This window comes from Cavia porcellus, unplaced genomic scaffold, assembly GCF_034190915.1.
Source record: "Cavia porcellus strain 051 isolate PalLab524CR breed Dunkin Hartley unplaced genomic scaffold, mCavPor4.1 scaffold_23, whole genome shotgun sequence".
NCBI lineage: Eukaryota > Metazoa > Chordata > Mammalia > Rodentia > Caviidae > Cavia > Cavia porcellus.
In genome coordinates this window covers 34,649,911-34,721,999 of record NW_026947506.1, presented here as the reverse complement: position 1 = coordinate 34,721,999, position 72,089 = coordinate 34,649,911, and the positions used below count along the sequence as shown (strand labels likewise).

Below are 72,089 nucleotides of genomic sequence, written 5' to 3'. Positions count from 1 at the left end.
AGTGGTGGGATTATAGGTTTGTGTACCATGCCTGTCATAACTTTTTTTAATGGAGACAGGATCTTGCTCAGTCACTGAATTGCCCAGGCTGGATTAAACTTTTGATCCTTCTGTTTTAGCCTCCCACAGTGCTAGGTTTCCAGGTGTGCACTACTATGCCTGATTGGAAATTGGTTTCAGCGATGGTTTCTCTCTAAAATTTATTAATTTACATTCAAACTTAATCTCTAAAACAGTGCTGTTAAGACACATGGCCTTGCTGTCTGAGGGTGTAGGCGAGAAGTAAAATACTTGACTAGCAGGTGTGCGTCCTGGCTTTGATTCCCAGCACTGAAAAAGACAGAAATAAAAGAAAGAGAAAAAACAGGAAAGAGAGAGAGAGATGGACAGAGAGAGAGAGCCAGGGAGAGAGGGAGAAAGAAGGGAGAGAAAGAGAAGTGCAGCCTCTGGGAAGTGATTCTGTCACAAGACAGAGCTCACAGGGACACTGCCTTCCAGGAAGGCCTGGGTGGAGGAGGCCCTCTGACCTTCCCAACTCTGCCAGTGAGGGTGGAGCAATCTGGTGCCATGTTGGAAGCAGACAGCAGTCCACAGCAGACGTTGGATGGTGGCACCTTGATCTTGGGCTCCCTGTTAGAGTTTTCTGGTGCAACAGAGTAGTGAAAAGTAAAAAAAGGAAAGAACAGATTAATTGAGAAAGTGGAAAGGAGCACACAACCCAAGGCGGTTGGGTGGTCTCCATCAACCAGATACAGAGAGGCAGGGGGTTATATGATCTCTGATTGGAAGCAGAGCATGGGGCAGACATTGATGATGTGTGAGGAACTGATTGGAATTTTCTTTGTGCACAAACAGGAAGGGGAGTTGCAGTTAGGGCTGAAGAAGAAGGAGGACGTGGTGAGTGTTCCCACTTTGCCTTCCACCAAGTCCACTGCCATAATTGTACAGTAATTTGTACTAGGGCAAGAACCTTTCACTCCCAGGCTCCAAAATGGTAGCAGGATGAATTTGTGTCCTTGACAAATTGCCTAGCCTCAGGTTTTACAGCAGCAGACAGGCTGAGGCACAGGGTTTAATTCTCTTGGAATAGACCCAGGGAAAAAAATTCCTAGCTCATAGAATCATTTTATGGTGAGCTTCTTAGGAGCCACCAAGCTGTGTACCACATTGGTTGGACACCAGCGATATGAGAGATCAAATGTCTTCACATTCTTTTAAACCCTTACTTTTTTTTAAAGATGCTACTTGTCATGGTGCTGGGGGGAGTTTAGTGATACCTCACTCCATTCATTTGCATTTCCTTGAAAACTGCTGATACTGAGCAGTGTTTCTTTGTTTGTTTGAGACAAGTTCTCACTGGGTAGCCCAGGCTGAGCTGTAACTCACAGTGATCCTCCTACCTCAGCCTCCTGAGTGCTGGAATTGTAGGCGTGCACCAGCACTCCGGTCCATACTGTTACAGGGTTCAGGACCAGACCAGAGGGAAGATGCAGCACCAAAGAAACTTTGGAAGCCATACAACTTTATTATGCTAGTAGGCTGAAAGGAATCTCAGTTTCAGATCATCAGCCCTGAGTCAGCTTTGGGTTTTGTTTATATAGGTTTGTTTATATAGCAGGAAGTACATAAGCTGATAGCAAGTTAGTTTATAATTGGTTACCTAGGCTGGGTCATGTGTTGTCAGGCAGATTTGTTCTAGGAGGGCTAATTAGGGTTATGAACATGTAATGGAGTCAGGATTGTGGTGAACAACAACAAAAAAGTCAGTCACTGTCTTTAACTGAGCCAGTCTGTCCTAGAGAACTTGAAAGTAAGCTAGTAAAACAAGATGTACTGTCCAGCTGAGTTACATTTATCTTACAGATTGCAGCTGGCAGGGGGATGTCAAGGCTTAACTGAGTTTTACAGCTTTTTAATTATGGGAACAGGTTGTACTTCCCGGTCTCATCCTTAAATGGTATGGAAAAATGTAAGTTTTGAATTTTCCTTCACAATCAAAATTGCTTTTACAAGCCTGGATTTCTTTTCAAGTGCTCCTTAGCCACTTGTGTATCTTCGTTGGAGAAATATATATTCAAATACTGTCTTTCACTGTCTGAGTTGTTCTTTTCACTTCCTTGATTTATTTTTTTATTGTTTTGTCTTTTTGAGACAGGGTCTCACTATGCTGTTCAGGCTGGTCTGGAGCTCACTTTGTAGCCCAGGCTGGTGTCAAACTTGCAATTATCCTCTTGCCCCAAACTCCCTTGTGCTGAAATTATAGGCATGCACCACCATGCCTGGTGGTTAATTTTGATGAAATCTAGTTTAATTTTCTTTTGTAATTTGTGATTTTAGTATCATATCTAAGAATCTATTGTTTAATCTAAGAGCACAAGGATGTACTTACTCTTTTTTATGCTGAGTTTTATTGTTTTAGCTCTTACATTTAGATTTAGGACCCATTTGGGTTATTTCTTTATTTATTTTTCAGTATTGGAGATTAAACCTGAGACCTTGCACTGAGCTACATCCCTAGCCTTTTTAAATTTTTTATTTTGAGATAGGATCTCACTGAGTTACCCAGATTGGGTTTGAATTTGCAGTCCTCCTGCTTCAGCCTCTTGGTGGCCTGTGATTACAGGCATGAACCACTGTGCCCATCTCATTAAACTACCCAGGCTGTCTATGAATTTAAAATCCTCTTGTCTCAACTTTCTGAGTAGCTGGGATTACACCATGCCTGCTCATTTTGGGTTATTTTTACTATCTTATATAAGACCTTGTGATTGTTTTTACAAGGAGGTACCTCAAGCATATGGGTTATACTTTGTTTTATTTCTGTTTTGTCAGGACTGAGGCTGTAGATCTGGAGCATTCTAGTGCTGAGGTACATTCCTAGTCTTTTTTATACATTTGGGACAGAGTCTGTCTGAGTTGATTGTGCTGATCTTGTACTGCAATCATTAAGCCTCAGTGTACTTAGTATCTGGGATTATAACCATGTACCACGGTGCTCCCCAAATTCCATTACTTAATGTTCATCTCCTCCAAAAATACCTTCTTACAAACATCCAGAATATTGTTTAATAAAATATCTGGGTCATCAGTTTAAAAGATAAAATGAACAGTGACATAGGTGACACTCAGGCTGAGATCTCCAACACTAAGAAGATAGGAAAAATAAAGATGGAAAGAAGGAAAGGAAGAAAGGAAGGAACAACAAAGGAGATAAAAGAGAAAAGAACGGTCACCAATACAGCGCCATACACAGTGACTATGATATAGGGGAAAGAAACTCCCAAACTGCTAGATGTGTGGTGTGAGTTCCTGTTCTCTAAAATCGAAGACCTTTAGGAACAATGAAGGTTAAGAGCAGAGTATGTCTATTGAGAGAAAGAAAGCTTCTGTCTGAGAGAGGGTCACTAAAGACTATCTTTTTAGGGACTTTTATACAGCAAAACCATGAGGTGAGATGGGTCCAAGGTGAGGAAAAATGGAACTCACAAGGTGGGCAAAAGTGGGACAGAACTGTGGTTAACCAATAAGATTAATTATTCAGGTAAAACTGATTAAATTGGGACCCAATAAGGAAGCGAGTCACATAAGTAGCAGGAACAGGGTCTTTGCCTGTAGGAGGTTAGAGTAATGGCTTCTTCTGGCTTGCTCAAGGTAATCAAGGTATCAAGGTGATACGTATTTAGAATATCAGTCCCTGAGGTTTATGCTTAGGGTGTGGCTGCTTTTGTTTTGTCTTTTGACAAATGACAAAAGATCTGACTCAAAGTGGAGGTATCTGTCTCCCCAACAGTTGCAAAGTATCTAGCTTTCTGCTCTGGCTCCTTTGAGGGCCTAGTCCTGTCTGATTTCCTATCATATTTTTAATTAACTCAGTTGCTTATAACAGGTAGGGGAAGGGACGTTGTGAGGGACCTCATCAGACTGCTTGACCGGACTAAAAGGGTCTGAGGAGGCTTCTGCAGAGCTACCATTTGAATTATGGGTTGGTCAGGTGTGATCATGTGCACTGCTACCTGAGCTACACCAGTAGCTGAGGCAGGAAGAGGACAAATGAACTGGGGCAATTTTAAAAGCCCCTCCTGATACAGGGGAATGAAACTCCCTGTCAGCTAGATGTCCCAGGATGAGTTTGTGTTCTCTAAAATTGAAGAATGAACTTTAGGAACAATGGAGATTAAGAGCAAAATATATTTATGGAGAGAAAGAAAGCTTCTGTCTGAGAGAGAGACAAAAGGAGCCCTGAGTCGGTTGCCAAAAACACCTTTTCTGGGGACTTTTATAGAACAAAGCCAGGAGGTGAGATGGGTCTGAGGTGGGGAAACCATGGGAACTCACAAGGTGGGCATAATGTGGGACAGAACTGTGGTCAACCAGTAAGATTAATTGCTCAGGTACAATTGATTAAATCAGGAACAAATGGGGAAGTGAGTCACATAGCAAGCAGGCATGCTTAAAGAACAGTGACTGTCCTGTAGGGATTGGGATGGTGACTCTTGGCTTCCTCAGGGTGATAGAGAACTATTTAGACTATCAATCCTTGGGATATGGGTGTATTTGCTTTGTCTTTTGTCTTGAGATCTGGCCCGCAGTGGGAGGTATTTATCTTTTCCGAGGTTGCAAGGTATCTGGTCTTCTGCACTGGCTCATTTGAGGGCCCAGCCCTCTCTGGCCGCCTAGAATATTCCTAACTAACTCAGCTGCCTGTAAGACTCCCTCAACCTTTTAAAAGGTTTTACATCAGAAAGTCTATGGATATAACAGTAGCAGATCACTTGCCTAGCAAGCGGGAGGTCCTGAATTTGTTCTCCAGTATGTGAGAAATGGGTTCACTTGCCTGAACTCAAAGAAAGGACTCAGAGGCAAGAACATTATAAAAGCGTGGCTTTAATCAGTCTCACGAGGGTAGGAATGTGCTGAGCAGGCGAGGGACACCCAGAGCGCTCACAGTAAGGAATTTTTCCTAGCACACAGGTCCCTTCCTACAGTTCCTCGATGGCTGAGTACTATGGGGACAGTGTTTCCAGATGCCACCTAGGTCTTCTTTTTCTCTTTATAAGGCAGTTCCTTGGTCCCCCTTCCAATCTGAGTTTGGATTTCTTCATAAAATTGTCTGGGCTTTAGGGACTTTTTAAGAAGCAGATGTTCATGTTTAGCAATTTCATGGGACTTTATGATCCCCACGTTTCTATTAGCCATAGCTGTTTTGCCTACATTTTCCAGCACTAGCTTATTTCTTCCCCAAGGTCCGTTTGCTTAGACGTGTTCTAAATTTGTGAATGTTGCCAGGCCATCAGGCACTCTTAACTGGCAGGAATTCTCCATTCATAGTTCACTAGTATTTTACCTTAAAAATGGACCATTTAAGGATTGTTGCCAGTTTGAGATCAGCCTGGGCTACAAAGTGAGTTCAAGGCTAGTCCGAACTGCATAGCAAGACACTGTCTCAAAAAGACAAAGAACGAGACCTAAGTGTGATGTGTCAGCACACTTACTGAAGCACAAGGACAGCCCAGAGCTTCTAGAAGTGCTGCTAGTGTCCTTCACGCCAGCCTCCTCTCCAGGGGCAGTGATAGGGTGACTGCACTCCCTGTTGGGAATTGTTTAAATGGCTTGGTAACGTTGGAGCATTTGGTTTTCATGAGAGATCCTAAGCCTATAGTGCATCTTGATGGTTTTGTTGAGTTTAATGATAATCTTTGATAATTTATAGAATGAAAAGAACTTCTCTTTGCTTATTGGAAAAGCCTTTCCTGTACAGGTAGTACTTACCGTGCTTGGATTGAGTAGGAATGAAAACTCAGTTCTTTTCTGAGTTTCTGTTTATTAAATCTTTGAATTGTGGACAGATTTTTATGTACTTTAAGCTAATATTATGAAGAGTTATAAAAAGCCCACTATTAAAACAGTATTAAGAATGGCGAGGAGTGGTGCATGCCTGTTATCCCAGCACTACAGCAAGCTGATATGGTAGAACTATAAGTTCTAGCCCAGCCTTGACAATTTAACAGTTTAGCTAGATTCTGTCTCAAAATGAAAAGGGTGCTGGGCATTTAGCTCAGTGGCACAGTCCTTGCCTGGCATGCATGAGATCCTGAGTCTGATTCATAGTACAAAAAAATCCCAAAACCAAAAAATCCAGTTTAAATTTCTTTTTCTTATAAGTACCACAGGGAATTTTACCCAAAAAAATGAAGAAGTACAAATTAAGAGGACAAGGGCTGTCCAAATTGCTGTAGAATTAACCTGGAGTGTGTGAGGTTCAGTCTTCAGCACTGGTAAAAAAAAAAAATACTATCTATACCAGGTGGACAAATGACCTGATCGATAAGTATATGGTATGAGGTGTCTCATAATGTGGTTTTGTGTATAACTGCAGTGAAATACATTTTTGTTCTTCACCTAGTGCTTGTTCATGTGAATGACATTGTCCCTGTGTGGGTTTGGACCCAGTCTTGTATGCAGTGCCTCAGATTTCCTTACTTCTAACAAGGGTTCTGAGTACCCTGCAGGCACATTGTAACTATAAAGGAAATAGTTTGGGACATGGTAGTATCTAGATTGATGACAGCTTCCAGGAACCTGTGTGGTGGCACTTGCCTGAAATCCCGGACTCAGAGAGGTAAAGTCACTCGCACCCATGTCTAGTAAAGACTGGGCAAATTAGGGAGAACTTGTCTCCAAGTGCACTGAATTAAAAGGACTGGGGAGGCAGCCCAGTGAGAAAGTCCTGGACTCAGTCTCCAGAACCATATAAAACACACAAATAGCTGGCAGCCTCTGGTCTCTGCTTCCCTGCCTCTGCCGTGTCAAGTTTGCTCTCACATTGTGCTAAGGTTAGAGTGTGTGAACGTTAGCACAGAGCACAGAGAATGCAAAATACGTGGCATCCAAGATGAGTTCAAAAGACACTGCACCTTGCATCTTGTTCTAGAGCTGAGTCTGCTACCAGCAAGGACGTGAGTCTGCAGACCCCCATCCCCACTAGAGCCCACACGTGGTCCGGAGCCCTGAACAACCCCAGCAAAAAATGGAATAGAATCATCAGAGCTAACCCTACAGAACCTGGAGGAAAATACTGGGGGAGCCACAATAATTCACATGTTAAGGTAGACCTCAACCATCTAGGGAGGATGAGGAGCGGCCTAGCCAATGGAGAGTGAGAAATCTGCTCATTTGTATGGCTGCCAAGCAACACTTGTGACATTACCATCATGGGCTCACTTACTTGGTTGGAACTTGGCAACACTCTCCGATGCCAAGGGAGTTGTTCAGGTGAACACATCTCTTTCTGCTTTCTCCTTTATATCTGCAAAGGTGACTAAATCAAACCAAACTTGGCTCTTGACATTTCTTAGTCAACTGAGATACTTTTAATGGCGATTTCCAGTGCCTACTGCAAATAGGAGTAGGCGGCTCCCATGTAAACATCCCAACTTGCCTTTTGGGTTTGAGGCCTCAACACCCATGCAGTCTGAAAATGTATATATTCTAGGGCATTTTGTGCTACTTCAAACCTTTTTTTTTTTTTTTTTTTTTTTTTTTTTTTTTTTGGTGCCAGGGATCGAACTCATGACCTTGTACATATGACAAGCAGACAGTTACACCACTGAGTTAAAGCCCTGGGCCCTCTACTTCAAACCTTTAAAAAAATTGTTTTGGTTGTGGCGAGTACTGAGATTGATCCTAGAGGCATTCTTTCACTGACCTATATAGCCAGCCCTGTTTGTTTTACATAGAGGCAGGGTCTCACTATAGGTTGCCTGGGCTGGCCGAGAACTTGCCACCCTCCTGATTCTGCCTCTTGAGTAATTCAGAGGATGAGTGTGAGATACCTAAAATATTTATATACAGAGAGATAAAACTAGCAGGTATGAGATTTTGGTTAAGCTTTGAGAAGTTTTAGTCAAGATTCAAAGCCTCCTAAGGAGGTAGAGCTAGGAAGATCAAGAGTTCAAGCCCAGAAGTTCAAGCCCATCCTGGGCTTCACAGTGAGTTCAGTGGCAGCATGGACTAGGGATTCTCCTGCTTCTGCCCCTTGAGCACTGGGATTACAGGCCATCTTATTTAAAATTACTTTTGAAGCTCTCCGTTACTATTCCCCGAGAATGTTTTATGTTCACATCTCATATATTTTATATTTAAAAATAAAATAAAAATTTAAGCCTTGGTCCTAGTAACCAACATTTTTACAAAGTACTTTAACTGGAAATATCCAGATCCCTGTTTGAAAAAGTCTGGACAATGACTTAGCACCTCTCAGTGTCCAGTCACCATGAACAGTGTAATGTAGCCCCAGACCATGCCCAGTACCACATGTTTTATTTTGTAAAGTTCCTTGCCCTACATTATTGAAGACTGTCCTGTATAATTTGGGGGATGGCTGCTTTGCATTTTGAGACAGGCTCTCACTTTGTAGTGCAGGCTGGCCTTGGACTCACTGTGTGGTCTAGGCTGACCTTGAACTCATGCTGATCTTCCTGCCTCTGCCTCCTGATTGCTGAGATCACAGGCTGTCCTCCTTCAAATTACTTTCAAAGTTCTCTACTAGCATTCCTTGTGAATGTTTTATGTTTATATCTCATAAATAATCATCACATCTCCACACCCTGATAATGAATTTTATTTCTGGAATTGTTCAAATGCCATATATAAGAGTGGGTGATCAAAACCTGATGTCATTTTAAGGTGACCCTTAAAATTCAGTTTTATTATGTATAAAAAATATATTTTTCTGAGTACATCCTCCAGCCCTTCTGTGACTCACATCAATCACTAGGACTCCTTTTCTTCCCTCTGTGCTGAAGACAGCTTTATGTACATTAGTCTAGTGCCTGTTCTATTAATTTCCACCCATGTATTCTTCTTCCATTCACTGAAATAGGCATATTTCATAATCAAGTAGTAATTTTAAGGGATTTGTTACTGTATACAAAAAAATACCACAAACATTTTTATTGTATTTTTAGTTTGAAAATAGTTTTGGGGAGCATTCTATGTTAATATGATGTAATTCTCCAAACCTGATATTACATAGTCAATTTAGCATCCTCCCCACTCAATGAGATCAGGTCTCTTCAATATTATAAAAAACTCAAAAACTGTCATTGGTACTCAAGTGTATGTCCATAGGGAATACATGTGAACAGTCTGCAATTTTACAGATATTACTGAACTGTGTCTCAGTCCTTAGTTTGTAAAGGAGGTGTTGATGTCAGGTAAGCAACAGGATTGGAGTCAGATTGAATTATTGACATAATTAACAGTAGACTCTCTGGAACTGGCACAGAATTCCAGGAGTTTCTTTGCTGAATATTTTGTCTTGGCACCTGGGAGATTTGCTTATAAGTTACCAACACTGTTGTCTCTGCATACAAGAGTATCCTGTCTTGACCCATGACATATTTCTCACCTGAAGGCTGTTCAACAACCATTTCTTATTGACAACTTCCCATTTTTTGTGTCCTGAGGTGAGTTGGTCCCACATCCTCCAACACCTTCCCTAAGCACCCAGCGGCTCCTACCACCAGGATGTGCACCCTGCTCCTTCATTATTCAGGGCTGAGCCCATGTGTGAAGGAAATCCTTTCACCCACTTACAGCCCTGTGAAGAAACTATGCATTGACACTAATTGTTAGACAGTGAGAAATCTACTTTGCATTTAGTCCCTAAAAACGAAACACTATTTTGTAGGCATGTCTCCACAGCCCTGTGGAGAATAGCAGAAGGCAGGTCTAAAACACTGAGGAGAGAAGCCTGGGACACACTCCTCTTTCCAGTGTTCTCCGCCATAAATATCCTTTCTTAATGATCGTCCCTCACCTTTGCTCCTAGGAGCTGATTCCTGCCAGTACCACTGAGCGACATCCATCCTAGGTCAGAGGGTCTCTGACCCTGCTGGGCAGGGCCCCTCAGGGCCTTTACCCTTAAATCTCCCTCAGTGGAGTCCTTCTGAGGGTGGATATTTGTCATCAACTTCTTAAGATGAGTGAGACACTAGGCTTTTCTTTGTCCTATTTTCTCATTTCCCCGATCCATGAAACCTGCAGTGTTCTGTCAGTGTAGATGCTAGAGATAAGATGAAGAAGAGTTTCCAGGCCTAAGACAGGATGAGCATGAGGCTTGGAAGGAAGACATTCATCTACTTCCATGTCTCAGAAAGGAAGTTGCCAATGCCAAGGAGAACCAAGGGAACCATCTGGGTAGGTTGCATGGCAGCAGAAGAGAACGAGGGGAGAGGCTGAGCCAGAGCCTTTATTGGGCTTCCTGAAGGAACAGCAAGGCAGAGCAGAGCCAGAAGTTTACAAGTGGCAAATTGGAGTAATTGTCTTGGGCTTTGTTATCGGGAGGTTGCTAGATGTCGGCAGTAGGCCCCAGATGGTTTAGATTAGGAGAAATATTAGGGAAACATCTTGTGTGAGAGAGTTAGGTAAGAAAGGTGTTGTGAATACAGATGCAGGGAAAACAGGGTTGCATAAGAAGCACATGCCTCTGGGGGGATTTCTTGTGTTTGGAAGATTTGGCTGCCTTGGGAAGGTAGTGTCTCCTAGGCCAAGGACCTTTGAGGCATCCAAACATCATAAAATGCAGAAAGTAAAAAAGAACTCTCCCATTTTCCACTCCTGCATCATTGTGTTGATTTTCCTACTTTATCTTCTTTAATAAATGTCACTAATTATTTACCTGGACTCAAAAAGCATGACAAAAGCTCCCTAAAGACAAGCATTCTTGGGTAGAAACATGTTGTTATCTCCCTAACGTATAGGGACACTCCTAGGTGAATGAAAGTAAAAGTGTTGAAAAGAAATAAAATACATATATAACTGAGCATAACGTTGGGTCATTTTTACAGATTGGAGTGTCATTCCCAAGGCCAGCCATGGTTCTCTCCTGAGGCAGCAGGACCAGCTGTCTCTCACTGACCGTTTCCCACTTCTCTGCTGTTGACATGAGCTGGACCCTCATTCTCCATCACCTTTCTTAGCCACCTGGGGCTCTGCCACCTTGAACGTCACCCTGCTCCTTCACCGTCACTCAGGGCTGAGCGCATTTGCTTAAAAAACTCTGTCATCTCACCCCAACCATTTGAAGAAATTGTGTTTAATACTAATTGTTGAGTTGTGAGCAGTGTAATTTACCAGTATCCTGTAAGATAGAAATGCTAGTGGCACCCAGCGGGTGGTCCTGTGGAGAATAGTAAATGGCATGTCTAAATCACTGAGCAGAGAGTTGCCTGGGACATAGTCATCTCTCCAGCGTTAGTTGGCATAAGTGTCCTCTCTTAATGACCATCCCCTCACCTTTGCTCCTAGGAGGCTGATTCCTCCCAGTGCCACTGACCGACATCCATCCTAGGTCAGAGAGTCTCTGACCCAGCTGTGCAGGGCCCCTCAGGGCCTTCAGCCCTGAATTTCCCTGTTTGTGGAGTCCTTGTGAGGGTGTAGTTTTTGTCATCAGCTCCTTAAGGTGAGTGAAACACTTGGCTTTCTTTCTGCCCTGTTTTCTCACCACACCGGTCCGTGAAAGCTGCAGTGTCCTGACAGTGTGGACGTTAGAGATGAGAAGGGAAACAGTTCGCAGGCCTAGGAGGGGACAGGGATGAGGCTTGGACAGAAGACATTAATGAACCTCCAGGTCTCAGAGAGGAGGTTGCCCATGCCTGGCAGAACTAAAGGAAGCATCTGGTGGGACACAGCGCAGCAGATGAGAGTGAAGGGGGAGGCTGACCAGAGCCACTGAGTTGCAGTTTAGAAATGGCAAATTGGGTTAATTCCACTGGACTTTGGTTGGGGAAGTTGCTAGATGGGGGCACTGTACCCTGGATGGTGTAGAGGGGGAAATATTGGGGAGATAGCCTGTGGGAGAGAGTTAGGTAAGGAAGATCCTGGAGTATGGGCTCAGGACAGGGTGGTTTATGGAGGAAATGCCAGCCTGTGGTGGGATTTTTGTTGCTTAGAAGAAATGGCTATGGCTGGAAGGCAGTGACTCCCGGGCCAGTGAGCTCTTTGAGACACTGAAAAAGTAAAAAGCATTCAGCCGCCCTGCACCCCAGCACCTTTCCATTGTCTCCCTCATCTTCTCCTTCAAGGATATCACTGATTTCTTAGCCCAATTTTATAGGTAGCTTGAAAGCTCATTGAGGGCAGGGACTCTTTAGCAGAAACACGTTGGTATCTCCCTGAAGGGCAGAGACAACCCCAGGTGGCTGAAAGGGAAAGTGTTTTAAAGACACAGTAGCCACAGATGACTGAAGGTCGTGTGGGGTCATCTTACAGATTGTAGTAACATCCCTCGGACCACCCTTGTTTCTTACCTGAAGGCATAGAACCAACTTTCTGCCACTGATGACTTTCCATTTCTCCTCTACTGAGGTGAGTTGGGCCCACATCCTAGAGCACCCTCCCCAAGAACCCTGGGGTTCCTGCAGCCCTGACCTACATCATGCTCCTTCACCATCACTCGGGATGAACTCCATTTATCTAGGAAATCCTACAACCACACATAGCCCAGTGAGGAACATTTTTGTGCATACTAATCTCTTTGTATTCTTGAGACAGTGTTTTGCTGTGCAGTTCATGCTGGCCTTGAGCTCACTTTGTAGCTCAAGCTGACCTCGAGTTTGCATAGCCTCAGCCTCCCAAGTGCTGGGATTACAGCCATGCACCACTGGTGACTACTGATTGCTGAATTATGAGCAATGCTATTTACATCTGTCTTATATAATGAAAGTAGTTTTGGAGTCTACTCCACAATTCTGTGCATATTTTTAAGCGACATGTCTGAAACCCTGAGGAGAGAGGCCTGGGAATCAGTCATCACTCCTGGGTTAGTTGGCATAACCATCCTTTCCTAATGACCATCCCTCATTTTGGCTTCTAGGAGGCTGATTGCTGCCAGTACCACTGACCGACATCCATCCCTAGGTCAGAGGGTCTCTGACCCTGCTGGGCAGGGCCTCTACGGGCCTTCTCCCCTTGAATCCCTGTTTGGTGAAGAGCCTTCTAAGGGTACGTATTTTGTAGTCAACTTTTAAAGTGAGTGAGACACTTGGCTTTCCTTTGCCCTGTTTTCTCACCGCACCAGTCCATGAACCCTGCAGTGGAGACAGGATGAGGAAGAGTTTGCAGGCCTAGCAGGGGACAAGAATGAGGCTCAGAGGGAAGACATTTATATACTTGCAGGCCTGAGAGAGGAGGTTGCCCATGCTGGGGAAAACCCAGGGCAACCGTCTGGGGTAGTTCATGTGGCAGAAGACAAGAATGGAGAGGCCAGGGAAGGGCCTTTACTGGGGTGCTGGAAGGTACAGCAGGCCAAACGGAGTGGCAAAGTGCCCAGCTCTTAGGAGGCTGAGGCAGGAAGATCACTGAAAGTTTGAGACCAGTCTGGGCTGCAAAATGAACTTAATACCGACCTGAACTGCATAGCGAGACCCTGTCTCAAAAACAAACAAACAACTCAGAAAACCCCCAGTAACTGAAATAATTTCATTTGCTTCATTGCTAGATGGCAGCAGCAGGCCTCAAATGGTTTAGAGCCCGGGAAATGTTAGTGAAAGCAAGACTCAGGAAATCTGTGTTCCTACCAGGAGGACATGTCTCAGGCAGGATTTACTGTGCTTGGAAAGATGGCTAGTGCTGGCAAGGGTGTGCCTTCAGGCCAGTGAGATATTTTAGGCATCCAAACATCATAAAATACAGAAAGTAACATGCACTCTCCCATCCTCCACCTGCACCATCCACTGTTCCCACCTTCTCTTCCTTCACAGCTGTCGCTTATTGGTCACCTGCTTTCCATAAGCAGCTTGAAAGCTCACTGAGGGCAGGCAGTATTTGGCACAAACACCTTTGTTGTCTCCCTGATGGGCAGAGAATCCCTAGGTGAATGGAAGGTTGAGTGTTTCTAGAAAAAGTATGTACATAAATAACCGTGGGTCATCCTTACAGTTCCAAGTGACCTGCCCTAAACCAACCATAGTTCTCACCTGAAGTCAACAGAACCAACTGTCTGTCATCACTGACTTTCCATTTTTTTGGTCACTGAAGTAAGTTAGACCCACAACTGTCCAGCACTCTTGCCACAGCAACGCAGAGGCTCTACCACTCAAAACTGTACCCTGCTCCTTTGCCATGAGTAAGGGTGGAGCCGTTTGCCTAGAATATCCTTCCAGCCCTGCAAAGAATGTGTATAAAGATACTAGATGTGTAAAGATACCTGTTGTTGGGAGCAAAGATGCAGATAGATAACAGCTGGCTACAGAGGCTCCCTGAGATAGTCAACTTAGAATGCAACATAATACAGTGTGGGGAGCCCTGAACAGAGGGAGATGAATTCTCTCATCCCAAGAAGAAACTAAGGTGAAACTAAGAACCAATCAAACATACAGTCCCGGTGCTATTATTGGAACAGCTAAAGGTTCAGTGCTCTCACAGCAGCAGGCAATTTGCCAAGCCATCCAAGGTCCTGCTGCTTCGACTCACTAGAGGTGCAGTCACAGTAAGGTTGGGGATTGGCCAGCCGAATGGAGAGCTGAGCTGGCAGGAGCCTGCATCGACTTGTGTTGAGTGACAGAAGTTGGAGCCATTCCACAGAAAGGGGGGCTCCAATGGATGACATTCTGGGACTTGGCAGGACTGGCAAGTACAAGGCGCATAGTGACTTCAGTCAGTTGTTCCCTTCTCGAATGGGATTGGTGGAGAGAGCTTGGCCTGGGTCATGTGGCCTGGCTGAGACCCAATAGGTTGTCCAAAATCAATTTCCTATGGTAGATGCACACACTAGTGCAGTGAAGGCCTCAGAAGTTTGACAGACCCAGAGGGGAGGCAATGCACTAATACAGTAAAGGCCTCAACAGCTTGACTGATCTGGAGGGGAGGGGCCAGCATATGCTGCCTCTGTTTGCAACTCACTAGCACACTGCAGGGGAAAGGGTCACCTAGCCAGCGTGCTTCAGAAGAATTGTAACCAAAAAAGAAAGAAACTGGGGCCTCCTGGAAGAAACAAAAAAGATGCGAAGAGGAAGCAACAACAAAAAGTCCCCAGGTCCCAACCCTGAGAACATTGACCCAGAACAGGTAAATACAAAGGAGAATGAGAACAGCAAACATGCAATATCACATATAGCACCACTGGACATAAAGAGATATCTTTGGGACCTCATAGACAAGTTCAAAAGGGAAATATTTATCCAAGTAAAGCAAGATATAAGAAGATTAATAAAAGAGATGCTAAGCACCCCTCAAGAAGACACAGATGGAAGAAGGGAAGAACTCAAAGGAGAGAACCATTTGATGAAGAATATAAACAAAATATAGAATACATGAAGCAGATTCAAAGAGATAACCAAGAAATTAAAAACTCTTTGGAAAGATGGCAAATCTGCTTGAAAGAAACTAAGGATAGATTATCCACACTGGAAGACAGTTTTGCAATGTAGGATTATGGAAGGAAAACCTTTTTTAAAATAACAAGCAAACAAGCAGTAACAATACAAAGGCTAGAAGACAACAAGAGGATCTATTACTTGAGAATAAAGAATGTGAATGAAGAAGCAGGTGTACAAAGGAACTACAAAGGCTATTCACAGAAATAATTAAGGAAAACTTCTCAAACATAGGAAAAGGAAATGATATTCAGATGTATGAGGCATACAGAACTCCAGCCACCTACAACCAAAACAGAGCTACACCCAGGCATATAATAATCAAGGTCCCAGAAATTCAATATAAGACCAGAATATCAAAAGCTGTTAGAGACCAGAAACAGAAAATCTATAAAGGAAGGCTCATCAGAATAACAGCAGACTTCTCGACACAAACCATCAAGTCAAGAAGAGCCTGGAGTGAAATATTCCAAGCCCTGAAAGAAAATAACCTCCAGCCCAGATTGATATACCCTGCTAAACTGTCTGTAGAAATTAATGGAGAAACTAGATGTTTCCAAGACAAAAAGGAACTAGAGAAATTCACCCACCAATCCAACTCTACAGAGAATACTTCAGGGCATTCTAGAGAGAGAGAAAAAGTACTAGGATTCTGGAAACAGTGGCAGAGAGGCCTCAAAGAATGGAGCAGAAAACAGAATGAAAAAGATAAGCAGACAACTGATGGCCAAAAAGAGCATAACAGAAATGAGGCAGAGAAGGCTCATTATAATCTCTAATATAGATGGCCTTGATACACTATACATGGAGTAGATCAGGAGGGAGGCTCCACCGAGATGCTATTTATAGGAAATATAATTAACATGAAAGAGAGTACATAACTGAAAATCAAATATGAGAAAACAATGCTCTATGTGACAGAGAATCAGAGTTATAGGGGCAACTAGACCAGCATTTGTGGATAGGTTGGAAAGACATGCTTTAATAGATAAAGGAATACAATTAGAGATCAAATCCAGGAGAGAGAAGGTTTACCTATAAATAGCAGGTTGCCCCCACACACACAATTTAAAACCAAGGGTCTTGGTCAGACCCCAAAATGCACAGTGTACCCTGGGGAAGTGAAAGGGGAGGGAGAGTCTTAAAAAAGATGGAAGATGAATAGTGTATCAGAATTTAAAACCCACATTACTCACACCACTCTGCTTAGATAGGTTTTATTCTTTTTTATAGATTTTATTCTCTCCCAATTTGTCTACTTGCATTAGATTTGAGGGCACAGATAGCTGTCCCAAAAACATCAGGATATAACACAGTAATGTTTAATTTCCTATTATCTTAATCTGGAGCCCTGTATGACTTATACTGTTTTATCATGACTGATCTTAGTTAAATCTGTTGTTTGATTGCTGTTTGATATTGACAGATTTTATTCAAAAGTGATATGATTGATAGTATCAAGTCTGAGAGTATAGGCAACTGCACTGAAGATGACAAGACTCTACGATACACATTCTGGTGTGATAACTGCCTATTTTTGAAGTTTTATACTATATACAAAGTTATGTTTTTATTAATACTGTTATGTAAGATATATTCGATTATACTATGTCTGATGATATAGCCAGTCTATTGAAGATAACAAGAGACAACACAGGAACTATGGTAGAACTCCTTATACACAATGGTCTTACATGTCTTTTTCGTTTCATGTATTTATAGGAATATATTTTGTTTTGTCTTGCTTTGTTTTGTTTCTCCCTCTAATATAGAAAGGATAGAAATAAATGTTAAGACTCATGCATGTGTAGAATCTATAAACAGTTTATGAGAACTGATCTTATGACACATGATGAAATGAATAGATATTTTGAAGAAAAAGAGACACTAAAGTACCCAGTGCTGATCCTGGAGTGTCATATTGTGAAACCCAGTAATAGTATTATTCTTTGTTCAGAGTGACATTAGTCTGCTTGGGTTTGTTCAGTCTCAACATAATTGAAGATATGGATAACTGTATGTATGTTTATGTGTATAGGATTGATAACCATATTTCTAAGTTTTTGTTGGATAGTTGAACAGAACTGTTTGCATTCTCACTGTTTGAATCCCCACTTTATATGCTCCATTTTAATATCTTTAATAACTATTTGTAAGAGGACAATCTGTAATCATTAACTAGTGATTTCTTAATTTTTTTTGAAAGTACGTATTATTTCTACCTGTTTTCTGTTTTGTTTAGTCTTTCTTTAAATAAATTTTTAAAAAAACAAAGATAGTAATTGTTGGATTTTGAGCAATGCAATTGACTTTTAGTGTGTAGAATGCAAGTCTTACTGGCATGACTCCACAGTTCTGTGGAGAACAGTAAATGTCACGTCTACACATTGAGGAGCAATGCCTGGGAAGCAGTCATGCGAGCTGACATAACCATCCTTTCCTAATGACAAGCCTTCATTTTTCCTCCTAGGACATTGATACCACTGATGAACATCCATCCTAGGTCAGAGGTTCTCTGACTCTGCTGGGCCTTCACCCCTTGAATCTCCCTGTTTGTGGGTGTCTCCTGAGGGTGCAGACTTTGTCACCAACTCCTTCAGGTGAGTGAGGCACTTGGCTTAGCACCCTGTTTTCTCACAGCCTAGTCTGTGAAATCTGCATTATTCTGAGAGTGTAATCTTAGACACAGGATGATAAGGGGTTTGTGTTCCAGAGATGGGACAAGAATGAGCACCGGGAGGAAGACATTCATGTAACACCAGGTCTCACACAGGAGGTTGCCCAAGCCAGTGGAACCAAGTGGACGCATCTGGTTTGGGTCACCTGGCAGAAGATCAGAATGTGGTGGAAACCGAATCCGCCTTTATGGAGTTTTGGAGGAAAAGCAAGCCAGACCAGAGTAGGCAGCTAAAAATGGCAGATTGGCAGATAATTTTATTGGGCTTTGGTTGTTGGAACATCTCTAGATGTTTGTATTTGGGCCTGGATGGTTTAGGCAGGGGAAATATTAGGGAAATATCTAGATAAATAAGTGGTTGAGATCAGACCCCAGGTTGGTTGGTTTTTATAGGAAACTCATGTGTTTAGAGAGGCCCTTTGCTATCCAGAAAAAGTAACTACATGAAGGAGAGGAAAATTTTAGGCAAACACACCACCTAAAATGTCTAAACTACATAAAATACAGAGCATATAAAACACTGCTGACACATCCAGGCTTGTCGATGCCTCACCTTGATTCCTTCCTGGACTTTCACATGGACTTGTCCCTCTGGTCACGTGTCCAGACTCCCTTTCCCTCGGAGACGCCGTCATTGGATTAGGACCCATCCTAAAGACTTTCTTCTAACTTTATCTCTAAGGATCTGACCCAGTTGATGTGATCCTGAGTGTTAGGACACAGCTCTCCCTCCCATTACACAGTTCCGACCATGATACCCTCCTCCCCTCACTCTGGTTTTGCCTCCTCTCTCTGCACCTATGATTAACATTATTTTCATTGTTTTTTATAATTGGATCCTGATAGTATGTGCTCAGGTTCTCCTTTTCATAGATAGATGTATAACATGCAAATAAAGATAATTTTGTCTCCTTTCAGGCAGAAATAGCTTGGTTTGATGGTGATGTGTCGGTGGCAGACTTCCAGTATTGTATTTTTTCATTGTTTAAGAGAGCATGAATTCTTGTTTGTTCAGGAATAGATTTCCATTATTTATATTAGGAAGTGATATTTTTCCTTGTAAGTTCTCATTTTGGACTTTAATCTAAAAAATCAAAACTAGTTTTTGTCTTCATGTAGTCAAGACAGTTCCCTGAGAAATTATATGTGAACTGAAAATTTAATTATATTAATAATAGTTCCTAGTGTTAAAGAGACATACAAATAAGTACTTATTCAATGTGAGTAAATATAGAATTGGAAATTGAAGTGCCTGATCAAAAACTCAAGTATACTTTTAGAAGGCATGAATACATTGTCAAAGATTTTGAAATGAAATTAATTGATATTTTTAGGTTAGCATGATTCTAAATGTCCCAAGAAAATTATTAAAAAGAGATAGAGGGCTGAGGATGCAGTTTTGTGGAGAGTGCTTGGCTGGCATGGGTGAGACCGTGTGTTTAATTCCAAGTACTGCCTGCCCCCAAATACTAATGTTTTTATATTCGGATGATTTATTTGAAAATAATTTAAAATGGCTAGAAAGCATTCCAAAATCTAATTGCAGGGTGAGTAGATTCCTTTGTTTTTTTTGACTTTTGTAGAGTGAACAATGACTGTATTTGGCAGAGCTGACTCTTCAGACCCATCAGCCCGTCAGAATCAGCCCGGCCGTTCCGAGGCAGTCTCCACTGGAGATGTGGACACAGACTCTGCCGGCTGGAGTGCTGTGTCTTCACTAAGTGATGTTTCCAGTCACACACTTTCTTTAGGACCAGTGCCCGGGGCTGCTTATTCAGATTCGGCTGTCTCTGATAGATCAGAGCCATCACCACCAAAGGATCAAGGTACTATTAAAAAACTCACTGCCAGAAACTCCTGTATAAATGCTGTCAGTAGGTTGGTAGTTTCAGAGAAGTGCTTATTTTGTAGGAGATATTTCCACACATGTGGCCAGAATTATATGATGCAAATTATTTTCCTTTAATGAGTAAGCATTCATTATTAATATATGTAGTATAACAGGCTATTTTTTTTAGTTCCTCAAATATGAATAGTCTCTTTTATTTCTAATTTTTAGAAGGATAAACTATCTTGGAGAAAATGGAGAGGAGAAATTCTTATATTTTCAGCTAACCAGTAGTTATTATGTTCCCTAAGTAGATACTGCATCTGTCTTTGGAAAAGAGTAGAAAATGTAAACACAGTTACATTTGTTAAAATTTATCCAGATGAGTGAAACCTCGACACTTTCAATTGGTACTTGTAAGGCTTATGTTTAAACCCTTGAAGATTTGAAAGGCAAAGAAAGATAATACTAGAATTAGTTCTAATGGGAATTTGGTTCAGCTTAGAATAGTTCCATCCTGGTATTGTTTTGAGTCCTCTTGGTAACTTTGATACTGTGGTGTGGGAGTGGGTGGTGTGGTTTGTCGAAGGTGTTCTGAGTGTATGTGAGGGGAAGCTTATGTCACAGATCAAAACAACTTATGTTACACATAAAGGTTTGAGGTCCTTTGGCTTCTCCATCAAGACTTTCCCACAGGCACAAATACAAAGCAAAACAAGAAAGACTTTCCCACAGACCACCTTTCCGCAGGGCTCCAGCTCCTGTCACATTGCTGGGCTTCCCTTTCGCTCCTCACTCTGCCCTTGTCTTACTCTCCACAGACTCATTTTTCCTTTCCTGGTTGTTCTCTGTTCCCTCTCAAGCCAAAGCCTACTGAAATAATCAGTAATATCTCTTCAGTGGGGAAGCACCTGTAGGCCATCTTTGCCTCTGTTAGCACCAAGACACTTGCCATCCTTTGGAAAATCAGTTTTGCTGCTGGTGATTGAAAGTTCCTAGTACAGTAAGCTGTCTCTTCACCAGTATCAACCACCAGGACTGAAACCGAGACACGAGGGGAGGCCCAGCCTATGCGATGGGAAGGATGGAGGCGCCCTGAATACACGCATCCAAAGCAAACGTTCAAGGAGCTGGCTCACCTTGTCTATTCCATTGGTTGGGTTAAGTAGCTATAAAGAAGTAATTGTAATGCACTCTCACGAAGTCGTCAGCCAGCGCTGACATTTACTTACTTACGGCCAACTCACCCACTGTAGGATTCTTCTTAAAAGAAAATGTAGTAAAAAATGTAGTCAATATTCAGATATCTCTGGTTGTCACACTTTTTCTGGTACTACAGTACCAGGGATTGAACCCAGGAAGTGCTGAGCTATTTTTTTTATTTTCAGACAGGATCTTGCTAAATTGGTAGCAGTCCTCCTGCCTCAGCCTCTTGAGTAGCTGGGGTTTCAGGCGTGCACTGTCATGGGTGGCTGTGTAGCTTGTTTTCAGTCATTGAAAGTGATATCCACTGGAGTCTGCACTTTGCATTCGTGGATCTGTCTATGAAATTTCTCATAATTTGTAAGCTTTCCCACCTTTTGTGTTTGAAATTTGTTGAAGAAACTAAATCTTAGCTTTTCCTGTTCTAGGTCCTGTCTTGTTAAATGTCCCTTTCTAACCCATGTTTCTGGCAGCGATAATGAGATTTAGAATGTCGATCAAGTATCATTTATTTGGCTTTAGCAGCATGCCAAGTTCTGTTTTTAAGTCTTTGTTGTGTATTTTTCTATCCCCAGGTGACGGCATTGCACTGCCACAGAAAATTCTTTTTCCCTCAGAGAAGATTTGTCTTAAGTGGCAGCAAACTCACGGAGTTGGTGCTGGGCTTCAGAACCTGGGCAACACCTGCTTTGCCAATGCAGCGCTGCAGTGTCTGACATACACAGCACCTCTCGCCAATTACATGTTGTCGCATGAACACTCCGAGACATGTAAGTGTTGTGCACAGTGGTGTTTGTGGACTGTGGTATGCTAACCTACTCACTTTTTCCCCCTCTAAAATGAAAGGAATTAAGTTGAGTTGTGTGATCATTAAGAAGTTGGCTTATTCTTGTTCTTTTCTGTGGCCCCGGGAGGGTGATCAGTTGCTTCAAGATGAAACTGAACATCTTCCCAGCCACTGGCTGCCAGAAACTCACTGAGGTGGGTGATGAAGCTAAACTTGGTACAGTCCGTGAGAAGCGTATGGCCACAGAAGTTGCTGCTGACTCTGGGTGAAGAACAGGGGGTCATGTGGTCCAAATCAGTGGTAAGAATGACAAGCAAGGTTTCTCCATGAAGCAGGGCTTCTCGATTCATGGTCAAGTCCACTTGCTACTGAGCAAGGGGCATTCCTGTTACAGACCAGGGAGAACCAGAGAGAGAAAGCGTAAATCTGTCTCAGGTGGCACTGTGGATGCCAATCTGAGGGTTCTCAATTTGTTTATTGTAAAAAATGAGAGAAAGATATTCCTGGATTGACTGATACTACTGTGCCTCAGTGCCAGGGGCCCAAAAGAGCAAGCAGACTCCATAAACATTTCCATCTTTCTGAAGATGATGATGTCCGCCACTAGGCTGTCAGAAAGCCCTTAAACAAAGAAGATAAACCCAAGACGAAAGCCCCCAAGACTCAGCATCTTGTTACTCCATGTGTCATCCAATGTGAATGCTGCCCGTATGGCTCTGAAGGAGCCGCGTACTAAGAAAAACAAAGAGGTTGCAGAATATTCTAAGCTTCTGGCCAAGAGAATGAAGGAAGCTAAAGAAAAACGCCAGGAACAAATTGCCAACAGATGCAGGCTTTTCTCTGAGAGCTTCTACTCTGAGTCCAATCAAAAATGAAATGCTTATGTATCAAAAAAATTTGTAAAGGTACTTCATTCTTTTAGACCCCAGGATTTGTATTTAGCTTCATAAAAAGTGTATGGCATCTAATTTGACCTCAGGGTGGGTATTTAAAAGGAAATCTATTTGTATATCATTTAGCATTTCTAACCCCCGCCTAGTTTTCTACATTGTTAAAATGTTTTTGTTCCCATTTTTGTTGTGCTGGGGGTCGAACCCAGGATCTCACGTGTGTCAGGCAAATGTTCTACCACTGAGCTACACCCCCAGTTCTTACACGTGTTAAAAATGTGACCTGATGTCTGACATTAACGGTTGGGACAGACAGGATTAAGAGATCCTGCCCTCTGGCCTTCATTGGAAGGCTTCAGTCCTTTCCCAGCTTCTGAGCAGAGGAGAAGAGCTCTCACCCGGCCCCCAACCTCGTGGGGTCCTGCAGGGCTTTCCTTTCAGCATTGGAGGCTCCACGTGCAACCTGGGGCAGAAATCAGTTAAAACTTACACAGATGCCTTTACATAGAAGCCAGCTCAGTGTGACTACTGAAGCAGGATGTACAATATCTGTTTTTGAGGTTTTTGACTCCTGCATACCCTGATTATCTGTCATCCTTTATAAATGAAGTCTCCCTGCTCTCCGCTCTGAGTTAATGCTCAGGTTTGTGTGTGTGCTCTGGTGTGATTTGTCAGTGATCTGAATAAAACATACAAAAACCTCCTCAGTTTCTTCTTGCATAATTCTTTACTAAAAGGAGAATTTAAGTGGGTTGTTTCACAACTGTTTTCCATCCACGAGTAAATTAATAAAGTATTTGGTAAGTACAGAAAAATTTAAGCTAAGAAAAATCACATAGAGTCTCCTCAGCTAAAGATACTTGCTATGCCAGGGGATTATATTAAATTATAGAATAAATACTGCATTTGCCCTCAATTTCTAAGTTCAAGATTCATTCCCCACAGACAGCTTTTGTATGACTTTTGTGGGGCTGGGGATTTAGCTCAGCGGCATAAGCACCTGCCTTGCAAGCAGGCAGTCGTGAGTTTGATCCCTGGTACCAATAAAAAGGAAAAAGACAAAAAAAAAAAAAGAAAGAAAGTAGGGTGTGGTTGAAAACCCAGTACTGGTACCAGGAGGGCAAGAGGAAGTTGTTTCATTAGATTCACACATTGTTCCTTCTCCTCCTCCTCCTCCTCCTCCTCCTCCTCCTGGCTGGTTTGTTTTTAGTTGTAATATTTTATTTTTAATTTTGCTGTCTGTGAAGTTCTTGCTGAAATATAGACACATTTGATTTCTGTATCATGTTGATTTCTTGTACACTGTAACCTTCCTGAAGTCATTTATTAGCTCCAGTTTTTGTTTTTGTTTTTTGGGGGTAGATTCCTTGAAATTTTCTACATGCACGGTCATATCATGTCATGTGCTATTCAGGGCAGTTTTACTTATACTTTCCCGGTCTGCCTACTTTATTTATTTCCTTGTTTTATTTTCTTTTTTCACTGGCTGGAAATTCCAGCACTGTTGAATAAAAGTGGCGAGAAGAGACACCCTTCTTTTCTGATGTTAGGAGGAAACATTCAATTTGTTGTCCATTCCTATTTTTCTCATTCTAGTTTTTTTAATCCTGAATGTATATTGATTTTTGTCAAGTGATTTCTGCATCAAATTGATGTGATCATATGTTTTCTGGTTGTGTTGTGTTTTGTTTTTGGTTTTTTTGAGACAGGGTTTTACCATGCTGTCCAGGCTGGTCTTAAACTCGCTCATGGCCCACGCTGGTCTCAAACTTTCCGCTGTCTTCCTGCCTCAGCTTCCCAAATTCTGGAGTTACAGACATGCACCACCATGCTCAGCTTGATATTTTTTTAGCCTGTTAATACAGGGAATTCCGCTGATAGATTTTTTTGTATTATCTCTGCATACCTGGAATAAACTTTGGTCATAGTGTATAATTCTCCATATAAATTGACCAGTTTTGTTTGTTAATAAGTTAGTAAAGGTTTTACATCTCTACTCAAGAGATATTTTCTGTTTTTGTACTGTCTTTGCCTAGTTTTGGTGTCAGGGTAAAATTAGCTACATAATTTTGTAGCTAGTTGGGACACATTAGCCACTTTTTTTTCTTGTTTAGAAAAGATTTTGTACAACTGTTGTTCTTTTTACAATGTATAGAATTCTGAAGTATGACTATCTAGTCTTGGAGTTTTCCTTCTTTTTTTTTATTTTATATTTTTTACCAGTACTGGGAATCGAACTCACGACCACAAGCTTGCAAGGCAGGCGCTTATACTGCTGAGCTAAATCCCCAGCCCAGAGTTTCTCTTCTTTGGGAGTTTTAAAATCATACATTGGGCCTGCATGGCAAGTGTGACTTTATGAGTTTGATCCCCAGTACAAAAAAAAATCACAAATTGAATTCTCTTAATAAGTATAGGATTACTGAAAATATTTATTTTATATTGGATGACTGGTGGTTGGCTTTTTTTTTTTTTTTTTTTTTTTTACTTTTTCAGACAAGGTCTCATTGTGAGTTCAGGCTGGCCTTAAACTCATTTTGTAACCCAGGCTGTTCTCGAATTCACAATGATCCGCCTGCCTCAGCCTCCTGAGTTCTGGGGGTACAGGCATGTGCCACCACACCAAGCTGATAGTTTGCTTTTTTGAGAAATTGGTCCATTCCTTTTAAATTTATGTGTGTAATTTATTTGTAGTATTTATTATTCTTTCAGTGTTTTCGGGACCTGTATTAGTAATATCCTCAGTTTCATTCCTGATATTGGTAATTGTTATAAATTTCCCTTTCAGCACTCTTGTGTGTGCCCAAATTTTATTTTTATTCAATTCAGTGTATTATAAAATTTTCCTTGAGTGGTCATGTGTGGTGGCTCAAGCCTATAATATCAGCACTCAGGAGGCTGAGGCAGGAGGATCACTGCCAGCCTGAACTGCATAATGAAACCCTGTCTTTTTTCTTTGATACTTATTCTTTGATCCTTGTATCATTTAGACATCTTCAATGTCCAGTTATTTAGAGGTTTTCTTATCTTCCTCTCACTGATACTTATTTTTTATTGCATTGTGATTGGAGGAGACTTAAATTTTTTTGAGGACTCTGAAACAAATGTGTATTTTGCTCTTGAGTGGATGGAATGTTCTATAAATGTTGATTTGACTTGGTAGCTGAGAATATTGTTGGATTTTTCAATATATTTTGAATTGTTCAGTGAGTCATTGAGTTTCCATCTCTAAATGTAGATGTTTCTTGGTCACTTCTCAGTTTTGAGTTTGATTCATGTATTTTTCAGCTTTATTGTTTGGTACAAACACATTCAAGATTGCTATGTTATTTTTCTCTTCTTCCCTTCCTTTTTCCTTCCTTCCCTTTCTTTTTTATGGTGGTGCTGAGTGTTGAACCAGGACCTTCACAGGCTGGGCAAGCATTTGCCACTGAGCTGTACCAGCCCTTTTCAGATTCTGAAGCAGTCTTACTAAGTTGTCCTGGCAGGGCTCAAATCTGTGATCCTTCTGCCTCAGCCTCCCAATTAGTTGGAATTAGAGGCATGTGCCCTCACATCTTGCAAGGTATCTGTTTTTTTAATGGATTGGCCCTTAAATTTGTAATGCATTAGTTGCACCAAATATGTAATGTCCCTCTCTCTGTCCATTTTTTCCATGTGTATCATTTATTCATTCATTCATTTGGTATTGGAGATTAAACCCAGAGCCTTCCATCTGCAGTCTAACTATCTGACATTAACATAGATCTTTTTGTTTTTGAGTAACAGGCACATACTGTATCTTTTTCATACTTTTATATTCAGACTGCCAATAGTATTACATTTGAATTTGGTTTGTTATTAGGAGCATATTATTGGATCATGTTTTTAATCCACTTTGTCACTCTGTGTCATTCATTTATTTGTTACTGAGAATTGAATCCAGGGCCTTTGCACTAAGCTATATCCCTAGTATGTTTTCCATTTTTCATTTTGAAACAGCATCTTGCTAAGTTGTCCAGGCTGGGTACAAATTCATGAATCTTCTGGATCGGCTCCTAGAGTGTAGCAATTACAGGTATGTACACCACACACCACTATGTTTTTTAATTGGTGTATATAGAACATTAGAAGAGGATTATTGATGTACCAAGACTTAGTGTGCCACTTTGTGTTTTGCTTTTTTGTTTGTTCTCTTTGTTTTTATTGTTTTTTTTTTAATTTTACACACCCTGTGGGTTACTTGAATATTTTTTAGAATTCCATTTTCGTTTGTTTGGTGTTTTTGAGGGAATGCCTTGGTGGTGTTCTAGGTATTGCATTATACATACATAATTTATCAGTCTACTGGCAGTGACATTTTACCAGTTTGAAGGAAGTTTAGAAGGGTTATCTTTTTTGTTCATTTATTTTCTCTTAAATTATAATTGTTTTAAATACTTTTCCTACTTACATGTAGAACCAAGTAAGAATGTTACAATTTTTTTGAAGAATTTTTGGTTCTTGGTGTGGTAAAAGATTTTTCACTTGAAACTTGGGCATTTTTGCATATTATGGGACCTTGGGTCTTACCTAAACTCTTTTTTAGCCAGCTTTTCTGGCACTGCTCAGGCAGAGGAAGTGAGCTCAGGCTGAGGTAGAAGTCCAGGTTCTCTACCCGGCCTCTGTTGACTCAGAGTGGGGTTTGGGGCCCTTGCTGCTGTGGGTGAGAGTGGAAGTTGCATCTCTGCAGGGTCCCCACTGACGCTGCAGTGGGAGTAGCTTTGTTACCACACGGCAAGTCCTGACTGTGACCCTGAGGGATGGGGTTAGAAGGGACACCTCTGTGTTACTGGGTGAGGGTGGACGTGCTGGCTCCACATACCTTCACCTGCATGGAGCTGGGGGGACGTACAGACACTGTGAGGAAAGTTCCAGCTCCTAATCCATCTCCCATAGATCTGCTGGGTGCCTTAGAGCCTGGCAGGTGAAGTCCAGGCTCTCCTCTTGGCGACTGCAGGTGTGGGTAGAGCTGGAGTCATAGTTGTCCTGTAGAGTGTGGCTGTTCTTTTACATAGTGGTCAGTCAGGAACAGCTTCAGGTGGAGGCACAGGAGAGGCTTTAAAAGTACAGTTTAGTGTATTTATAGGTCCTGAAGACAGGAGGCATCATGGACTACATAGGGACATGTGGGAAAGACACAGAGTGGTCAAGAAGTAGAAGGCAGGAATGAGAGGACAGCATTAGGGCAGAGCATTTCTTGAGGTTTCACAGGCAAAGCAGGGCAGGGTTAGTCATGGGCGCGCTCATTTGAGTAGTTCTAGTGGGCTCTAGCCCACAGGCGAGGTCGTGATTGCCTGGGACCTGGAATGGGCTCATTCATGCACAGTGATACTGCCTGCTAGGTGTACACGCCAGACAGAGGGGGTACAGTTTTGGACTGTTAAGTTTGCAAAGCAAAGGTACACACCTGGCTGAGCCATTCCCAAGCATTGCGGTGGGTGGGGGCCTTCCCAGCCAGAAAGGTTTTCAAAGGTTGTAGTTAAAGGCTTTTAAAGGTATCGCAACATTTTGGGCAGGGGACTGCATACATACATACAAAAGATGGTGTAGAACAAGTTTTTCTAAAGTTGTCTGTCACACTAGGCTGCCCCTGCCTCAGCCTCTGGTTGGGTAGGACAGGCAGGCTTTCTGTGGGGTCTTTGCTCTGAGCATTGTTGCTGTTTCTAGGTTGCAGTCTTCTTTAGCTCCAAGTTTGGAATATTTGAGGCACAAAGAAAACTAGAGAAACTGCCACCATGCTGGAGCCCTGAAGTCCCTAATGTGTGTCTTTTTCTCTCTACCTTTCAGTCTTTCTTAGGGACTTTAGGGAGCCATAAACCATTGTAATATTCAGGATTTCGTTTAGCCTTCAAGAGCCGATTTTCTTTTTTCTTTTATTTTATGGAAAAAAGTAAAACAACACTTGATACCAAAATAATACGAGAATAACAATACATTAAGTGTTATCTTTAAAATAGTTACTCAGAGTATAAGATACAAGCATAAAAAATTCTCCAATTGATATTAGCACAAAAATTCCTTTTAATGAACTAACAGACACTAGTAGTATAATTAACTTGCATTTCCCCTCTTTTCCCTCCCTCCCTTTTGCTTTTCCCCCATCCTAGTTCTTTTTTCCATTTGAAACTTTTTGTTGTGGCCGTTGGTACCAGGGATTGAATTCACAACTTTGCATTTGCCAGGCAGACCCTGTGCCACGAAGCTGTATCTCCAGCCTGTCCTTCTCCCTTTTGAAATTTTTATTCCTATGTCACAATATCTATTGTACATGTTAGACTTTATTTACCCTTTAAATGTCTCAGGGAGACAATGTGATGCTTACACATGTGAGACTGATTTATTTCACTTGTGATTACGGTCTCTCGTTGCTTCCATTTTCCTACAAAAGTCTCAAGTTTGTTCTTTATGGGCGAGCTGAATATGCAGTTTCAAGGAATTTGTTGTTGTTGCATATGGCAGAAGAAATAGGGAAAACCAGTTCTGTTTCATTTTCCCAGGTATGAAAATCTCATCTTTATGAAAGATGTTAGCATCTTATTTTTCTTTAACTAAGATGTTTAACAAGATTAAGATGTTAGTGTATGCTCTGCTGGCCTGCACTCTCTGACAAGAAGTCTGCTGTCAGTTTTCACTGCCTTTGGAACGCTTCTTATCCAGAGTTGCTTTTAAGATTTCGTTGCTTGACTTAAGCAGTGCTACTTGAGTTTATTGAGGTTCTTAAATATGTATATGTACGATTCCCATGAAATCGGGACAACTTTTGGTCACTTAAAAACAACTATATACTTCACAGAATAAAATTAATATTTTCGTGTTTAAATTCTTTGAACTTAAACAAAGGTATAGCATCCATGTAAACCACCACCTCACCTCAGCCAAAATGCAAAATCATTCCATCACCCTAAGAATCTTCCTTGTGCAGTTCTTTCGTAAGTAAGTATTTCTCGACGTGTTTGTTCCATCCCTTTACTTTCAGACTGCAATTGAATGCATACCAAGGACAACTTGGAATTGTCCCACAGCTCACTGATACACATCTCTCTTGTTACTGTTACTTTAAGGTTTCTTTTTTCTCTTGATGTATTATTACAGCTATGTTCTATCCATAACGAATGTCCTCAAATTCACTAATGTTTTCTTCTGTGGTCTCTAATCTGTTATTAATCCTGTAGTGTATTTTTGGTCTAACAGATTCTACTTAAATATTTTTGAGGTTTATTTTGGGATGTAGTAAACTAGAAATAGTTTGATCCTTTCAAGGATTTTAAAGCTTTATTAAGTTCTGAAGCTTTTGTCTAGGCAGAACCTCTTGATATCTGGGGCCAGGTAATTCTTTGCTATAAGGAGATATCTTGTTCTTTGTAGGATATTAAGAAGTATATTGTGCCTCTAGCCACTAGTTTCCAATAACACCACTTGGCATGAACTAGGAATCATTTATTACATCTTTAAAAGACTGTTTTTTAAAAATGTAAATAGAGGCCATGATATGTGGCCAGGAAAGCCAGAATATTTACATAGAAATTTCTAATATCTTTCACATTTGAAACTAATGGTAGTACAAGAAAACAATTTTTTTGAGATACCATCTCAATATTCAGTTTAGGCTGGCCCTGAACTCACTTTGTAGCTCAGGCTGGCCATGAACTTGCAGTGATCCTCCTGCTTCAGCCTCCCAAGTGTTGGGATTACAGGTATGAGCCACCATGCCCAGCTAATAAAAATTTCTTATTTTTCCAGTATCGAATCACAAATACCACAGCCTCTGAAACTAGGAAATGTATGAGTTGAGTCTGACTGTGTGATCTTGAGATTTTCAACTCTCTGAGCCTTTTTTCCTCTCTTGTGAACTAGAGGCAATATATACTTATCATTTAGGATTGTTTTTAAAGAATTAAGTGAAAATAAAAGTAGATGAGTCCATGCGTACACCTAGCAGCTGCTACTGTTATTTCATTTCAAGAATGTGCTTTTCATTTATGGTTTACTATCTAGTTGTATTTTGCTAATATGGGGCATTAACATCTATCTTTCAGGTCATGCAGAAGGATTTTGCATGATGTGTATAATGCAAGACCATATTACCCAGGCACTCAATAATCCTGGGGATGTTATTAAACCCATGTTTGTCATCAATGAGATGCAGCGTAAGTATCAACCCAGAGAAGTATTCTCAAGCAAGGTAGTCAAGGTAGTCTTTTCCTGAGATGAGGGCTAATACGGTTGCCTAAGGGATCTCCTTATCTCAGTCTCCTGGGTAGCTGGGACTACGGGTATGTACTGCCATGCCTGGCTTTTAGCTTAATGGCCTACATGATTTTTTAAAAATCCCAAAGTTTATTACAAAATAAACTACAAGTATTTTATTGTACATGGATAAGTACTTTTTTTTAAGACAGGGTCTTGCTATGTAGTACAGACTGCCCTTAAACTCACTTATGTAACCCAGGCTGGCCTCAAACTCAAGGTGATGCTCCCACCTCACTGTTCTGGTGCTGAGGTTATAGTTGTGTGCCACCATACCCAGCTGATATGTGTTTAATTAATAATGTGTAATAAAATATTCACTATATAAGCTATTTTTGAAATTCTAGAGATGACAATATAATAAAGAAGACTGGGCCAGGGATATAGCTCAGTGGCACAGCACCTGCCTGGCAAGGACAAGGTCCTGAGTTTGATTCCTGGTATCCAAACAAACAAAAAAGAAGACCATAGTTTAATATGAGCAAATTTTACATGATTTAAAACTCAGTTTGTTAATAAAATCATTTACAGAGGCTTTTGCTCAGATAGTTAGATTTCTGTAACTTGCATATTGTCCCACAGGATTCTTTAAAAGATTTATATTTAGTTTTAATTTGGTAAATTTTGTACTATACAAGAATTGTCAAAATAGAGGTAAATATGCTTTTATTAAAAAATTTGTACTCAGAGTCTAACTAAATTTGTGAACAAGCTTCACTTTTTTCTATTTTAAATTTCTAAATAGGTTATATGATATTTTCTCATGTATTTTTGATGTGGCCACCACAATCTGCTCCCCTGAGGGTGTCACTGCATAGCCCAGGATGCCTCAGACTCTGAGATCCTCCTCCCTCAGCCTGGGATTACAGGCTTGCACCACCACACCAGACTCTGGGTGCTTTTTGTATTCACTTTTACATCATTTTAATTAGCCAACTTGTAGTAAAAATGCTCACAGATAAAAAATTATTTTCACTGTTAATCTAGTATCTAGTTTGGGTAATTTTAGAGATACATAATTATATAATGATAAACTATAATCCTTTTGTCTTAAAACCTGCTAAAGACTAAAGATTAAATTGATCTTTAGCATTATTGGTGGACCAGAGTAGACAGTGAAGAAATCTTTAAAACATATGGCAAAATTTTGCCCAAGACAGGTTTTGATTATTTTAATTACTTACATATTTATTTTTTTAGACACACATATATAGCAGGCATGAATAATAACCTAGTCTTTAGGAAAGTGACATTACTCTGAATGTGTGCACACATACAGTTAAATCATGGAATTGCTATTTATATAGGTCAAAACTGGTGGAATATTGGCAATTTTATATGATATAAGCTAGAATATATTTATGTTCTTATATATATAAAACTCAGTGTCTAACAGATTTTGTGTAATTCATACACTTTTGCCATTGTTTTATGTATAATTTTTAAAAATACTTGCTTCTTGCAACTGCTGAGTCATTTAGCAGGATTGAAATGAGAATGTAATTCGTCCTGTGGTCATTGGTATGGGACTGAATAGGTTAGATATTTGTGTTCCGCGTAGGGTCTCTCACGGATTTGAGAGTCATATTCCCCATGGATGCACTAACCTAACATTTTGGATGAACTTGTGTGGGTAGAACGATGTTGACTGCATTCACGTGAACTGTGTTAACCTGGTAGAGAGTCATTCCACGGCTGCTCCTGGACTCGGGAACTGCAGCTCCGGGGCCTTGGTGAAAGTGCGCGGTGCTTGAGTGAGCGTTACTTTCTCATTCCGTGTAGTTATTTGGGTTTTCTGAGTAACGTAAGATGTAACTTGGCAGCCCTGGCATTTAATATATAATGATAATGCCCTGTCTTTACTTAAAACCTACAGGAATAGCCAGCCACTTCCAAATTGGCGAGCAAGAAGATGCCCATGAGTTTCTTCAGCACACGGTTGACGCCATGCAAGAAGCGTGCCTCAGTGGCAGCAACGAGTGAGCACACAGCATTTCTTCAGTTTACACCTCTGCCTTGTTATGCCTGTGTTTATGTTGGGTACACTTACTAGGCAAGCACTTGAGCTGCTGAGCTAAATCCTCGGCCCCAATTCGCACTATTTTAAAATGACTGAAAGTTAAAAAGATGTCCTTACTATCACAATTGGAATTTCTTCAATTATAGATGTCAGGAAATGAACATTGGTTTCGCTGTTCTTAATTTCCATGTCGGCACGCTCTGGCAGGTCTAAAAGTCCCTGCTTCTAATTGTGCCAGGCATTTTCTCTGTTGAGCTCCAGACTAATAAGTGTTTCCTGCCTCCCCTCTCTCTCCCTGTCAATGTCCAGTTCTTGTGGCTTCTCCTAAAATCTAAATGCAGACCCAAGAGAAAGACGGGCGAGATCCTTGTGTAACACTCCTAACCCACCCGCTACTGCCCACACACCCGGTACAGGGAGCTCCCTTTGCATTCCTCTCCCTGTCCAGGGCTTCCCCGTCTGGACAATGACAGACTCTGCCTTCCCTTCCTTCCCCAAGCCCACGTGGGGTCACAGGGCTGCTGAGGGCGTCTTCCTCCTGCTGCTTTGCTTGAGAGCCAAATTCCTGTCTTGATTTCAAAGTCCCTCCATAATTTAGCTCCTTCCGTCCTCCTCCCCAGATTGTCACTGTGCGCCACCAGGCAGGGCCAACCTCTGATACCACACAGACTGGTCTTTTATTTTCTGTCTCTCCTCTCTAAATTCTTATTCTTTTATAAATATACATGCTTTTAAAATCTAGTTAGAGCATCCAAAATTTTGCAGAATTCTTACATCACTGTTTTGTCTTTTTCAGGTTAGACAGACACACCCAGGCCACCACACTAATTTGCCAGGTGTTCGGGGGATACCTGAGATCTAGAGGTGAGTTTTTGTTCACAAGTTGATAAAGTGGCACACGCATGTGGTATTAGAATGAAAACTGTGGAAATAAGGAAAAGCAGAGACTCCCTCCTCCTCCCTGGAGCAGCCCCTGTACCAGTTCCTAGTCTCTCCTCCTGGTAGTTTCTTATTCATCAGCACGCTGAGAGCCGACTGTGGAGTAGTTGTGTTTTGCCTTAACATGAGTAGCAATCTTTCTACTTGAGCACACACAGGTCTGACGGGCTGTTCCACAGCTGCAGTGGCGCCCATTTGTCTTACTCCCCCATCGATGGATATTTAGCTTGCTGTTCTGTTGTCACCATCATTGCCTTATATGAACACCACCCATGTGCTCACGCTTTTGTGTCTGTGTAACAGTGTGCATGGTATTAGAATTTATTTTCTTCCAGCGCAAAATGGCAAGAATTAGAATTTATATCCTAAGCTGTATTTTAAATTTTAATACGAACCCGCTGTCATTCTAAGAGATCATACCAGTTTATATTCCACCCAGAAGTGTACAAGGGGCCAAATTCATAAGATCTTTTCCTGCACTGTGTAGAAGATTAACTTTTTTCCCAGTGCAGTAGGAGAAAAGTTATACTCTTCTTTTTCTTTGAAATAGTATTTGTATTCTGTAATTTTAATACTTGAGGCTGTCATAATGATTACACTTTGCTTATCTTTTATTTTTATTTCAGTCCAATGTTTAAATTGCAAGGGTGTCTCAGATACCTTTGATCCATATCTGGATATTACCTTGGAGATAAAGGTAAATTTAATAATTTTAATGGTGGTCAAGTTTTAAATCTTTGTTATCCTTTAACTTTTCACTTAAGTAAATCTTAATAAAACCAAGGCTTTAGCTGGGTTTGGTGCTGTATGCCTGTAATCCTAGCACTTTGGAGGCTGAGGCAGAAGGAGCACAGTGAGTTTGAGGCCAGCCTGGCCCACAAAGTGAGTTCAGGGGCAGCCTGAACCATATAGTGAAATTCTGCCTGGAAAAGACCAAAAAAGAAAACTAGGGCTTTACTTTTTCTTTTTTCTTTTTTCTTTTTTTCCAGCTTTTTGAGGCAGTCTCACTATGTGGTCCAGGCTAATCTCGAACTCACTATGTAGCCTAGATTGGCCTCAAATTTGTGGAAATCCTCCTACCTCAGTCTTACAAATACTGGGATTACAGGCACATGGCACCATACTTGGCTATAAAACCAGGTTTTGTATACCTATATTAGCAAACCTTAGATAGTTCTTATTGCTTAGAAATTGTTTTACATCTTACATTTTCTGAACTATATTTTTGAGCTTTTATTTTTCTGATTACAGGTATAATGTATGCTTATAATGAAAAAGATAAATATTGCAGATATATGTAAAGCCTACCCTTCATGATTAATGCTCTTTTTTTTTTTTAAATTTTATTTAAGGAGAAAAGAAAAAAAAAGCAGGGAAAGGGTACAAGTTATACAGATTTACAGAAAAAAAATTGAACAGTAGGAAATCACTAGTTAATGGATTACATATTGTCATCTTACAAATAATTGTTCAAGTCACAAAATTAAAGCTTGTAAAGTGGACATTCCATCAACAATACTGCAAACAGTTCTGTTCATTGATCCAATAAAACTCTGTGATATCATTTTCTATCTTATACACTTAAATATACATGCAGTTATATAGTTTGGAGCACTTTCTTTTCCTCTCTTTTGTACCATGACTATTACACATTTTGGGTTTCATTGCTCCCACGGTTCTTATTACTTTTTTGGAAGAGAGTAAAACCAAATGTGACATAACAGAACAGAATCGGTCAAGTCAAAAGGGTGGACATAATAGATAATGTAAAAACATAATACAAGGTGATCAACAATGGTTACTATAATGCCTCCCGCTATCTCTAATAGAATTGCCTATATCGTTAGTTATAATACAATTGAACAAAACAGTGAAGAATAAAACCAACAAAACCAAAACATTGGAGACATTGTAGGTCTTCAAAAGTAGATAAAAGTCAACAAGAATGGGCGTCATAATGAATCTCATTATCTTCACAGCTGATGCCTAAACTTTCGAACCTGATACTATCCAGCAAAACAGAATAGGGGAACATCAGTTAAAAACCAGATGGTGAGAGTAATACAGGGCTTTAAATCAAGGTAATGAAAAGTCAAAGTGGGTTACTATAATATATCCTGCTATTTTTTTCCTTTAATTAAAAGGATAAAGATAAAAAAGTAAATAATGGAGTGGAGATTGAGATAAAAGAGGGCATAACAACGAAACAGCGCAGATCAAAACATAACCATTTAAGCAGAATAGTGTTTCACCACCAGATAATCCTAACCTAAAAGTAGTTACCATATTGTCTTTCTTTGAAATCCTTGAGTACAACTTCGTATACTGTAGCATTAAGTATATCAAAACAATGTAAAACCATTCAAGAGAATGACAGCATTACAGAGTATTGAGAATCGACTAACAGAAAATGAATAATGGTTTCTGTATAATCTCCTTGTCTTTACAAGGTTTTTGCTTATACTATCGTACATAATAAAATCCAGTAAGATACAACCTATTTAGACTATTGGAGACAGAAGGACAAAAGCTAGATGAGACTTCAAAACAAGATGATACTAAATCAGTATTACCTATTAAGATGTCATTTTCTCCAAAATAGCTGTTCCTGTCATCCAATCTTCTCTGCCTCATTTCTATTGAGCTCTTTTTCTGTCTGTAGCTGTCAGTTTGTCTTCTTCATTTTGTTCTCTGTTCCATTCGTTGTGGCCTCTCTGCCATTATTTCTGGATTCTTTGTATTTTTCTTTTTTTAGAATATCCTGCAATACTCTCTGTAGAGTTGAATTGGTGGTTGCAAATTCCCCCAGTTCCTCTTTATCCTGGAAGCACCTTGTTTTTCCATCAATTTCCAGGGACAGTTGTGCAGGATATCTCAATCTTGGCTGGAGATTATTATCTTTCAAAGCTTGAATTATTTCCCCCCACGCTCTTCGTGATTTGATGGTTTGTGCAGAGAAATCTGCTGTAATTCTGATGGGTGTTCCCTTGTAAGTGGTCTGTTTCTTGTCTCTTACAGCTTTTAATATTCTGTTCTTGTATTGAATTTCTGGAATTTTTATTATTATATGCCTGGGTGTTGCTCTGTTTGGGTTGTAGGTAGCTGGGGTCCTGTATGCCTCATATATCTGAGTATCTTTACCTTTTGCTAAATTAGGAAAATTCTCCTGGATTATTTCTGTGAGTAGCTTTTGTAGTTCACTTGTTTGTGTCCCTACTTCTTCTTTTATGTTCTTAATCCTTAAGTTATGGATCCTCTTATCATCTTCTTGTCTTTGTATTATTGCTGTTTGTTTCTTTGTTATTTTTAAGAAGTTTTTCATTTCATTCTCCCATATTACAAGTCTGCCCTCCAGTTCAGATAGTCTGTCCTTAGTTTCTTTCAAGCTGTTATGCCAGTCTTCTATAGACTTCTTGGTATCTTGGTAGTCCCTTTGAACCTGCTTCACGTATTCTATGGTTTCTCTGTTTTCTCCATCAAACAATTCTCCCTTTTTTTTCTGTTCTTCCATTCCACCGCCTGTTTTTTCTTGGGTGGTACTTAGCATTTCTCTAACTATTCTGCATACTTCTAGCTTCAGGTCGTTGATAACTTCATTCCTGAATTGGTCTATGAGGCTCTCTATATGGTGCCTTATGTATATTGGTGCGGTGTCTGCTATTGCCTGTTTCTCAGAATTGGGGGCCGAGGAGCCTTTCTTGTTGCTGCCTCTTCCCATGCTGCCTCTTCTTCTCTGTTCCTTATATATGCAAGCTTATATAAGAGGCCCAGCTTCTCTCCCAGTCAGCCACAGCCTGATCGAATTGCGCCAGTTAGGTGTTCCCGCTCACCGCTGCGCACCAGGGAGTTACGGACCAGGCAGCCTACGTGTCTCCCCTCCCGGCCACCGTCAGGCTCTGGGATCTGGGTTGGGACAGCCTACCAGGTCCGCCGGCAGCGTCACGCAGGCCAGGCGCTTTTCACCAATTCCGCCCGAGAGGGGGATGTGTGGCTGGAGTTGCCACCACGCCCTGCTCCCGCAGGACTGCTTGGGCCCAGAAAGTCCTCCGCTGGAGTCAAACTGTGGTAGAGTGTCAGCTTCTCTCACTCACCTCACCACAAGTCAGTGCACGCCTCCCTGCCGTTCGCAGATTGCCGTTCTCAGAGCTTCTGCGCGTCTCTCTCCTTGCTGAGCCACTGTAGAGGCAGCCAGTCACCACGCGGCAGGAAACCCAAATCGCGGCTTACAATGGCGCGGGGTCCAGCCTCCACACCGAGGCTTTTCTGTTCCTGTTTTAGCACCAGGAATGCATTCCAAGTTGGTTTCTCTCAGCCCAGTTCGTTCCTGAGTCAGCAGAGCATATCTCCACCTGCTTATGTCTCCTTAGTCCGCACCATTCCTGGCTTCTGAGCCAAGTCTTTCAGAGAGCCTCCGGTAGTTGCTGTTATCTGTCCACCATGTTCTCCCGGAAGTCTGATTAATGCTCTTAATCATTTGATATACACTGCACCAGAATAGATTAGATACTAATTATAAAAATAAGGTTATGAACAGGGCACAATGAGGCATGTCGATAGTCCCAGGACTCTGGAAGGCTCAAGCAGGTGGATCACAAGTTTGAACCCAGCCGGGCAACTTAGTGAAACACTGTTTGAAATAAAAATAAGAAAAGGGCTTGGAAGTTAGCTCCGTATGAAAGCCCTGGGATAGATCCCCAGTATTTCAAAAAGAGAAAAAAAGAAACTAGACCTTTGTCTACCACCATGCACTAAAGTTAAAATGGATCAAAGATATAAATATTAAAACAGAAACACTAAATCTACTGGAAGAGAAAATAGGTAGAAATCTCAAAGACAAACATGTTGGCAGACATCTCAAAAACAAAACCCAGACTGTTTGGGAAACACTACAAATGGGATCTAAAATGGGAATAAACAAATGGGATCTAATCTTATTAAAAGTCTTTGCACAGCAAAAGGAATCACCAACAGAGTGAAAATACAACCCACAGAGTGGGAAAATCTATTAGTCAGCTGTCTCTTAGACGAAAGACATATACCTAAAATATATAAAGAATTGAAAAAAATTAGACCCCACAAATTCAAACACCCAATCCAAAAATGGACATCTGAGATGAATACACATGTCTCAGATGAAGAAATACAAATAGCAAATAAATATATGAAAAATGTTCAACATCATTGGTCATTCAAGAGATGCAAATTAAAACAGCACCCCATCTCTCCCCAGATAAAATGACATCATCAAGAAATCAGCCAATAACAAATGCTGGAGGGGCTGTGGGGAAAGGAACTCTTCTCCACTGTTGGTGGGAGTGTAGACTTCTGTAACCACTGTGGAAATCAGTGAGGAGATTCCTCATAAAACTAAGACTAGAGGTCCCATTTGATCCAGCTACTCTTCTTCTGAGTGTCTTCCCAGAAGAATTAAAAACGTCATACCACAGTGATATATGTGCACCTGTTTGTTTCCAAAATTAGGAAATTGGAAACAACTCAAATGCTTATTAAGGAATGGACAAAAAAGATGTGGCACTTTTATACAATATAGTACTACTGAGCCATAAAGAAGGATAAGCTTGAGACTTTAAAGAACAATAGATGCAACACGAGTGAAATAAATCAGACTGGCATTGCAACCATCATAGTGTCTCCCTAGTGAGAGAAACTGAAAGAATAAGTGAGATCCAAAATGTACACTAGCTGTCGTGACATGGGAAGAAACTGTTTAAAGGGAAGAGAAAATGTGGTGGGGGAAAGGAGAGAAGGAGGAAGGGGAAATGTATACACACAGACACAAGATAGTTAGGACAGTCACACTACTAATTTCTCTTAGTGCACTGAAAAGACAGGTTTGTGTTTGTACTACTTGATCAGTTTTTCATTGTATTCTTTTCTTATATTCTATTTCTTGCAATCTGAGCTACTACTTTGAAGATGACGACAAGCAATGTATTAACCATTGTTACTCTCCTGTTGTCTTGTTTGAAATTTTGTATCAGTGTTTTTATTGATTTTTCTCTTTAATTTTTTTAAAAGACAATTTTTAAAAAGCGATCATGCCTTTGTCTTTTTGTCCACTTGCTGTGTTCATGTCCATCTACTTGGAGGCCTTCCTCATGAGCGTGTTTGGGCAGTTGGTGGTGGCCAGTAGGTGGCCATAGCTCCTTGTTGATTTCCACTTTTACAGTATTCTAAGTAAAGCTGCACGAGCCACCTCCTCACGTACTTTTGTTCACTTTAATCTGCTTGTTTTTAATTGGGGTGGGGGACAATTTTGGGGGGATTGGCATTGGAGATTGAACCCAGAGCCCCCCACTGCCACTTAGCTCCATTCTCAGCCCATTAAAAAGAAAAAAATTTTTTTAAATTGGACCTAAGTTGCTGAGGCTGGACCCAAACTTACAGTCCTCCTGCCTCAGTCTCCCAAGTAGCTGGGAGCTCGGCCACACACACCCATAAAAACATTGTTTTCATAAAATTCTCTTTGTTTCTCCGAGTCTCCTGCTTGCTTGCTCTCTCATAAACCACGACAGCGCGTGGTGACGTGCTTTTGATGATTTTTTCCTCCCAGGGTGCTCGGACTATCAATGAGGCGCTGGCGCAGTTTGTGAAGCCGGAACAGCTGGATGGAGAAAACTGCTACCAGTGTAGCAAGTATGACGGGGCGACTTGCAGTCCCTGACTTGGCTGCTCCAGTTGGGGTGACAGGGAGCCCTGGTTTTAAAGAGCAGGCGTGTTTGAATGGCCGCTAGGTGGCCTTAGCTTCTGGTGCCCTCTGGGAGATCCTGGCCATCTGTGCCCCGTAGGCCGGAACTGGTGCCCGCACTGTCTCAGGATGGGCAGCTCTGTGCCCAGGGAATAGTGCTGCCACCCTGGGTGCCTCAGAGCTGCCACAACATCTGCTCAGCAGCATCTTCCTTGATTCCTGTCAGACAAGACTGGAGGGAGGTACGGTGGGGTTCCCTCCTCCCCCAGAAGAGCTGAGGATCTTTCTCACAGTGGGTACCGTGGGGTGGGGTAGTGTTGGCTGCAAGCCTCTAATCTACATTACTCAGTGATACATTTCCCCAGGCAATCAAGACAGTCTGTTTTGTAAATTGCTGTTTGATATGTTTTAAGTAGATTTCCACTTTATAGTCAGGTGATACAGGTATCTCTATATTAAAGAATTTTTTAGCATCAAGTATTTAGTATTTGGGGGAAGATGGTGCTTTTCTCACCAAGAGTAGAGATTTTTCCTGACACTCTTCATCTTTTTTTTTCCTTTTGTATCTGGGCAGAGCTTTGCTTTCACAGAATTATACCAGCATAAAACATCAATTCATTTTCAGTTTTTGAGTTGAGTTAACCTATTCTTTTTTCTGCAGTGCTGGGGGTTGAACTCAGGGCTTTATGCGTACTTGACAAGCATCCCACCTCTGAGCCACGCCCTCAAATGAGTTAATGTGGTTTTCACATCATCAGTGCCCTGTGCATCCCACTGTTTCAGATTTCTGCTTTTTTTCCTGTCATCCTGCTAGGCAATTTCCCCAAGTTTTGTATTTTGTTTTGTTTATATTTTTGTTTTTGAGACAGGATCTCTCTGTAGTTGAGACTGCCCTTGAACTCACCATGTAGTCCAGGCTGACCTAAAACTCATGGTGATCCTCCTGCCTCAGCCTCCCAAGTGCTGAGATTATAGGTGTGTGCCACCATGCCTGGCTAACCACAGTATTTTAAAATATTTTTACTTTTTTTTAGAGAAAGTGATGTCCCTCATTTATTATCCTTGTTTGGGAATCTTAAATTAGGGTGCTTCAGAGAAATAGCAAGCTAAAGACTAAAATGTAAAAAAAAATCCACACATTAATCTTAATCTTTTTTGTTTCTGTTTATTTCAAGGTGCAAAACCATGGTTACGGCTTCAAAGAATTTTACCATACATCAGTCATCTAACGTTCTTATACTTTCTCTAAAACGTTTTTCAAATTCCACTGGTGGGAAAATTGCTAAGGTGTGTAGATGCTGTTATTAATGACCTTTTATGTGGAGCGACCACTTAAGTGCTAGTAGCTGTTAAGGATTACTAAATTACCTAACTGAACAATTTTGTTGATTGGCTTTCTGAGCCTTTCTTACATTGCTTAACAGAAAAGAAGTCAAAGAATTAAGAGTTTGGTCTGTGTGCCTATGAGTACATGTGTTTTTACTGTACCCTGTCTAGTGATAAAATTGGGAACGCGTCTCTGTGTTTGGGCTTCATAGTCAGTTCTTTGGTATCCAAGGTAATGAGTGGATACAGAGAGCTTGTACAGTTTGAAACCCGAAGAGGATTTCTTCACTAAATCTTTCCTCTCTTTTATTTTCTTGTTTACTGTTTTCCGATTTTTTCACTTACACTGAATTTTCCTCTTTTCTTCCCACTTACTAAAGGTTGAAAGTGGTCAAAATTCACCAGCAAAGCTGGGCATGGTGCACTCAGGAAACTAAGGCAGGAGGATTAGGAGTTTGGGGCCATGCTGGACCATATAGCGAGGTTAAAGCCAACCTGGCCTACATTGTGAAGTCTCATTTCAGAAACAAATTAAAAATGTGGTGACACAGAAGAGAAATAACTAATATGTTCTTAAATTATTTGAGGTTGCCTGGCATGGAGACATATGCCTGTAATCCCAACACTAGGGAGGCTGAGGCAGGAAGACTGCTGTAAGTTCAAGGTCAGCCTAGGCTACATAGTGATTTCAAGGCAGGCCTGAACTACATAGTAAGACTCTGTCTCAAAATACAAAAGCAACTAATTAAAATTAAAATAATTGGTGGTGACTGTCCAGAGTTGTCATTTTGTGACTTTTGCATCTCATGGATTTGAAGAATTCACTTAATATGGATCCTTACTTGTTTAAGGAAAATAAAGACACACACCTTAGCTACAGTTAGATCAGGGATCCTCCAGGCTGTGTCCTCTGAAATGTGATTCAGTGTACTGGGTTTCTGTTGGAACATCCCTGTGTTGTGTTGTACAGGTCTCCTGGGACACCCTAAATAACCCACCCCTGAGTATGTGGGGCCTTCTGTGCCTTTAGAAGTGACATTCCTTTCTCCTCTGTCCATTTCTGTTTAGGATGTGAAATACCCTGAATATCTCGACATTAGGCCATTCACGTCACAGCCAAATGGAGAACCTATTGTATACACTTTGTATGCAGTACTGATCCACGCAGGATATAACTGCCGTGTGGGCCATTATTTATGTCACGTAAAAGTAAGCCATGTAGACAGCAAGCACTACTGTTCTTTGGGGGGGAAGGTGGGAGTTTCACAATTAAAGTGTGAATGCTTCTTTTTCTTATTCTTTTTATTCTGTCCTTGTTAACTAACAAAATCTGAAGTTTGTCTCTTACTGGCTGTCTTTTGCAGGCTAGCAATGGCCTGTGGTACCAGATGAATGACTCCAAGGTATCTCCCAGTGATACTGAATCTGTGCTAAGCCAGCAAGCCTACGTACTATTTTATATAAGGTACTGTCATGAAAAAAAGCTACCAAATGTTCTGCAATGTTATTTGTTTTCATCTCACCTACATTAAATTCAGTTTTGAGATTTTTTGTTTTTGTTTTTTTGGTGGCACTGAGAATTGATTTCAGAAACTTGCACTTGCCAGGCAGGCGCTTATACCACTGAGCCCTTGAGTTACTTTTTGAAGACCGGAGTTTAAGGTTTACGCTGCCACGTGTGTGGAAAGTCAGGAGGCCACTTCTGAGCACGGATTGTGAGCCGACGTTAGCATCCAGCTCTTTGGCACTCAGTGCCAGAGGCCAAGACAGAGAAAGTTGACCACTGAGGGAGTGGAGTGGCTTATGCTGCTGGCAGCAAACGGAGTGGACCTGGAGATGTGGAGGCCATGGGCAGAGGGCTGGGGAAGGGAGCTCTGAGCACCCTGCATGGTCCCACCCAGCACCTCCCCAGTGCTGAGCACAATGCTAGTTAGGCATTGGCCTGGGCTGGGACCAGCAGTTGGGTTGATCCTGCTGCAGCTGCAAACTGACTCACAAATTCCACTTTTGGAAAAAAAAATTTTTGATATGTACTCCATGTTGTTCCCGCCTCCCTTTTAGTCATGCTGGGAATAAAACCCAGAGCCACAAGCAAGCTAGGCAGACGCTACCACTGAGCCACACCACATCCTCCAAGGTATCCCTTTTAAACATGGTAGCTTCAAGTTAAGAATGCCCTGAAATGCTCAACAACAGCAGAATGATGAATTGAAATTTTATGCAGTTAAGATTTTTTTCTTTCCTTTCTTTTTTGAGACAGTGTCTTGCTATGTTGCCCATCGCCTGCTAGGAGTGATTGTTATAAACCTTTTTTAATGCCTTAGGAAAGTGGTGACTGTATGTGGAGGAAAAGCAGTTTGAAATATTAAACACTGGTGTTGAGTGAAAGATGGGAGATTATCTATCCAATCAAAGGGGAACTATTGGGGGGGATACCATGGTTTTTTCCTATTTTTGGACACTGTAAGTTTTCTACAATGGTATATATTTTTAATTTATAAACACAAGCAGAAAAGTATCCTGATAGAAGCAGCATCAGAATAGAGTTTAAAAATACCATTTCCTTTACCCAGCTACCCTTGTGTCCTGAGCTGAGCACTCACACTGACCTACACCCCGAAAGCAGCTAGTGCGGCCTATGGCTCCATGCAGTGTGACTGGAATCGGTGCCTTTGCCATCAGTGACTTCCAGAGGGACTGAGTCTGTATGTAAATCTGTCTCTACTAAGATGCCCTCCATCACCCTAAACCCTCTCATTCTTTGTCCCTAGGACCAATGATGTGAAAAGTGGGAGTGAATTTGCTAGGCATCCCACATATCACCGCTGCCAGTCCTCTCCCCACCGGGTCACCAGTCCTCGGGGCATCGGTAACAAGCAGGCTGCAGCAGAGCTTCCTGGACCACAGCTTCCCCCTCACACGGTGAAGGTAACACCTCAGAGGTGGCCTCTGATTTTACCTCACTCTAAGGGTCTGTCCTCAAACCTTCAGGCTAACATTCCAGTGATTGTCATGTCCTGTCTAAACCTGGATTGCTTGTCAAAAAGTTCATTCAGGTCCTTTGTTTTGAAATATTAAATGTTTGTTTATAGGAATATGTTTTGTTTTGCCTTGCTTTGTTTTGTTTCTCCCTCTAATATAAAAAGGATAGAAATACATGTTAAGACTCATACATGTGTAGAATCTATAAACAGTTTATGAGAACTTATGACACATGATGAAAGAAACACATACTTTGAAGAAAAAGAGACACTAAAATATCCAGTGCTGATCCTGGAGTGTCATGTGAAACCCAGCAATAGTATTATTCTTTGTCCAGAGTGATATTAGCCTGCTTGGGTTTATTCAATCTCAACATAATTGAATATGGATAAATGCATGTATAAGTGTATAAGATTAATAACCATATTTCTAAGTTTTTGTTGGATAGTTGAACACTACTGGTTACAATCTCACTGTTTGAATCCCTACTTTATGTGTTCTACTTTAGTATTCTGAATGACTATTTGTAAGAAGACAATCTGTAATCATCAACTAGTAATTTCTTACTGTTTATTTTTTTCTTTGAAATTATATATTATTTCTACCTGCTTTCTGTTTTGTTTAGTCTTTCTTTAAATTAAATTTTAAAAAAGAGACACTACAGTACCCAGTACTGATCATGGAGTGTCATGATGTGAAATCCAGCAATATTATTATTCTTTGTTCAGAATGATTTTAACCTGCTTTAGTTTGTTTTAATCTAGACATAAATGAAGATATGGATAACTGCATGTATGTTTAAGTGTATAGGATTGACAACCATCTTACTAAGGTTTTGTTGGACAGCTGAACAGAACTGTTTGAGGTCTTGCTGTTTGAATTCCCCATTTACATGTTCCATTTTTTGTATCTTGAACAACTATTTGTAAAACAACAATATGTAAATATCAACTAGTGATTTCTTACTGTTTATTTTTTTCTCTTAACTATGTATTATTTCTACCTATTTTCTGTTCTGTTTAGTCTTTCTTTAAATAAAATTTTTTAAAAACCCCAAAATACTAAATTTATGAGAATCTCAGCATAGAAGTAAACAGGAACAGCTGGTGTGAGTGTATTAAAGGTGACACCCATTGTGGACTAGGCCCCTACTCAGGGGTCAGATAGGTTTTAACCCATGTTAGACATCAGGAAAGTGATCCTGTTAAAAGGACACCTTATGTCCACATAGCTGTCTTAGGACTGTGCTGTTTCTCCATCTGCTGTCCCCAAGGGAACATGCCCATGTGCCTATGTGGTCAAGAGGCCTGATGTGGTCCTCAGGGCAGGACCTGCCCTCCAGAGTTGCCGGGACCCCACGCCCAGACCATTTGCAGCTTGAACTACATGAGGTCACTGCTGCTGTCAGGTTTTACAGTGTCTTGGGTTTTACAGTCTATGCTGGACTATGTAGTGAGTTTACAGCCAGCCTGGCCTACAAACTGAAGTCCTGTTTCAAAAAACAAATTTAAAAACACAGTGAGTTTGAGTTTGAGTTTGGCTTATCAGATTATCTAGTCGAATGCTTGTTTTGGTAGATATTAGGCTCTGTTTCAGTTAAATGCTTTTGTAAGCTGGTCTGCTAGCCAGCGTCTGAATGGGGCTCTGCTTCAGAGTGACACGGGGACTGGAAAACCAGAAAGTATGCACCTAAAGGAAGAGGCAGGTGTAACTGACTTTTTAAGAGTTGTTTTTGTTTTTGTTTATTTGAAGACAGCATCAAATTCAGATATTTAAGAGAACACTGACAAAGCCAAACACCATTTGTCTGTGAACCAGCTGTTGCATGTGTTGTCACAGGGCTTCAGTGGTAGTCAGGGAACTTGGAGCAACAGAGCTGCATGAGTACAATGCTGAGGCATCACTGGGCGGCGGCGGCAGCCGTGACCTCACATGCAGTCCTGAAGCGGCCTTTCCTCCTGCCCGTGTACTTTCTCCCTTGCTTGAAGGCCACAAAGCTGGCTTTATTTCTGTCTGCATAGTGGTAGCCTCTGGGAAAGCCAGCCGAGGAGAATGTATGTGAACTCATGTCAGGAGGGCTGTGTTCTGACAGACACTGTGTGTCCCATGTGTGGATTAACCAGAAAATTAGGGCCTGAGAAAGGTGCACATGGGCAGAGCAGATGAAAGAGAGGGGCTGTGTTCAAGATTTGTGTAACTTGTCAGTCACAAGAGCAAAGGGAGTCTGTGGGCCAGAGCAGGCCCTGATTCTGCAGTGCTGACCTGGCTGTGGCTTTCTTCCTTGCAGAATTCACCCCACGCCAATGGGACCAGGCCAGGGAATGACCCACCAAGGAGTTCCACGTCAAGTCCCAGTGGAAGTCCCAGAGTCAAGAGGTGTGGTCCTGTTAATATGACTACTTCTATCCAAAACTGGTCAGTTAACAGCCCCCGAGATTCCAGAACACCCTGAGAAACAAAAAAATCACCATCAGAATCATAATAAGCTGTCTGTTCACTAAGCCCAATCTATCTATCTATCTATCTATCTATTTGAAAAATAACCTATTGGATATGTTAATTTGCCTTTGAGGAGAGTGAGAAAGCTGTCTGTGACTGCTTGTCGTTTTCCTCTGTGTCGCCTGCCCTGGCCAGCAGTGCCCTTGCACACCTCTGAATCCGACCCATGCGCTTTCCCATTTCATTTTTTTAATGATGAATGAGTATGTGAAGGGAAAACTGAGTTTAGAGAAAGAGGGGTCCCAGTACTGTCATGAAGCATGTATTTTCTAAAGGCTTCTCTAGAAATTTGAAGTTAAATTCACAGAAAATATAATTTGTCCCCATATTCAATTTTAGCAAAAATCAATATATTCACCTACCTGTAACATAACTCAGGAATAAGAGGAAAGGAGTTTGAAATTCAGGCGTGGTTGCTTCGTGTGCAAACTGCAGGTGAAACCACTGCTGCAGGTCTCTGCATCAGGTGGCAGCCGCCTGCCCGCAGGTTCACCGTGTAACCGTTCAGCATAAACGCTGCCTCCAGATTTGCCATCTGCGCTGTCGGGCTGCGGTGGTGACTGACTTTTGGTGAAGTTCCAGCCGCATCACGGTGTGACCATTCCTCAGTTTACACGGTTGTTGGATTCCTGGGGAGTGTAGTGTCCGTGAAAACTGTGGCAGTAACACGACTGGCATTTTCACCCATGGGTGTGAGGACGTGCAGGGGAGGAGCCTCCTCCTGGCACTGCGCAGCCCAGATGGCCCCTGAGACCCTGAGTCAGGGTGCAGAACTGTTAAGAGTGAAGAGGCAGAGAACGCTCACTCCCACTTGACCTTAAGATAGAGCAGCGGGGCTGCGCTGTCATTTCACAGTGGTCTTCCCTGGTTTCTTTCCTAACCCACCCTGGTCCCCAAATTCAGTGTGCAAGAGAGTAATTACACATTTGTGTAAATGAGGCCCTGTAGGTACTGCAGCCAAGCACGCCTTCCTTTGCGTGTGGCCCCAAGAACCCCGCTTCTACTCTCAGGACAACTAACTTCCCCGTGGGGACTGGGGACAAGTTATCTCCTCACTGAAGAGCCGAGATCCAGGCGGGTGATTGATTGCTTCCTGGCAGCTGGCAGCTAACCTTGAGAGTGTGTCAGAAGCTTCCCAGGTGCCAACGGCAGCCTGCAGTTCCTGCAGAAGGTTTCCCCAGAGCCTCAGTGAGTCCCTGTTTTCCACGATTCAAGGAGCTGTTGGCTCTGTCTGGAAATAGCTGCTCTGCTTCTGAGGCTCCAAGAGGAAAAAGGGAGCCAGAAAAGTCAGCAGTCCGTGATTCGGCTGTTTGTTTAGACCAATTTTTAAGAATTAGACATGCATCTGGAAATAGGAAAAGTTTAGAGGTGCAGAATTATTATTGGTGAAAAACAGGATTGATGGGCTGGGGGTTTAGCTCAGCAGCATAAGTGCCTGCCTTGCAAGCAGGCAGTCGTGAGTTCAATCCCTGGTACCGATAAAAAAAAAAAAAAAAAAGAAAAACAGGATTGATATAAATTTTATTTTTAATTAATAAGAAAATTTGCTGTCTAGAGATGATAGCCTGATAGTGACTTGTGGCCAGCTATATTTAAAGTGATAAAATATTTAGTAAATATAAGCCATGGCAAAACCTGTATAGCAGTCATGCTAACTATTGACTTGTGTCTTTCTTTTGGCTGGGGTGCAGTCCACCTACAACAGGGCAGAGTCCATCAGGGGACCTCGTCTTGGAGCCTGAGGCTGGCAGCCCCATTGCTGGTTCCCCCAAGAAACTGGACAGGATGAGTCTATGCAGCAAATTTAAGGAGGCTTTGCTGCCCCCTGGCAGCAGCCTCACATCTACCAAAGAGGTTACCTCAGAAAACAGCTCAGCCAAACCTGATGAGTTTTTGTGTATCGTAAACAGCACGGGGGCAGATGTACTTCCCGAACCCTGTGGCACTGATAAGGGAACACAGGACAGCAGTGAAACCACCCAGGAGGACAAAGTGTTGCTACCTGAGAGCCTGCAGGACTCTGGTCCAGCAGAGACAGTGGAGCAGCTGAGCCCAGCTTCCTCCACACATCCAGAAGGTGGATGGGAGCCTGAACTCTCGGTTTCCCTTAGTGGAGACCTGTGTAGTGACACAGAGGCCCTGTCCTGGAGCGCAGATGAATCTGCTGATGCACTGCCCTCTGCTCAGCCACATAGGACCTCAGGTGCCCATCCTGAAGGGGATCCTGGACACAGTCATGGGGAGAGGTGTGACAAAGATAAAGCCTGCCAGAAGGTTCCGAATTGCCCTCCAGTTAAAGGGAAAATCGGCAGCCTTAAGAAAATTAACAGAGGACATTACTGTAACCATCGAGACCGCTCCTCCAGTGGGGAACATGTGCAGAAAAGTCGGAGTGGGAGTCGGAGTCAGAGCAGGACTGGGGGTCATTGGCATAGAAAGCGGCACTCCTACACCAGAAAGCACAGCAAACAGGAAGGCCACGCCGCTGTGCAGCCCCGCAGCAGGAGCCGGCACCCTCTGTGCTGTGGGGAGTCAGTCAGTCCTGGCAAGCGCTGCAATCTGGGAAGGTACAGCTGCCACCACTCCCGAACCAGGAGAGGGGCTGAGCAGGACTGGAGCCGATATCACCGCTCAGCCAGCGAGCACTCCTGGCTCCCAGAGAAGTGTGACCCCAAGAAGATGTGGTGGGACCGGTGCAGGTATTACCCTGACAGGTACACTCCATATGCAGGCAGGAAGCCCAGTGTGAAGGGACCACATAAGGACTCCTCCCCGGCCAGGAAGGGCTGGGAGCCTCCTGCCCGGGTGAGGGAGCGGACCCACTTCCACAGCCCTTGCACAGGTGCTGCACCCCCTTTCCCTCTGCACCCCAAGCGCTACTCCCAGGAAAAAGCAGCCTTTGGAGCTGATGACAGTGGCTGTGGCCTGTCTGATCAGTTTTATGAACACAAAAGCATGAAGTCACGCAAATGCAGGTATGAGAATACAAAAAGTAATGACAGTCATGAGGAAAAGAAAGCCCACAGGAGCCTGCCCAAAGACCTGGAGGAGCCTAAGGCGAAGAAGCACAAAAGGTCAAAGAAGAAGAAGAAATCTAAAGACCAACACCAGGAGCGTGACCACAGGTGAGGGCGGGCTCTCCCAGCGGAGTCTGAATTCCTCACCTCTGTGGGTTTTGAGACTTCAGTTTCCGCACATTTCTAAAATGGTGCAGCTTTCAAGCTCTGTCTTACTTCATGTGTCATAAAATGTCTCACTTTGCCACTCTCAGGTAATGCTTTATAACTCTCCTAGGAGTAAATGTGAGCTCTGTAGAGGGAACTTGGGGATCTCTCACTTCAAGATTGGTGGTCAGGTGTAGTTACATTTTTATATCTGCTATTTTTTTCAAACTAGTGACTACCCAGTCAGCAGAAAATGGGGGGCCATAGTTCTGCTGATATTTGGCTGCCTGCCTAGAGTGGAGGTCTGAAGGCATCATTATTTTCTTGGCCTTTATCTCTAATTCTCAATCTGAAACCTAAATGTCTTTGTACTTTTAAAATGCTAAATAGGTAGTTGGTTTGTGTGTGTGGTGTGGTGTGGTATATGTGGTGTGGTGTGTGTCGTGTGTGTATGTGGTGTGTTGTATGTGGTGCTGGGGATGAAATCCACAGCCTTATGTTCATGAGGCAAGTGCTCTAACCAGTGAGCCACACACCCAGCCCCAGCAACTGCCTTAAACTGACTGGTTCAAAGCAAGATGAGTGAGCATGAATGGAATCCCATGTATTCTAGTTGACTTCTTTTAAAATTAATCCTAGCAAAAGGTTGCCAACAGCCATATGTAAATAGGCAATGGTTAGGAAAAGGAATCAGCTCACAAGTCTCTCCCTCCTCTATGGCTGAGGCACATGGCAGAATGTCCTTCCTTCCTTCTTTTGGCCACTGATTCCAGGAGATGTCACTTAAGTCCTCCAGGTCATGTTCTGGCTGACAGCCCCAGCACCACAGAAGGGTATGTGCCAGGAGCGGAGCTAAAGTTGCTGAATTTCTGGCCCTGGGCTTTAAAAATCACTACGGGGGAAAGTAGAGAACCCATTTTTAACTAGATAAGCATTTACCTGAGCCCAAACATTGAACGTCCTCAGTACGTGGTCACGACAGTGCCAGGTGCTGTCTGAGGTGGTGCTGGTGTTTGGGTTGCTAATTTCTGGCTGCTGCTTCTGCAGGCATCAGCTAGATCCAGATGTTCAAGGAGTATACTCCAAAGCTGACCTCTACAGACACAAAAAGAAGAAAAAGAAAAAGAAGAGGCACCCAAGGAACTCAGAAAACTCTGAAAAAGAACCAGGACTGTACCTGCTGAAGGCCTCCAGCCATGGGAACATCAGCTATTTCGAGAGACCCAAGGGCAGCTACCTGCTCACCGATGGCCTGGCCATGGAGGACACTGGATCTTTCCCAAAGAAGAGCCACATGTTGGAGTATAGCCTAGGTAAGAGGACATTCTTAGAACTGAGAAGAGAAAAACTCTGACAAGGTTTTTGAAGTGGTGACTGACACACAGAGACGAAACCTGAGGTGGCCTGAAGGGTGCGCGAGTGACACAGGCTCCTGCCTCATCTTTCTCGACTCACAGGCCCCTAGTGACTCATTGTCTCTGTGTAGTTTGGGTGCCTGACACTGATCCCTAGCACCAAAGGATGGTTACGGGAAGTGGAATTTATGACCCTGGAATTTAGGCACTCTGGGTGTCTGATCATGTGCTCCCAAGACAGAACTTTTGTGTTCTTCATACACAACATTTGTGTTTTTCATACATTTTTGGAAGCGATGCTTTTGCAGTGTTTGCTTTACTCTCCTGATTCCTTAAAGCATCCAGAATGTATCCTAGCTCATAATTTGATGATCTGGGCCATTAGAAATCTTAGTGGTCTCCTCTGCCAGGGATGCCTTTGAGGCTCCTGGCCTGCTATCCCACTCTGGGCTCCCGGGCATCTCGGATTTCTGTGTGTAGACTGCTATTTGTGCTCTGATTGCAGTGGGGCAGCCCCTCCCCCTTTGTGACTGGTTCCCTGAGGAGGAGGCCTGAGAAGCTTGTTAAGAGTGAAAGTGACGGGAGTTGGGGCCGGGCACAGGTTGACAAGCTGCGTCTCGAAGGCCAAAGCCGGCCCTGTGCCTGTCGCTCATCACCTGTGAGTAAGAATGGCTTTCGTGTTTTCAAAACTTCCAAAGAGCAGCAGCACTTTGCTTCCCCTGAACGATGTGTGAAATCCAAATGTCAGTGTCTGTAGACTTTGGCTGAAGCGTGCAGTGGTCTGTGTGAGGTTGGTGCTCCTGACAGAGGTGAGTAGTCACCGCTGAGACCTCACAGCCCACCACACTCAGTGTGTGTCACCTGGCCCTTCACAGGGAAGAAACTTAGCCAGGCCCTGCCCTAGACACTGAGGGGCACTTTCTTGAGTGAAGGCCATGCACATCAGTGCAGGGATTATGGCACATCACCTCGGTTGCCCCGAGGCCTTTTGGGTCCTCAGTGGTTGAAATGTGTTCTCTTGGGGAGGCCCAGGCAGGGCCAGGCTCCTGCCTTCCGCAGACCGGGATCTGTGTGCAGCTCTGACAGTTGTGAAGAGAAGCAGGCTCCAGGAAGGCTGAGGCCACCACAGGGAGCACGGCAGACTCACTGCTGCTGCCAGGACTGGAGGGAGGCAGTGCGGCATTTGCTCTTCGCCTTAAGAAATTATTTACATGCGCAGAGTGGTTTCACATTAACATTTCAGCGATTTGCAGAGGGGATGGGTGTTTCTGACCTCTGTGTGCTACCTGAGGATCAGGTAGTGACACAGATCTGGTCTGTGTGTTGGGCAGGGTTCCCACATTGTCAGAATCCCTCATGCTGGCAGAGCAGGTCATGCTAGAGCCACCCATCTGGGGACAGCAGCCTCCACAGTGTTGGCATGGCATTCAGGGCTGAATCCACTCAGCCACTGCAGGTGCTGCAGTCAGGTCGTGTCTGAGTGGTGGCCCATTCTGTCCCCAGTGCAGGAGCACTGATGACTGGTTTGCAGCCAGCACTTCTGCCAGGAGCACAGACCAAGGGCCCTTGGACTCCGGGCCTCCTGAGAGGGGGCCTGGCTGAGGCCAGCACTCTGCCATCTTCTGTGCACTTGTGCTCCTGTGTCCTGACCTTTGACCACTCACCCTTCTCCTGCAAACCCCTGACCTCTGGCTCCATTCAAATCCAGTTAATCTCTTTGGCCCTGGCCTGAAGTCCCTTCTGACCTCCTGTGATAACTCAGCAGTGTGATGGGGCAGGTGTGGCCTGTCCCCTAGCCCCAGCCTCTGGGGCATCTTCCATGGGACCAGAGGCCCTCATCTTCATGGGAACTCACTTTCCTCTCAGGAGGACCTTTGCAGCAGGGGCAGTGCCAGCCTGCACTCGCTCAGCCTGATGTGAGACTGATCACAGGCAGCCAGTGTTAAATTACAAGAAAACTAAGTCTAACTGTAACCACATAATGCATACTCAGAGCACAGATACCACAAATTGTACAAAGTCATTAAAAGGTTTCCTAACCTTTGTCTTCTAGGTGATGGAAAGCTTAGCCTGAAAACAAAACAAAAAATTCGCAAGTTGAGGTAAGTACTTTGCTATGTGTCCATTTTCTTCTTTGTAGAAGCACAGAGGGGGACAGAGAAGGCACTGACATCCTGAGGAAAACCTAATTCCCTGGGGTTGAGCTATGGAAACAGCAGCAGGGGTGGGGGGCACTGAACTCCAAACCAGCACCGGAGAGCATGGAGACCTCTTTTCACAGTCAGCTTTCCAGGACTAGGGCAGCCTCGGCAAGGGAAGTGCAGGGCTGGTTCCTCCCTCCTCCCTCACTGGAAGAAGCCAGCAGCGACCCTATCTGAATCAGCAGTCCTCGGATAAGCATCTGGGATGAGAAGCCCATGTGTGTCCCCTACCCAGACAGCAGAGCCCATCCCAGGAGCTCAGCGCCTAGGCCTAGAGGTCACGCTGAGGCTGGGTCACAGCCCTCACCTGACACGGCCGCTCTGTTGGGATGAGGTCCGGGTGACTTAGAGCAGAGCCTTCGTGGTGTCGAGGCTGGGTCTGAATCACTTGTATTCTGTGGCTCTGGAGGTAAAAGGGATAGTGAGCCATTTAACCCATGACAGGAAACTGCCCTTGTGTCTCATACCCGATCAGCAAGGGGGATTTTAACTGAATTTCAAACTGGGCCTGGTGGCACACTCCTGTAGTCCCTGCAGGAAGCTGAGGTAGGAGGATCATTCCAAATTCAAGACCAGCCTGGGCTACAAAGTGAGACCAAGGCCAGTCCGAACCACATAGCAAGACCCTGTCTTAAAAAGACAAAAATAAATAAATGGACTTCAAGAGGAATTATCTATAGAAGATCAGTATGCAATAATTAACATGCTTTATCTGTGTGTCCTCAAGGGAAAGCACTAACTCTGAGGAACTAAGCTCTTCCTGAGGATTGGAAGCCACAGTTGGGGTTCAGGCTGGGCAGGTGCAGCAGGGCCCAGCAGATGGCGCCTCCCTGGCTGGGCCGCCAGCCATTCCTCTGCAGCTGCCTGGCATCCCTGGGTTTCTCTACTGCCATTCAGGAAGGCAGTGATGGCTTCAAGGGAAAAGAGCTTCCCAAAGACCAAGGGGACCTGCGGACAGGGTGGGACAGAAAGGGGGGCCTGGCTTCCTGGGGTCTCCACCTTCAACTAATGCTTGTGCCTCGTCTTTCAGATTCAACATGCTCCAAAGAGGCCATGCCACCTCAGCCTAAATGTTAAAGAAAAATTTGTGCAAGTCTGCATGGTACTTCCTTGCTAAGTATCATACAGATTTTACCATGTTTTTTTTTGTTTGTTTGTTTGTTGTTGTTTCTTTTTTTTTTTTAGTTTTTGACCTTGTCTTAATTATCCTTGTTCCAAAAGAATAAACACTTTCTACAGCTGCAGACTATGTAAAATATAGTGTATATAAATCACATTGAAAATAACGACCTGGAATAGAACATCTCAAATGCTGCTTGATTCTGGATTCTGATTGGTTAGTCATATTTCATGTAATGTTCCTCCAAGTTAGAATCTGGCGCAAGGCCAACTGGGAAACCATGAAATTGTTTAAAAGCGCAAACTGACAGTGCACATAATTAATTTACATACTTATTTAAAAGTTTACAAGCTCTCAACTAGACTTTGAGGGCAGTCTGTTTTCTGTAATTTCTGATTGTAGACACTAATTTGTTTCCTATTTTAGTTGTGTTCAGGATTTGAAAACATATTCTATAGACAAGTTCTGTTTATTAACTTTGTGGAACTTTTCCAATCAACTTACCAGTTATGATGAATATTCACATAATGAATGTATGGTCCAAACATTTGCAAAGCTCACAGTACGTTTTTATTACGTAACACTTTTATACTGTGTCTCATCATTTGTATGATATTAGAGTCTGAGTAGTCAGGTTGGGTCCCTTAAGGTTTCTAACTACAGACAAAATCATACTGTGATTTTATTTTTAATATGGATATGCTATCAAAGTGTGACACACTCAGAACTCACTGGCCCTGCATCAGGAGCCAATGAGGAAAAATGTATTTAATAGTCTGTATCTGAATAATCTGCATGGTTTAGACAGTTTGTGTTGTTCAGAGATGTGTAAAGTTTGATCTTTGTTTTATGAAATATTATAAAAGCACTTGCCCCTGTAAATACACAGCGTGTAAAATCTGTAGAGCACACGAATAGCAGGAAATTAAACACTTTGTGCCATTTGTTACTTGTTTTCCCCATTTGCTTCCAGCCATGTCTTCTCTGACTTTGGGTTCACTTTCCTCAAACCTCCACAGCTCTGGCTGGCGTCTCAGGAGGTGCCTCAGACCTCAGAGGTGGGTCAGGGAGAACCACCAGTGGTCTGCTGGACCCAACACATGTCTATTTTAAAGAAGCAAGTCTTAGACAACCTTGTTTTGACAACCTGAGATTTAGTGAGGACAGTATTGCAAGTTTTAGCTGCATACACTCGTCAGTTGTACTGTTCATTTTGCAATGAAATATCAGTAGATATTTTGATATCAATAGAAAATTCATACAAGTTGTCGGGGGTATATACATTGAATAACAAAACACCCCACCAATCAATATGTGTACATTATTTGTATATTATCTATGTTTAGGTAATATAAATGTTTTTTGAGGGAAAGAAAAATAAGAAAATGAGAAATCACAACTTGTGGATTCTGGTCTATAATAGACCTAACTGCTCAGCAAAGCACATCTGCCTAGATGTGTGCATTTGAAACCCTGAAAATAGGCCCTGCTTTGTGTGAAGCATTAAATGCTGCTTCATCTATAAATGGTCTTACTCTGAGTCCATTTGGTGCCACATTACACTATTCAAAAGTGTTTCAGGACCCCGGGGATGGTGGGGGCTTTGGCTGTGGATTTAGGGTGATTCCAAGTAAACCTCAAGTGTTAACCAGGGCCCGGTGAGATACTAGGGGTGCTGTGGAGCGGCCATCTCCCTCCCAGTTTTCCTCCTCAGAACTGCCTGCTGCCCTTTGTCTCTGGAAGAAACTTTACTTTGGCCAGAGTTGGGACTGATGACTCAGGATGGAGTGTAGACCCTCAGGCGGGGAGGTGAAGAGCATGACTGAGGCTCGCTGCCCCATAAGTGGAGTGTGGTGGTGGGGTCCCCACTTCTAGGCAGCCTGGTGGAGGCCAGGTATGCAGCATGATGGCAGACACACTCAGGATTAATACTGACCAAAAAAAAAAAAAAAACCCTGGTGTTAGATTATTTCATGGGATGCTCTTCATAGGGCTTCACTTAAGATTCTGAGCACCAAGCCCAGCACTCAAGAGGCTGAGGCAGGAGGATCGTTGCAAGTTTGAGACCAGCCTGGGCTACAAAGTGAGTTCAAGGCCAGCCTGAACTGCAAGGAGACCCTGTCTTAAAGACAAAAAAAAAAAAAAAAAAGATTCTAAGTACCAAGACCTTCTATATGACTGTGAAACCAACAACTGATTCCATGCTCACATAACACCTTAAAACAGAAAGCTCCACAACCCCATGGCCATACCTGGGTTAGATAATAGGGAGAGGAAGCTACTCATCCCTGTGTGAACTTCTGAGCCAGTACTGCTGAAGTCCCTGGCAGAGCTGCCCGAGGGTGACCCACAGTCGGAAGGCATTGTGGTTGGTCCAGGACCAGGCAGCTGGGAGGCAAATTGCATATACACCAGTCACACATGTCAAGACAGCTGGCTTGCCTTGCTCAAACATTAGAGTTTCAGGACTTGGAGAGGGATCAGTAAAGTAACAGCATGAAAGTTTGGAAATAAATCAGTCTAATGCATGATGGAGAGTTTTAGCCTTGGGAATACTGCAGTCTGGTGTGATATAAAGCTACACACTAAAGTCAGCCACCCAGAGGCAAAAGGCCTAGGGCTGCACAGCCTCTGCCTCAAGGCAGCTCATGGGAAGACTTATTTCTGTGTAAGTGCATTCAGTCTGAGGTTCCCATTCCTGGACTTGCTTTTGCGCAGGAATATAAAAAACCTCCAAAGAATACAAACTCTGGGTGCACTAGCACAGCCTAGACGGGTTAGCAAGTCTGGCCAGGGGTCACCAAACAAACAGCCCATGTATGAAGCTAAAGAGAGCCCAGGTGTTAATGCACGGGCATCCAAAATGTGCAAACAAAGCTCCCCAGAGGGGAGACTGTATTACCCACTGCCCTCATCCTTGTCTGGCTCTGGCAGACTCAGTGGTGGGGCCATCAATCCCTCTGTTGTATGTGGACGTGGGCCCACCCCAGTTTAGATTTGGAGCTCTCCACTGTTCACAGAAAACCCTAAGTGCAGCACATAGTACTCCAAGAAGAGGACAATATTCCCACCTATGTCCAGTCATTAAGAAATCTGGTTATGTCACGGAGATAAACATTTTGCTGAAGGTTTGAAGTAGCAATGGATGTGGCCAAAAGCTGATCTGACCCATGAACACAGAACTGGTGAGGACTGCTCTTTGTGGGGGCTGGGAATGGTCAATATCAGCAATTTCCTGTTTCCTGAGAACGTGCCTGAGTCTCAGGCATGCTGCACAGCTTCAGTTGGTGCCTGCATCCTGACTATGTCATGTCCTGTGCTGGGAGGGACCCCATTTGCCCACTCTGTGCAGGGTCACACTAGGGGGCTGACTTGAGTCACGGGGAAGTTGCAGGGGAAAGAGAGACCACAAGTGCCAGCACCACAGGATGGTACTTTCCCAGGCTGACCTGTGCCCCCCTCAGCTGCCCACTGAGCTGAGGCTGCTACATCTGGCTGCATCTGGCCAAATTCACAACTCGCTTAAGTATTTTGTGTGCTCATTTTGGTGGCCTGTTTACCTGCCCAGCCAGGAAATAGGTCAGAAAACATGAGCTCTCTTGTGCCTTCATTTCATCCACTTGTTTGTATCTCCAGAGCAGCAGAGGCCACCTCAGCTGCCACGAAGGCTGACAACCTCACATCCCTGCAGGGGACACACTCAGGCAGCACAGGGCCTGGAAGGGAGTTGCCTGACCCAGTGAAGGGCCTCCTTGCTCAGGCCAAGCACAGTGGCTGCGTCTTTGGACATAGTCTTCCTCCTGCCCCCGTTCTAGCACCACGAGCACAATGTGACCCGAAAAGTCTGCTATGCATCTCAGGTCACTCAGGCATCGAACTCTAACGCTACAATACTTGGCTTTTAGGAAAAGATTAGGAACTCTTCTAAATCTCAGCACGGCCAGAGAAAAGTCAAAGATCAATGCTGAAGGTTGAAGGCTCCAGTGGGAACAGTGGGCCCACAGGATGCACCCCAGCCCCCATCAGCCAAGGCAGCCCCATGGCTGTACAGCTGTCATCAAGCCACATCTTTAATCTTCCCTCAATAAAAAATTCCTTTAAAAGTCTCCAGAACTCCAGCCCTCAGATCTTACATGCTACACAGCAGTACTCTGTTCTGAGAAGTAGCTGGAAAACAATGCTGTCAGATCTCATGCGCTTTTACTGTCAAGGGAAGATAAAAATTCATCCCCCAGTGTCAAGCCCTAAAAAGCCTAAATTTGCTCATAGAGCACAAACTCCATTAGATTCCTTTGTCCCTGATAAGGAAGCCTTTGAGACGTCCCCAGAATTCCTCTAGCAGGTGCAAACATGCATTGCTCGATTACTATGGGGCACTTGTGAGACTGCAGGGACAGGGTGCTTACCAGCTCTCCTGCTGCTGCTGCAGGACCCTAAAGATGAGGGGGTCTAGTTTGTTCCCAGTGTCCCCATGCACTTCTGCTCCTAGCCTGTCTTGACCCTATCACTAGGGGTAGGTGTCATACACACCACACTGTGCACAACACCATTCCCCCGCCAAGTCTAAGCCAAATGAATCAGATAAATGGCAGCCACAGATCAGAGCTTCACACAGACCAGCATGGGGAAGAGAAACCGAGAGAGGAATGAGCCGCTTGGGGAGGGGAGGAAGCCACTGGGTACCTACCTCCTAACGCAGGACAAGCAGGGACAGCCCGTCACAGAACAGAAAGGTGGGAGCCACAGGCAGAAGGAAAACAACAAGAAGGCACATTTAAACCACTCATCAAAAATCACAGCCACGCCAAACCAAGAGAAAGGCACACAGGTTCTTTGGAGGTAAATGCACTTGCTTCCTACAGAGAAAACTTCCTTGTACTTAGGTGGATGCCAACTCAGCAGTTTTCTGGGATGGGTTGTGAAGTCCCTGCCATGGACACTGAGCCCATGGCTTGCTTAGAAAGGCCACTGTTCAGGGAAGCAGCCATTGGTGCTGGGATGTGTGGCTGCTTAAAGTGGGCTCTGGTTCAACTGCACTCTTTTTTATGTTTCTGACTTGTGCTTAGGGGCTTCTGCAATGTGGAGGGGTAGGGAGACCAGGGAGCTGCCAGGTGGGCGGGGGGCTGTGGGCAGGGCACACACAGCAGGCTCACCAAGCTTCAGGAGCCAGCCTTCCCCATCAAGTTAAAGAATGTGTATATCAGGTCATTCCCATCATCGTCTGGGATCTTAAAGGGTTCATTCTTAATACTTTCATATAAGTTCTGTAAGGGGAAAATAGCACCAAATTTTAAAAATTCACAGAGTTGAAGCAATTGTTCTTTCTATTGTCTTTTCCAATACAGAGTAAGCATAAAGAGCAGCAGGACTTGTAAGCCAGACACACTTGAGAGATGCACTTACAGAAAATAAGCCAGCTGGGCCTGGTGGTGCATGCCTGTAATCCCTGAACTCCATAGTTGCTGTATGGCATATTGTTATCCTCTAAATAGATGCTCAGACTACTGGCTTTAGGCCTGCAAAGTCAATCAAACAATACAAAGATTAAGTTGTTATTTTACTTCAGTAGCTGTCATCTCGGTCTGTGTTCCTCCGAATCACCTGGTTGCTTCTGGGGCTACTAGGGAGGCTTGGCTCTTCTTGTCTCCCAGCCAGCCGGCTCAATGGAGGAGGATGGCTTCTCAGTTCTCCTCCCGGCCCACATGGCTGTCATTGGTTCACAGGAGGGGGGTGGCTTCTTGGTTCTTCTCCCAGCCCGTGACTCACACTGCTCTCCTCTTTAAAGAAAATAATAATTTTGAGATGATTTCACCAAGTTGCCTAGGGAGGACTCAGATTGGGAATCTCCAGCTTCAGCCTTCGAGGGCTGGGATTGCATGTAGGCTTCAGCCTCCACACCTAGCTCAAGTGTAAACAAAGTGTAAACAAGTGTAAACACTTGTCCTTTTTATCCCGTGGATTCACTTTATGTGTTTGTTTGGAGGTGTAATCCTCCAACTTCACAATTACTCTCTTCACTTGCCTTTTATCCCAGTGACAGTTTGGTAGACAGAATTCTCAGCTTTGTCATATTTTTCTCAACCTCAGGAACTGTTTCGCTTTTCTCTTTGATCCACTGCTTCCTGATAATGAGCTCGTTTCTTCTTAGGCAGCCTAGTCTTTTCTTCTTGGAAAATTTCATGACTTTCTCTTTACTACAAGTTTTGTGATATTTTATTCAATACATCTATATATAGGTATACATAGGTCCTTCAAAAGTTTATACTGCTTAGCATTTGATGAGGCCTGTGAATTTGAGAATTTTATCTTAGTCTCATTCTAAAATAATCCAAGGTTTCCTTAAAACATTTCCTGTGTTCCATTTTAAGTTGTTTCCTTTAAGACTTCAATTGGATTAATTCTGGTTTGCTAGATTCATCTTCTATGCCTTGTAACTCTGTGTAAAATGGCAGAGAGAATTATTACACTCTCTTCCAGCCCTCGAACCCATGCTGAAGCAGCATCCTATCTGGGGCACGGCCCAGAGTTCACATGCCATCCCTGTTCATTTCCAACATTCTTATAATGCATCCTGCCAATCTCTTTGATGATATTTATAAAATGTGCAACTATCCCACTTTTAGAGTTTCTTTCCACTGTTTCTAGCAGGCCTGTTTCCTCCTGTTTTGCTTCTGTTTGTCCAGTCTTATGTCTTGTCAGATGGTGCTGTCCTCAATTGTTCGGTAGTGATTGGCTGAGAATTTATTTCTCTATGTCACTGGCATCTCCTGGATGTCGTCTGCTCTTAGTTTCTAATGCAGCCTCCTCTCGCAAGCTGGTGGCGCAGCACGTAGGTGGTGGGAGTCATGCCCACTGCTGACCTCTGGAAGTGGGTATGTCTCCTCTTTTGTACTGCCACCACCCGGATGCTGCCTGTCTCCATGGACTAAGGGTTTTCTCTCGCTTCCTTCCCCCACCTAGGGCCCACAGTGCTCTCTGGTACAGGTCAGCACAGTGTGAAGAGTCTCACAGTCTCCACTGTTGCCCCATTCTCTGCATCTGCCTCCTCGGAGCTTCCTGAACCCCGAACGCTGCTCTCCCTTCCCATAGCAGCTCCTTCCTATGTGACCTGGGCATCAGTCCTTCCTCACCTGACCTCATGTATCTTCTTCCTTGCAGAGTCCTCAGTTTCTGCTCCACTAAACCCCTTGTTACAAACTTAAGTATTTTTTCTCTGAGAGGCATTTTAGGACACTGGGACTCTAAAGGGTAGTAGAATGCTGTTAGCCTCCTTAATTTAATGAAACTTTTCCTTTTATTTATAAAACCAAGTGCTACTTCTAGAATCTAAGGAACCTAAACAAACCAAAGCTCCTTTATTAAAATGTTATCACCTCTCTGGTGAATTCAGACTATAAGTCTGAAAGAATTTACTTTGAGGATATCTTTATGATTCACGCTATTACAAGGCTTAGTAAGGATAGGGGGGTAGATACAATTTAAAATGCATCTGCAGCATAAGAGATTATCTGGTATAGATATAGGGAGATAAATCTTTCTCAAATGCGATGGGAATCAAGAGAGAGAAGGAAGAGGAAAGCAAAGGAGGAAGAGGAGATGAAAAAAGGAATTAGTATGTGCCGCATACATGCACCAACTCCGCACAAGGAAAACACAATATTCATTAGGGATTGCAAACATGTACTAATAAAAATTAAGTTAAAAATGTATCTGTTAGGTGATGTGGGACACAAAACAAGGTCTACTAAGACATTTATGACAGCGTGACTAAATTCCTACTTCTGTGGACATGACAAGCACATGCCGTGGGATGACTAGACCAGCAGAGTTCAGCTTCCTATGAACCAAACCCCAGGTCTAGCCAGCTCAGCAAGCAGCCATGGCTGCAGGCCTGCGTCTTGCAGTCACGTTCCTCATTCAGGACAGCGAGTCCTCAGCTGCCGTGAGCCTCATCCAGCCCAACAGTGAGACAGGAATTAAAATAGAACTTCCCTGCCTCATAAGCTATTGTAAGGACTGAGTATATTAATTGAAGTGCTTCTCTCTATGCTTCCTGTCTAACATGAAATTCTCAACGTTGGCCCTTTTTGTTGTACTTTTGACACATGATGCATATAAAGTAAGATGACAGGACTTCTGGGAGAACATGGCAGATAGATAACAGCAGCTATGGAGGTTCTCTGAGATACCCAGCTTAGAATCCAGGAATGGTGTGGTGTGAGGAGTCCTAAGCAAGGGGAGATATACCCTGCCAACCCAGGAATGAACTAAACTGAGAGAAACCAACTGGAAATGCAGTCCGGTGCTATAACTGGAACAGATAAAATCTCAGCGTGGAAGCTGGAACCTGCGCCTCTGGAAATCGTGATTTTAACTTCCTGCCACTGCTGCTGCATCCCAAGCAGTACAGCAGGGAGAGAGACGCGAAAGCTCTGAGAGCGGGAATCGGCTAACAGAGTTGAGAGCAGGACTGGTAGCTCTGCATCGACCCTCAGTGAGTGAGAGGAATGGGGACCCTTCCATAGACTGGGAGGCTCCAAAGAGGACATTCTGGGACCAGGCAGACTAGCCAAAATAGGTGACTACAGTGACTTTAGTCACATATTCCCCTCTCAAGCGGGATTGGTGCGGAGCGCTGGGCCTCAGTGACACTGCTGACGAAGACCCAGTAGGCTAACCCAAACCAGGTCCCAGCGCCTGGCAGTACACCCTAGCAGTGGAGCCTTCACCAGGTTGACCTGGAGGGGCAGGCCCAGCAGAGGCTGCCCAGGTCTGTGTCTCCCTAGTACACTGCAGTGGGTGGGAACACCTAGCTGGCAGATTCAAACAAACTGTAACCGACGAAGAAAAAAACTGGGCCTCCTATATACTCTTGCATAGAAGCAACAAAAAGTATGGGAAGAAGGAGCAACAAGAAAGGGTCCTCAGTCCCCAATCCTGAGAACATTGATCCAGGAAAGGTAAATGCAAAGGAGAATGAGGACAGAAAACATGCAATATCAGACATGGCACCAATAGACATAAAGCGATATTTCCGGAGCCTCATAGACGAGTTCAAAAGTGAAGTATTTAATGAAATAAAGCAAGATATAAGTAAAATAGTTAGAGAAATGCTAAGCACCGCCCAAGAAAAAACAGATGGTGGAATGGAAGAACAGAAAAAAAGGGGAGAATTGCTTGATGGAGAAAATAGAGAAAACATAGAATACATGAAGCAGGTTAAAAGAGATTACCAGGAAACTAAAAACTCTATTGAAAGCTGGCATAACAGCTTCAAAGAAACTAAGGATAGATTATCTGCACTGGAGGGCAGATTTGTAATGTAGGAGCACGAAATGAAAAACTTCTTAAAAATAACAAGAAAACAAACAGCAATAATACAAAAGCTAGAAGATGATAAGAGGATCTATAACTTAAGAATTAAGAACATAAAAGAAGAAGTAGGGATATAAACAAATGAACTACAAAAGCGATTTACAGAAATAATCCAGGAGAATTTCCCTAATTTAGCAAAAGGTAAAGATACTCAGATGTATGAGGCATACAGGACCCCAGCCACCTACAACCCAACAGAGCTACACCCAGGCATATAATAATCAAAATTTCAGAAATCCAATATAAGAACAGAATATTAAAAGCCATCAGAGACAAGAAACAGATCGCTTACAAGAGAATACCCATCAGAATTACAGCAGACTTCTCGGCACAAACCATCAAATCATGAAGAGTATGGGGGGAAATAATTCAAGCTTTGAAAGATAATAACCTCCAGCCAAGATTGATATATCCTCTACAACTGTCCCTAGAAACTGATGGAAAAATAAAGTGCTTCCAGGATAAAGAGAAACTACAGGAATTTGCAACCACCAATTCAACTCTACAGAGAATATTGCAGGATATTCTCAAAAAGAAAAATACCAAGATTCCAAAAACAGTGGCAGAGAGGCCACAATGAATGGAGCAGAAAGCGAAATGAAGAAGACAAACTGACAACTAATGACAGAAAAAGAGCTCAACAGAAATGAGGCAGAGAAGGCTGGATGGTAGGAACAGCTCTTTTAGAGAAAACAAGACATCATAATAGCTAGTGCTGACTTAATATCATCTTGTTTTGAAGTCCCATCAAGCTTTTGTTCTTCTGTCTCCAATGGTCTTAACATGTTCTTATTGGATTTTATTATATGTGATAATATAAACAAAAACTTCTATAGACAAGGAGATTATACAGAAACCATTGTTTATTTTCCATTAGTTGATTCTAAATACTCTGTAATACATGATTCTCCTGAATGGTTTTACATTGTCTTGATATGTTTGATGTTAGAGTATACGAAGTTACACTCAAAGATTTTAAGGAAAGAGACACTATGGTAACTACTTTTATGTCAGGATATCTTGTGGTGAAACACTATTTTGCTTAAATGGTTATGTTTTGACTTGCGCTGTTTTGTTGTTATGCCTTCTTTTATCTCAATCTCCTTTTTTATTATTTACTTTTTTATCTTTTTAATTAAAGGAAAAATAAATAAAAAATAGCAGGATATATTATAGTAACCCACTTTGATTTCCTATTAACTTGATTTGAAACCCTGTATTGCTCTCACCATCTTGTTTTGACTGATTTTGCTCTATTATGTTTTGCTTGATAGTACCAAGTTTGAAAGTATAGGCAACAACTGTAAAGACAATAAGATTCATTATGACACCCATTCTGGTTGACTATTATCTTCTTATGAAGTCCTGTAATGTCTCCAATGTTTTGGTTTTATTGGTTTTGTTCTTTACCGTTTTGTTCAATTTATTATAACTGATGATATAGGCAATTCTTTTTAAGATAGCAAGAGGCAGTATGGTAACCATTGTTGATCACCTTGTATTTTGTTTTTACATTATGTATTATGTCCATCCTTTGATTTGATTGACTCTGTTTTGTTATGTCGCATTTGGTTTTACTCTCTTCAAAAAAAAGTAATAAGAACTGTGGGAGTAACAAAACCCAAAATGTGTAATTGTCATTGTACAAAAGAGAGGAAAAGAAAGTGCTCTAAAGGATATAACTGTATGTATATTTAAGTGTATAAGATAGATAACCATATTACTGAGTTTTGTTGGATCACTGAACAGAATTATTTGCAGTCTCACTGTTTGAAAGTCCACTTTATATGCTTTAATTTTGTAACCTGAACAATGATTTCTAAGATGACAATATGTAATCTATTAACTAGTGATTTCCTACTGTTTATTTTTTCTGAAATTCTATATAACTTGTACCCTTTTTCTGTTTTTGTCTTTTTCTCATTAAATAAAATTTTTTTAAAAAGATGACAACCAAGAACCGCCAGCAAGGACATCCCAAGCATGAAGTGAGTTTGCACCCATAAACTGACTCCTGATGCACAGTGGTAGCATCACTTCAAAAAAATCAGTGCTTAATGTAGTGTGCATTTCATGAGATTTGAGTCTACTCGTGAGCTCACTGGTATGTTATTCATTGTTAATGAGCTTCAGCTCTAAAAATATTCAATTTTGTAAAGCATCCACCATACTTCCAAAGCTTATAAAATCTGCTGGTAATTTAACTCAGTAAACTCAACTCCTAAAGAAGAAAGACAAAAACCTGATACTAACCCCAAATATCAAACCACTACCAAATCCACAAAAACATTCCCACTGACAACTTCATGCCATTCTGGGGTTGAGTTAAGAAGCAATAGACAGTTTCACAGTGGGTTGAACATACCTGATAAACAAAATCCTACCCTAGCTATAGCTGCGCTCTTAAGAAAATCCAGATCTGCAAACCATAAATGAGGAGCAAATGAGGGCAGTGACGCAGCTGTCCCTGTGTTGCCCAGGTTGTTCTCAAAGTCCCGGATTCAAGAAATCCTCCTGCCTTGGCCTGCAAAATAGGGGGAGTACAGGTGTGCTGCACCTCACCTAGCATCATGTATACATCTTTAAATATCACTTGTAACTGCACTTATAAATATGAGTTTACAAATTTTAGACCCTATGCAGTATAAGTCCTATAATCAATCAGCATTTATTGAATAAACAAACAATCTGACAATTAGTACTGAGGTTCAGTGTCAGTCAAACGAGGAAAATGTCAGAAGTGAATGCAGCCCCAGACCACTAGCAACGAATAAGCCAGATCTGCGGTCAGAGCAACTCCCACACCCTTGCCTCTCCTTGATCCCGAGCCTCTGCGGCGGACTCAGGTCTACTCTTCTCTCTCAAAGCCAAACAGCTTTTACAGATTCTGCCAAATCCTTACAGCTCAATCTCAAAAATAAGCAAGTTTTGCTGTCGAGTTAAATGTCCCAGAAAATCCAATTTGAAACCACAAGGTGTGGCCGAAATCTGGGAGGATTTCTTGAGGTTTTATTCAGCTTCCCTTTGAGGGCAAAAGGAAGAAATACAACGCCCTCACCTGGACTACCTAACCCATTCACATGATGAAATCTATGAACTCTGTACCTGGACTCCACTCCCACCTCTGTCCACACTTCATCATGTGAGGCCCTGTATGGGAGCCTCCATCACACAGCAGCATTAGGAGATACACGTCAAGGACGGGCTCCTCGGCAAGGACTGCACAAGTGGGCCTCACTGCTCCTGTGAGGCCCGTCCACATTCAGAAGAACACAGCGCAAGAAGGGCGTTTCAGGCCCAAAGCCAGCTCAACATGCTACTCCACTCATTAAGCAGCATCCCTGCTTTTTTAAAAAATAAAATAATGTCAACTCCATCTTTTTATGAAGTGACCACCTTTGTCGAAAGAGAGGCAGCCATTAAACTAAATAAATCAGTTGCATGTCAGAAAACTGGAAGTGCGTGCTTACCTTTTTGGGGTCCATGTTGAATTTCTTTCTTCCCATGGCTATTTGCTTGTTCCTCTGTGTAGTCTTGCTATTCATTTGAAATAATGGGAAAATGATTAGCGGGGATCCGCAGAGAGCAGCGCCTCGCACAGCCCAGTGAGGCACAGCCCTTCAGCACATTTTCCCCTCCTAACACTCAGCAAGGGAAAAGCACTGCTGCACTCTGAAGACTCTCTTCGAAGGTGTGCGGCCGCCTGGGCTTTTTTTTCACTTGTGATAACTTGAGATATACTTCTGAAAAAGCTGACGATGAAAACCAGTGACTTTTTTAAAATAAAAGAGGTGGTTCCTTGTGACACGGAAAGGTTATTTCTGAGTAGTTCATTCTAAGTGCCTATGAGACAATGATAGAATGAGATTTAGAGAGAAAGGAGCATAGGAAGTAACCTCCAGAGAAGCAACCTCCGCCTTCAGAGAGAACAGGAGGGAGGCAGGGCAGGAAAGAAGGAACAACTCCAAAGGCCCCCACTTCCCATGTCAGCCTTCTTACCCACTACGCTCACCAGTTGGCAAATTCAGGTAGAGGATAAAGACACAGAGCAGACATTAAAGAAAGGCACAGCCATGAACATTTTACCTCTCCTCCACTGAAGTCAGGTTATCGATCTCTGTCATCACTTCTGCAATTTCGTATTTCAGCCTCTATCAAAAAGCGGAAATTGTGCGGTCTTAACCTTCCTCTGCCTAGACTCAGAACTTTCACCTTCCGGGTGCAGGTTTCCTGAGGGATCATCTGATCATCACAGGTCCAGAACCTCAACACATTTGTAGACAGAGCTAGAGCCTCAGTCACACCCAGCACTGCTTAGGAGAAACAACACAGTGTCCGCTTCTCATCAGATACTAAAGATCAGGGGCGCCCTACGCAGAGTCTAGAGTATTTTTGTGTAAAGTCAGGAAGGGACACGTTAAGTATCAGAAAAAAAAAAACATAAAATAACAACTGCGCCCATTCCCCGCTACCTGGCACAGGCCGCCTGCCTTCCCCTCTGCACTGCCTGTTCTTGGGAAACCAGGGGAAACTGAAGCTCAGATTTAGGTGGCATCAAGTTAGCCAGGCAGTGATCTCTGGGTGGTTTCTGTCACTTTGTAAGACATGAAGCACCAAGGACAGGGACTGGGGAGTGAAATGAAATCTGGTCCATGGTACTCAGAGATGCCAGAAACACAGCGGACAGGCTCACCCTTTCCCTGGTGTCCCCTACTGGCTAAGAGACTCCTAGGCCCTCTGGGCCTTAGTGTTCTCTCCAACAGAATAATGCAGTCAGAGCCAAATTAAGATTCCATATTTATCAGCGGTATATGATTACTATTGTCCACATAAAATATGTTCTTATATGTCAGCCAAAGAACTTACTCTAGGTTGTAGGATTTTCCCAAGAATGAAGGGTAACCATAGACTACAAATGTCTATGAGTTATCTTTTAAAGACAAAGAAATTTTTATTCAGAACCCTCTTTTTGTATGCCAAGAAATTCAGACTTTAAAAGTGAGTTCCTAGAAAGGAGTTATTGTCTGGGACAAGGTCTGGATCTACAGTGAGTGGTCTGTGAGGTCATATTTATTTTGGCAGTGACAATGACTAAGAAGCTTCTCTTTTTTTTTTTTTTTTTTTTTTTGTCTTTTTCATTTTTATCAGTACCAGGGATCGAACTCACGACTGCCTGCTTGCAAGGCAGGCGCTTATGCCGCTGAGCTAAATCCCCAGCCCCTGACTAAGAAGCTTCTCAAAGAAGAGCCTTGCCCAAGGAAGCCAAGGCCTACTGAACAGTTTTTGTAAAAGTCACAGGCACCCCAGCGCTGAAACTGTGGCTGTATTCATTTGTCTCCTGTGGAACACCCCACCACCCTGCCCTTTGGGTAAAGTGTGCAAATGTGGGAAGGATAATCTTTACTCATCTGGGTTTTATTCATCTTTGTCATTCTGCTCCTGCCACCTAGCAGACTTGGTACCTAGCTGGAACCAGATCTATAACTATCTATTCATTCAAAGGACATCTGAGTGCCAAAAATGGAATAAGCAGTATTCCAAGTACTCAAATATTGTACACAAACAAGGTTGTACCAAAACAAAATTTTTTTCTGGTAGTAGTGAGGACTGAACCCGGGACACCCATACTGAGCTACATCCTTAGCCCTGTGTAATTTTTTAAAATTCTAGACAGAGCTTACTAAGTCACTAAATTGCCTAGGTTGTACTTGAGCTTGAGATCCTCCACATCAGCCTCCCAGAGGGCCAGGATTATGCAAGTGTCACCACAACCACCTTTACTATATGACTGTGGCAGACAAGGTGCTGCAGGCTGCTGCTGCTGCTGCCACTGTGACTCTGGCCCCACAGGTCTAGGCTCCAGGTTCACCATCATGACTTCTGCCTGAGCCTGTGTGGCCTGGCATGGAGAGTCCGCATTGCTAGCTCAGATGACTCCTTGCTTTGTTTCTTTGCATAGTTCTTACATACACACACTATACCCCCATTTTCACATTTCCCTGAAGCTCTTCACTATTTCACCCAAAAGTAAAAACTAAGAGTTTTGTTTCCTTTTGTCTGCACCTCAGTGTCATCAGTAAATTCCTTCTTTCTTCGACGAATGTCTAAAAGTTCTCTCTCTTCTAAGGAGAGGTCTTAAGGCACTAAAAGAAAAAAGAAATCAGTTCAGTAGCAACTGCTTTGAAGACTCATCTGGCAATGTCTGATAAGGCTGAAGATGGATGGCAGACCTGCTGGAAGACTGTATGACGAGCTCCTGACCCCTTCTCCTTCCCACTCCTCAGCGAGACCTTTGGTTTATGTCTAGAGTATGAAACAGAGGCTAGCACACACCAAACACAGTTGATGATGTTGGTACTCTACCAAAACTCATGGGTAAGACAAATACTGACACCTTCCCCAATCTTCCCCTCGGGGCTCCAAGACTACAGGGCAGGCCACCATCCTCTCTCCTCCCAAACTGCTACCCAAAGTCAAAAGCTGTGCTCTGCTCCATCCAAACAGCTGCAGGTCCACAGGTACTGACCAAGGGGGCCACAACCAGCACACAGGCACACCTCACCTAGCAGGGAAACAGCCAGCACATCTTCCTGCTGAACTCAGAGCTCCCAAATGCACTTGGTCCTTCACCCTCAAATGTGGGTGAGCCTCCAACATTTGAGACACACACTGAGACACACTAAAGCTAAGAAAGGTCAGAGTGGCCACACCTCAGGGAGCAAGAAATGCTGCAGGAAGCAGGGTAGTGCTGGGCCCCCTCCTCAACCCCATCCCCACTATGACTCCTACAGAACCCCCTGAGTCCTTGGCACATATTTACCCAGTAAGTATAAAAAAATCACTTCTACCTCACTAGATTGGGTCAGAAAAAGAAAGAAAGAAAGAAAGAGAGAGAGAGAGAGAGAGAGAGAGAGAGAGAGAAAGAAAGAAAGAAAGAAAGGCAATCTGTCATATAACTTGGCACATCCACTTTGGAAAGTAATGAGTTACTCTATTAATATCAAAGATTGCACATGCAATTTTACATGTATACGTTATGAAGATAGAATGGGACTTTTCATATATATAGGAAAATACAAGGCCAGGTTTGGACATGGCTCTCCCAGTACCCAACCTGTCTGCCAGCAGAGGCACTGTTCTCAGCTTACCAGCCGTACCCTCAGCAAACACAGGATATTGTAAAAGAGACAAGACGGAGCAGGGACTCTTCCAAGTACCCACATATCTGAAGACATCCAGACATTTACACTGGACGCCTCAAGATCTCTGCCCACTAAGGCATGAAACATCCAGAGAACTCTGACCACTCATGCTTACTAAGATCTTCCCACCTCATGCCTTCTTTCAAGCCCTAATTAAAACCCCACAT

At 42.8% G+C, this 72,089-nt stretch overlaps 1 protein-coding gene and 1 pseudogene across 1 annotated transcript; both read left to right on the top strand.

The window, feature by feature from the left end:
• Positions 1-19,645: 19,645 nt before the first annotated feature.
• LOC100723179 (ubiquitin carboxyl-terminal hydrolase 42-like) lies at positions 19,646-52,579 on the top strand. Its single transcript, XM_013152563.2, is given in 16 exon segments — positions 19,646-19,880; positions 21,661-21,855; positions 30,820-30,930; positions 32,907-33,009; positions 33,847-33,914; positions 34,616-34,686; positions 40,564-40,646; positions 41,874-41,985; positions 43,093-43,233; positions 43,389-43,489; positions 44,796-44,952; positions 47,294-47,430; positions 47,432-47,494; positions 49,197-50,630; positions 51,717-51,982; positions 52,530-52,579. Coding segments are annotated over 16 exon segments (3,327 nt in total).
• Positions 22,019-22,747, top strand: LOC111756931 (small ribosomal subunit protein eS6-like; annotated as a pseudogene).
• Positions 52,580-72,089: the final 19,510 nt, after the last annotated feature.